This window comes from Balaenoptera borealis, assembly GCF_965194805.1.
Source record: "Balaenoptera borealis genome assembly, chromosome: 15".
NCBI classification, from domain to species: domain Eukaryota; kingdom Metazoa; phylum Chordata; class Mammalia; order Artiodactyla; family Balaenopteridae; genus Balaenoptera; species Balaenoptera borealis.
Genome location: NC_138871.1, coordinates 33839894 through 33911982, shown reverse-complemented (window position 1 = coordinate 33911982; position 72089 = coordinate 33839894). Strand labels below are relative to the sequence as shown.

Here is a 72089-nt window from a genome sequence, read left to right as displayed (position 1 = left end):
CATCATGCCTCTTCCTCTCCTACTTTCACCTAGAATGGCTCTCCTCACCCTCTCTCCCCATCTAACTAACCCACAACTATATCTCAAGAGTCAGACTACGTTCTCCATGAAACCTCACTGATCACACCTCCAGAAATTGATCTCCTCCTTCAGAAAATTTCTATACTTCTTCTTGTCTATAATTTCCATAGAATTCTTATCAGAAACCATCTTGAAATGCAATTAATTGTGCACATGTCTTATTTTCCAGACCAAATGGTAAGCTTTTAACGACCAAGGTCACTGTCTTCAACATTTTCTACTTGACACAGTGGAGGCACTCAATGAGTGCTCAAAATCCTTTAGTTGCCCCTCTCTACCCACACTTCCCCCATAGCCTTTAGGGTAAGGTTCCAACATCTGAACTTAACATACAAACTCCTTCATAATTTTCACCTTTCCAACCTCTCCTGTCCAAGTCTACCCCTCTTGTCTAAATCCTGTCTCTAGCCATGCCAAGTTATTGAGATTTCCCAGAGGGCCATGCTTCTACCTCTGTGGACATTCTCCTCTCTCCCTGGAATGCATTTCACCCATTTATCTACCTGGCAATCTCAAGACTTGGCAATTCCACACAAGAGCTTTCATCCCTGGTCTAGGTTAGGGGCCCCTGCCTCAGTGCTCACAGAGCCCCTGTAACTTTGTCATGGTACCTGTAACACTTCCAGTTTACTTCTCTATATCCCCCACAACTTGAACTTCCTTAAGAGGTCCTTGAAGGCAGGAATTGCATCTCATTCATTTTGCTATCTCCAGGAGAGCACAGTACCTGCATGTAGAAACCTGCATGTAGTAGATGTGCTCACCAGCCTCCAAGATGGCCCCCAAATGATCACGGCCTCCAGGTGTTCATGCTCTTGTGTATTCTCTCCCACTGAGTGTGGGCTGGAATTGCTAATGCATAGAATAAGGAAAAAACAACACTGAATGACCAAGATTAGGTCATAAAAGGCAGTATGGTAGCTCTCCCTTGTGCTCTTAAATCACTTGCTGTGAGGAAAGCTAACCCCCATGTCCTGAGCAGGACTACGCCCCATGTAGCAAGCCCCTGAAACCTCCAGCCAACAGCCACATGTGTGAGTTTGGAAGAGGATCTTCTAGCCTGGGTGGAGCCTCAGGTGATTGCAGCTCTTCTGACACCTTGATTACAGCCTTGTGAGAAACCATGAAACACAGCCACCCAGCTAAGCTGCTCCTGGATTCCTGACCCACAGGAACTACAAGATAATAAAAGTGTATTATTCTAAGCTGCTAAGTTTGAAGATTTGTTGCTCACCCTTAGATAACTAATACATATTTTGGAACCTGGAAGTGGAGCTCAGCAATAACAAATATCTCACATAATGGGAGCGGCTCTGGAACCAGGTAGTGGGCAGAAGCTACAAATCTATAGGATCTGGAGTAGATTGTCAGTGAGAGCTTAAAGTGCCTTGAACACAGTGTTTGAAGATCTTTGGACCCTGAGGAGGCTACTGGGGAGGATAATGAGGAAACTCTTTTTGGAAAGTGGAGGAAAGGAAATCCTTGCTATGTAGTGGTAGAAAATTTAGCAACACTGTCATCTGCAGTGATGTGGAAAGTAGAACATGTAACTAATAGATAATCTAGCTGAGAAGATTTTCAACCAGAATGTTGAAGGGGCCACCTGGTTTCTGTTTGCTGCTTCTAGTAAAATGCAAAATAAAAGAGATAGGCTAAAAGAACTGTTAAAACAAAAGATACCAAGACTTGCTGGTTTTGAATATTCCCAACCTCTCCAGACAGCAAACGATACTAAAATTAAGAAATGGTTTCTAAGCAAAGATCAAATGAGGGCACCCAGGAAAGCATGGTCTAAAGATAAAGCCAACAGTATAGCTACAAACTCTTCTAAGATCTCAGATCCTAAACTATAAATGCTTTGTTAAGAGAACCTAAAAGATGAAGTCCTTTTGGCCTAGAGTACTGATCAGAGAATCATGCCCTGCCTTTTTCAATAACATTAACACTATAGTTGATATTGATAAAGCACTATATTTTAAATTTCCCAAATTTGACTCTCAAAACAACACTGTGAATTAGGGCAGATATGAGTAAACAATGGACCCAGAGAGATGGGCAATTTGCCCAATATCTCATAACTAAATCATAAAAGAATCAGACGCTCAGTCAAGTGTTCTTTGTCCATCATAAAGCCACTTCATTAAGTAAATAGACCCTTGAAAGTATGTCTAAAATTGTGGAGAGCAGAAAAGTTCCAAAGGCACTTGTGTACAGATACTTTAACATTTTGTTTTTAAACTACATTTTTCTCTTTAGCTGAAATCTGTAAGAATTATGTAACTTAGATCTCTCAGCTGCTTCCTCATCACCCAGGTCCTGGGTCCACATGTGCTGTGACTGTTTTCACTTTGCTTAAACCCTGATACAGAACAGCATGTCCTTGATTTCCTCAAGGATGAATCTACTCGCATAAGCATTAGTGACCAAGGCACATGCTATGGAAGACTTTTCAAGAGGCAGAACATACTACAGCAAGCCATGTCAAAGTTCCCATTAAACACTTCTTTCCAATGAAATAATGCCATTTGCTGCAATATGGAGGGACCTAGAGATTCTCAGACTAAGTGAAGTCAGTCAGACAGAGAAAGACAAATACCACATGATATCCCTTATATGTGGAATCTAAAATATGATACCAACAAACTTATCTACGAAACAGAAACAGATGCACAGACATACTTGTCTGTGAGTTGCCATGGGGGAGGGGGTGTGGGGGAGGGATGGATTGGGAGTTTGGGATTAGCAGATGCAAACTATTGTACATAGAATGGATAAACAACAAGGTCCTACTGTGTAGCACAGGGAACTATATTCAATATCCTGTGAAAAACCATAATGGAAAAGAATATGAAAAAGAATGTGTATACATGTCTGTGTGTATATCTATACATATATATACCCATATATTATCTGAATCACTTTGCTGTACAGCAGAAATTAACACAACATTGTAAATCAATTACACTTCAATAAAATAAATTTTTAAAAAATACTTCTTTCCTTCCGAGTTCCCCCTTGGATTTGCTTCAAAATAAAAAGAGAGAGGAGGAAGTACATTGAAGACACAGATGTAAAAGAAATTGGCCACGGGTACCTGGCGATTCATTATATTATTCTGTCTACTTTTGGATATGTTTCAAAATTTTGTGATAAAAAGTTAAACAAACATAGTCCCCCCCACCCACCTTAGCTATGAAGACTTTGGCATTTTTCTCTTGGGTCTCCTCTCTCTTTTTCTCATATTCTCTCCCCTCCACATCCTGCAACCTGACTTCCTCTTCTCTCAGACCTCCAGTTCTTCCCTCCTCCTCCTCCTCTTCCGCACTGGCTTACCAAACTGCTCACTGAATTCAACAAAACAAAGGACTCCCCAAGTAACAGGACCCACCCTCCTTCCAAGGCTGTTGAGTGACTGTCTTTTGTTACTTGAGCATCCTTTGGGGGCTTAATCCCCAGTCAAAGTGGTTTATCAAAGTAATTCTCCCAAACGCCTACAGTGCTTTCCTCAAGAATACTGGTGAATAAAATTTTCTCCATCTTGTTACACTTATTATTCTGAATTCCTTTGCACTTTGTTCAAAAGAAGCCAGTCATTGAAACTTGATTTTGAGAACCAAAGCTTGTATTCAACTACTTCTGAAAAGAGTAGTTAATTCTATTTGAGTTTCTCTCCATAGCCCCATTCAAAACAGGTTGTGTGTATCTAAGAATAAATGGAATCACCACACAAGAGGTTTATTATCAGGGCGAAGCTTCGGGAAGCAACTCCCACTACTTAATGCTGAAAGGAAGGGAGAAAAAGCAGAAGGAATCCAGGCTGCAATGAATGGAAGGTGGCAGTTAAAGAGGAAGGAGGGAATGGAGAAACAGGAGGAGAGGGGGACAGTGTGGGAAATATTTGAAAAACCACTGTCACTATCATCGCATACAACTCTCTGCTGCACCGGTTCAAAAGAAGAACAAAAACTACCCGTACAAACCAGAAAGTCAGCTTTGATTTTACCCCCTCCCAAAGCCTTTGCCCTTCTTTGAGTATCTTTATTTAGACCGCATTTGGCTTTCTACTAGTTTCGTGGGGTTTTTTTACTATTTTCACTGCCTCTTTTGGTTAAAAGGATAAACTTAGTCCCAAGGACCCTGCAGGCCTGTACAGTGACCTATGATCCTTTATTCTGCCTGCACAGGGTAGGTGTTTGATGTTTAAATCACCCTGAGCCTATTTTTTTTGTTCTTGTTTGTTTTTGTGAAACACCCCAGTTTTCTTGCTGCTGCACCTGCCGAGCAAAAAACGCCTGAGATACAGAGAAACTGGTCCCTCTGAAGGGGACCAAGGGCTGATTATGTCAACAATCTCCCCGCCCTGAAAGGAGCTGGCCTGACGGGTCCCGAGTTGTCAAATGACAATTGTAACTCCCTGCATTTCAAGAGTCACGAACAAATGGTTCCATCTGAAGCCCTCTGGGTAATAGTAGCCTTTTGAGGTTATGATGTCTCTGGATGGAATTCAATAAGAGAAATTCACATTCAATTGAGTCCTTGGAACAGAGCCAGGCAAGCTGAACAATACAATATGCTTCCCAAGAAAATTGGACCGATCCTCTTTCTTTTTCTCCTTCTTTTTGCTTTCTGCTTCTAACCTTGTTCACATGTTACCTCTTCCCACTTCCACTCCCTCCTTCTTTCAGGGGACAGCAGAGCTTTTAAAAATAAAACCCAGCACTTAAATAAGAGCTGTTTGTATAGAATGACACAGCTCCCATGTGACAGCCTTGAGAATTCACTCTCTCCTCGGCTGACCTTTGCGACTTCTACCAGGAAAATGGCACAGAGCCACTGTGAAGGGGAGACCGGGGATTATCACAACCACCAGTCTTCCATTACTGGTTCATATAAAGAGTTTGACTCTTTTCTTTCTATTTTTTACTTTTAAACTGAGAGAAGGTGAAATGTACAAAGCCTGCCCAAACACCGCGGTCTAACTGCTGGCTTTTTTTCTCTCGGTAACTTTCTGCCTCTCTCTCTCTGTCTCTGTCTTTCTCTCTCTCTCTCTCCCACCTCCGTGTGTGTGTGTGTGTGTGTGTGTGTGTGTGTGTGTGTGTGTGTGTGTGTGTGTGTGTGTTCTTCTCTCTTTCTCTCTTCCCCTCTTTTTGCTTGGTTTATTCCTCATTTTGCCAAGATTTTCCTCTGAATAATTATTATTTCTTGGCCTGGAAAAGGTTGTAATTCTCTTTGTCTTTTGCATTTGATCGTCCAAGTGGATTAATGTGGGTGTTAAATGGGTGGAAGAAGTCGTTTTCTTTGTCAAATTCTGTTAATCATCCTTTTGATTTCACACTCTCATTCTCCCCACCCACACACATCCCTCCCGCCCCAACAGAAATGGTGTGGGTGTGTTTCTTCTCCAATGCTGTTTCCTTTTTGGAGAGCAGTCCATCCGAAAGCCAGGAATGAGTAGACGTGCAGAAGAGCACCCCACACCTATGTACGTCTTTGTATCTACCAGGAAGGGGTGTGTGAAAGGGATGGGAGGGGTGTGTGTTTGCACTTTTCTCTGGATCTGTCTACAACTTCAGCTTCAAATTTGTTCCTCTGAAAATCTCTCTGGTTCTAATATCTCCAGGTCAAGGGGCTGACTTTGGATATTGTTTGTTTTTTGTCTCAGAAAAAGCATAGAGGAGGCAACCATTATGTAATATTTAAACCAACACCAGTGAAGGCCAACCACCCCAAGCCCAAAGCTCTGGTCCTCTTGTGAGTTCAAAATCATGCCTTCTTCTAACCTCAGGTGCAGAACCTTTGACTGGACTCTTTCCAGAAGGTTCTACCAGCCCACCACCCACAGGCCCTCCTTCCCCAGCCCCTGTTCCCTGCATGGATTCTTACAGAACCATGCTTTGGTGAACTGGGCATGATGATTTAGAGACTTAGAGGCTATCATGTGTGGGTGAATGGGAAATTACTCTGACTGAAGGAAAAGCTACTTTGAAGGGCTTGGTCCACCCTTTCAGGAGGCAGTATCCTGGAGGGAAGAGTGCCTGGAAGGCAAGCAGCCCAGCAAAGAAATTCAAAGATATTTGACCAACCAATATGAAAATAGTTAATAGAACTAAGAATTTGATTGGTGTCTGAAAGTTGCTGTCCCTGAAATCAAGTGTATTTGAGGACAGACCTGTGATGTGTCCCCTTGTAACCCAGATAGTTCCATAATGTCCCTAGAGTCACCAAGTCTTTATCCTCATCCCCCCAATGTTCCTACCCTGCTAATAATGATAAACTCTTAGGTAGAGATACTAGCTGCTCTTAAAGCCTTCCTACACCAACCCTGTCCATGAAGCTCCAAAAACTCTGACATTCCAGGTACCAATGGGGGAGCCACTGTGTATCAGTAGAGAAAATGGATGCATGCTGTTACCTGCATGTGACCATATGGTCACCCAGCCATCAAGGTGACTGGTCTCAGCACTTCCACTCCTAGGTATATATCCAAAAAAACAAAAACCCACTCATTTGAAAAGATACATGCACCCCAATGTTCATAGCAGCATTATTTACAATTGCCAAGATATGGAAATGACTTAAGTGTCCATCAACAGATGAATGGATAATGGATAAAGAAGATGTGGTATATATATATATATATATAATATACACACACACACACACACACACACACACAATACTACTCAACCATAAAAAAGAACAAAATTTTGCCATTTGCAGCAACATGGATGGACTTGGAGGGCATCATGCTAAGTGAAATAAGTCAGATAGAGAGAGACAAATACTTTATGATATCACTTATGTGTGGAATCTAAAAAATACAACAAACTAGTGAATATAACAAAAAGGAAGCAGACTTACAGATATAGAGAACAAACTAGTGGTTACCAGTGGGGAGGGGCAATATAAGGGTGAGGAAATGGGAGATACGAACTACTGGGTGTAAGATAGGCTACAGGGATGTATTGTACAACACGGGGAATATAGCCAATAATTTGCAATAACTGTAAACGGAAAGTAACCTTTAAAATGGTATAAAAAATGAAAAAGGTGACTGGTCATCATGATGCATCTGTTATCTACTTAGTCAAAGACAAAAAAATAGATTTTTACCTCAAGTTCCAATTTTGATTGACTCATAATGGCTACCTCCAAAGCTGTACTGAAAAAGATCCTGAAGCTACATCAAAACCTAGCAGACAAGAATACTGAGATCAATAGATAAACAACAAGGACCTACTGTATAGCACAAGGAACCATATTCAATATCTTGTAATAACCTATAATGGAAAAGAATATATATATATTCTTTTTCAGATATATAGATATAGATATAGATATATATAACTGCTGTACACCTGAAACTAATGCAAAATTGTAAATCAACTATACTTCAATTTTTGAAAAAAAGAGAGAGAAAAAAAAGAATACTGAGATCAATTAGCTATGTCTGGCATGGGTTAGAGTGGTAACATAGATGCTGCCTATTAGCTATTCCTGACAAGGGGATTCCAAAGGCTAGAAGAGAAGACGTCACATCAATGTTTCAAATTCTATCAAGTGGAAAAGCCCTGTGTTTTTCCAGAACAGTGTTTCAACCATGTAAAATGCTGTTCTTCTCTAATGCTGCCACTGATTGAATACCTGTAGTGTGCCAGGCACTATGCTGTGATCAGTACTTACATTATTTTATTCAATCTTTATTATAACACTGCGAGGTAGGTGTTATCCCCATTTTGCAGCTGACAAAATATCAGTTCAGAAAGGTTAAATAACTTGCCCAAGGATTCTTAGGCAATAACTGGTGAAGCCAAGACCTGAAGGCAGTCTGCCGTGAAATCTAAAGGCAAGGATCCTGCCGTAAATCCTGCTGTCTCCTTGGGATTAGAAGACACAAAGGCAGAATCAGGGAGCGGGAATCCTTGGCAGTTTGCTGCCAAGCCTTACAGCAAAGTCTTCAAGCTGCCCATCATTCTTTTTGGCTCCTGACAGCTCCAGCTAATTGTCTGCCATTAGGCAGTTGAGATTTTTAATTACAGTTATATTCAGCTGAGCTGAAATTTCAGCTAATTATAATTGAAATTGAGGGCTAAAAGCAAGTTTCAAAGGTCATCCAGCAGTTTTCTTTGTGTGTATATATGTCTTTTTTAATGCTGTGTAAGTAATAAGTGTATATGGTTTAAAAAATCAAATACTATATGAAAAGACTTACATTGAAAATTGGTGACCCCTCCTGTGCCCCACCCAGTCTTGCTTCCCAGAAGCAAGCACTTTTAATCATTTCCATTTTTATTTCTCCTGGTGGTTACTTCCAATCTCTATATAATAGATACATAGCTCAATTTCTTGATTTACTATCTTTAGATATTATCTACTGACTTCCACTACGATGGATGAAAATTTAACTCACCTGCACCACCTCTTCCTTACTGCCCCTCCCCCTCCTCATCCCAATTTAGTTACACCTCCATTTTCAGTTCTTCCTCTCGACATCGGCAACTTCAAGTGGCATATTAAAGCCTCACTTCTTGTTCCGTCAACTTTTCACAGCTATTTCCTTCTTCTTCTCTGCCATTCCCCAACCTGTGACAGCTATACCTGTAATGTTTACATTATCAAGACTCATAATGTTTATATTCTGCTTGAAACCATAGTTAAGTCCTCCGTGATTTGTATGAGTGAAAGTTAAAAGCTGAAAAACAGAAAATAATGTAACATTTCTGGCATCTATTCAAATGGATTCTCCTCTTCACATCCCATCAACTAGTCAAAATCATACCTCAGGTGAGTTGGTTTTATATTTGGACAGTGCCTTTCTTGTACACTTCTGTTATTATTGTCTTCCTGAAGTCTCTGATTCATTTCTCCATTTTCTTATTTTCTGCAACATTATAATAGCCTCATGATTTTCAAAGTTCTCAACATACAACTTAACCTGTAAGCTCCACTGTCCTCCACTTGGCCAAGACCTCTTTCACAGCATCCCCTGTCTTTCCTCTCCCTTCGGGACTAGTTTCTCCCTAGACTTGAGACCCAGCTGCCAGGATGGGATTTTTGTTTGCTGCTTTTCTGGGTTGGAGACTTTGTCTCCCATAGCTTCCTCTTTTTTTTGTTCACTCCTTTGATTTCTTTTTCTGAAGCACATTCTCTAATGTGCATGGTCATAATATTTCTGAGTCCTTGAAAAAATGATCTTTATTCGCACCTCAAACTTGATTGATAGATTAGCTAGGTATAGAATTTTAGAACAAAAGCCACATTCACTCAGAACTTTGAAAGGATTGCTCAATGTCTTCTAGCATTCAGTATTGCTATTAAGATTAATTGCCAGATTAATTTCTATGGTCTGAACGTTTGTGTCCCCTCAAAATTCATATATTGAAATTCTAATGCCCAATGTGATGTTATTAGGAGGCAGAGACTTTGGAAGGTGCTTAGGTCATGAAAGTTGGAGCCCTCATGAAAGGAATTAGTGACTTTAGCCCCCTTCCACCATTTAGGGATACAATGACACGGGACCAGCTATGAATCAGGAAAAGGGTCTCACTGGAATGTGACCATACTGAGACCTTGATCTTAGGCTTCCAGACTCCAGAACTGTGAGAAATAAATGTTTGTTTTATTAGCCACCCAGTCTCTTATATTTTGTCATAGCAGCTTGAAGAGACTAAGTGACTCTTGTTCCTTTCTAAATTGCCTGCTTTTCCTCTCAGGAAACTTTTAAGACTTTCTCTTTAACTCCAATGAAACAAAATTTTATGATTATTTGTCTTGGTGTAGATCTTTTTTCATTTATTCCATTCAACACTTTAGGTCCTTATAATCTGAAGACTTGTATCTTCCAACAGTTCTGGGTAATTTTCTTTTCTTATTTATTTAATAATTTCCCCTCCTCTGGTTTCCTCTGTAAATTCAGGAACTCCTATTAAAGTCAATCTATTATTCAGAGAATGCTACTCCTGTATTGATCCTCCTACTTTTTCTTTTTCTTTCTAATTCTTTCTTTCAAATTCTTTCTATCTCGCCTCACTTCCTTTCTTTATCTCTCTCTATCACTCTTTTTATTCTAAGTTTCCCTTCACTTATCCTAAGATTTCCTTCACTTCACCTTCCAATCTTTATATCAATTTATTTTGTTGGCAGTCATCATTTATGTTTCACAAGATCTTTCTTATTTTATCTCTTTTTTTCCTTTTTGTAACATTCTCTCTTGTTTTATGGATGCAAAATTTTCTCAAATCCCTTCGAGGAAACTAATTTTTTTTAAGTGCTCCTTTGTCCCTTGAATTATTTTCCTCCAGGCTCATTTTTATTTGTTTCTCTTAGCCATTCTCTTTCAAGTTACTGGCTTTTCTCAATACTATGTTAATCATCAGGTATCTTTTCATATTTAAGAAGGAAACCACAGAATGGCTGACCAGGAGCTCTGTGAATAAGGGTTTGGCTTATCAACTGGCAGGATTTGCTTCACGTGAACCAGTGGGAAACCATCCATTACATCTGGAGATTCCTCAGTTCCAGAATCAAGAGAGCTTTGGTCTGGGGCAGTAATCCTCACACTAGTCCTCTTCCAAAGACTGTGTTCAGTTTCTGTAGAGATATTCACTTTGAGAACGAGGGCTATTCTGGGTTGCACAGGAAAGATAGCAAGAGTGGGGTCAACAGTTCCATGGAGCTCCAATTTGTCTTCTGTTTTCAATCCCACTGACATTCATGCTATCTCCAAGGACAGAGCCTCCCTATAGCTCTTTTAGGCAATGGATGTTCTACTTTTACTAAAGCCCAAGTTCACATTCCTATGCTGAAGCTTTCTTCACTCTGTTTTATTAGCCAATTATTTCTCCAAATGTTTTCTGCCTTCTAGAGATTTGTTGAAATATATGAACCATCGCTACCCACTTATACACTTATTACTTTTAGTTTTTATAAGTTTATAGTTTTTTAAATTCTTTACTATAATTTTAATGCCATCTGAGAAAGAGAGAGAGAGAATACTTCTGCCATTTTGAACAAAAGACCCTGAAATTGTTTTCAGACAGTGCTCCACAAGGCCAAGCTTATGAAGAGAAAGAGCAAGGATGGGACACCAAAATAAGAGATGAGTGGGTGAAACCATCCAACTTCAACTAGAGTGCTCTGCTTTTTATTGATTGTGCTTCTGCAGATTTCATTTCATTAGATCTTCCTATAAGAAAGAATCAAAGAATAATTCAAGATAAAATCTAATCAAGTACTGAAATAAGTGGTCCAGAAAATGAGCCTTCAGGTGTGGGCTAGAATAGTCAGAGAAGGGTATTTGGGAGAGGTAGGACTTCTAGAGAGATCTGGGTCTGAAAATGTATGTTGGGGCCAGATTCTACAAGACCTTTTAAGCTATGCTAACAAGTCTGGGCTTTATCTAAATATGAAGAAGCAATTAGATGGTTTAAAACGAGGGAGTGAAAGTATTTGATGTGTGTTTCAGAAAGGTCACCCTGACTTCAGATGCATTGAGGTGATCATCAGTAAGTGGGCAAGGACCTTTCACGCTTCCTCTCCCTCCATCCTTACCACACTCTCTGCAGGTAGCCTAGGCAGGTATTGTTGCTATTCCTAATTCACAGGTGAGGAAACAGGCTCAGAGAGATTTTGTGATCTGTTCGAATTTACATCAGTCATAAATGTCAGAGCCAAGCCAGAAATCTGGCTTTTTAAACTCCTTTTAAACAGGTTTAAAGGAACTATAGTGAACTAGTGGTGTCTGGCCAAAACCGACCACTCGGGACTTCCCTGGTGGCACAGTGGTTAAGAATCTGCCTGCCGAGGCAGGATACACAGGTTTGATCCCTGGTCCGGGAAGATCCCACATGCCACAGAGCAACTAAGCCCATGCGCCACAACTACTGAGCCTGCACTCTAGAGCCTGGGAGCCACAACTACTGAGCCCGTGTGCCTAGATCCCGGCCTCTGCAACGAGAGAAGCCACTGCAGTGAGAAGCCTGCGCACTGCAACAAAGACCCAACTCAGCAAAAAATATAAATAAATAAAATACAAAACTGACCAGCCAGTGTCACTGCCCAACCTGGAGGACCATGCTGCCTGCCCACCTGGCCCATTCCCTATATGCCCAGGAGCTCCTACCACTAACTCCCTAACTCTTTAGAGCCTTGCTTTCCAGCCACCCCAGGAAATCAAGTTCAGAGAGATAAAAAGCAGAAGGAAGACAATAATGTGAATTCATCATCCACTATGTACCCTACCTTCTTTTCCAAAATCCCTTTATGGATACTGAAATGGGTTGGATAGTGTCCCCCCAAATTAATGTCCACATGGAACCTCAGAATGTGGCCTTTGTTACAGCTAGCCTAGGAAACTAAAACAAATGCTAAATTCAAAGCCAGTTTTGAAAAAAGAAAGAAAGAAAAAGAAAAGAAATATTAATTACGTATAAAATAATCACCAAAAAAAAAATTTCAAAACTTAGAAAGGGTTTAATGGAAAAATTAAACTGACTCTTGGTTTTGGTGCACTTCCAGCTGCTTTCCTGGGTGCTAAGTTTGTAAAATAAGGATGATGTCAGCTGAAAACATGGGCTTTGAGAGAGAAGGGAATCCGCAGAGCTGAAGTCCAGGAAAACTGCCCCTGCCCCTCCCCACCCCCAGAATATTCTTTTTTTTTTTTTTTTTAATTGGAGTATAGTTGATTTACAATCTTGTGTTAGCTTATGCTGTACAGCAAAGTGAATCAGTTATACATACTGAACATTGGCTTTCTCAGCCTACAGAGCAACCTCCAAACCACAGAAACTACCATTTCTGAACCAAGGGCTTCCCCTGTGCTAGGCACTTGACTAGCTTGACCTCACTCTCTCCTCTCCACATCCCTGTGCGGCAAATACTAAGCTCTCAATTGCTATTTGTTGACCAACAGACTAGCCCTGAGAGGCACGTCTCAACCTGCGTCAGGAAGCCAAGTGCTGTTGTGGAAAGTTTTCTGGCAGGTCACCTCTAAGGTCCCTTCCGATGTTTGCGTGCTCTTCATTCTCTGACTCTATCTCTCTGCTAAAGCAGCACCCAGCCAACACCCAAGAAAGGGCTTTCCTAGTCAATGAAACACTCCCTGTTTCCTGAGCTCCAGCTAAGCCCAGAAATAAACACACTTTAGGGCAAAGTGAAATTCTTCTCTGTGCTGGCTTTTTGCCCATGTCAAGTTGAGAGAACAAAATTCCAAAGGTGATTCATAATTAGCCTCAGAACAGAGACATCAAGCAGAGACGCACGTACACACGTCCTTCTCTCTCGCACACACATACCTCCAGCCACGTGCCTGTTCCCAAAGCCTGACTGTCTCAGACCTGGCCCCACTGGTATCCTAATGGGTGAGGGAGGGTGGAAAGAAAGCAAGAGTAAACCTATTCACAAAGCTGGTAGATTTCCAAGATTAAGCCCTCAGGACCATGTTGCCTTTAACCTCCCAAAATGGGCTCCTCAAGGTATTTGTCACAGATGGCCAAAAATAAAGCAAAGTTAAAAGCTTCTTGTAATCCAAAGTGAGGAAGAGAAAACTTACTGAACTGAGAACCAAGAGATCAGGGCCGAAATCCACCCAACTGCCAACTCTAGCCATGTGACCTTGGACAATTCTCAGCTTCAATCGACGAAGGATTAATTTATCTACAAGGTTCCTCGACAATCCCTCATCCAGTGGGCAAATCCCTCCACTGTCTTTCCCCAGTTCCCTGGACTCCCCACTGCTCTCATGCTGCTGCCCACACACATGCTGACATTTGCACACTTCTGCCTTTGCACAGACCATACCCTCCCTCTGGAAAGTTCTTCCCAGCCCAACCCCTGAGCGTTCAAATCCAACCCTCCCTTCAAGGTTAAATCCAAAGGATTCTACAAAGTCTTCCTGGATCCGTTCAGTTGGAAATAATCTCATTCTTAAGCTCCTCTAGCACTCTACCTGTGATGAAATTTGACTCTTTCTATCTCACGCTTTAGTTATTTGAGGTATATTTGTTAGGACCCTCCTTCATTAGTCTGTGAGCTTCTGGAAGGCATGGTCTGTAACTCGTTCATCTTTGAATCGCCTGTCGACCTCAGTGCATGCTCAGAAAGCCTCCAGAAGTTGCCAGAGGACACAGAACCCCTTAGTTCTAGTTCCTGTCACTGTGGTTCTCTTTTTGTTCTCATCTGGGGCCAGAGTCCCAGGTAGCTAATAAAGTTGGTTCATGCAAATAACTCCACATCATGTGACAAAATTTTACATGCATTTTACAAACTTGGGGGTGCATGAATGACTGTTTCGTTTTGCAAAAGTCAATTGCAAGGAAACCCCACCTTCACTTGTTTGGCTGAGCCTCCTTCTGGGGACCAGATGTGGTGTGAATGACTGCTGTCATCAAAGGACCCTAAAATACTTCAGCCCTAGCAGGTGTTCCAGGGCTGGGCCTGGGGTCTGGATTCTGTGTATACTCTTCAGAAAGACATCTATGGGTTGCTTTGGAAGCTGATTGTGATGGCGAGAAGGAAATATTTGCTCAACAGCAGTTTACAAAAAAAGTCCCTTCCCCCAGTGTACCCCATATCCACACAGCCTGACCTCAGGCTGGAGGATTAGAGCATTTCTTGAAGAATAATGGATCTGTTTGCCTTCAGAGTCATGACCTGTTTCTTCTAATTAAGACAAACATTCTATTTCGGTACAACATGAAAAAGTGAGGAAAGTGAGAAGGTTTTGAAAAATGAAGCACTTTTGTAAATTACCTAATCCTATTTTTTTTCTTTCCCAGGTGTCACCAGCCATTCCTACTTGAAGCCTGACATGGCAAACACCACCTATTTGTCCTCTAATGACAGACTAAAATTATTTTTAAGGCCATCTCTATGATGAAAAGCCCAAGAAACAGCCATAAATTACCAGGCAGAGCCCTCTGTTTACAAATATCATAAATAATCATAAGCATTATATATAACCGTAAATAGATATCACAAAGTTCACCCTTTTCCAGCAATCAGATAAAGCCAAATAAGAAGTTAAATGGCCCCATTCTGCTGACCCTCACCTGCCTGGTGAATGAGACCTTCCACTTCTCCTGCTGGAGTCTGGCTCTCCTGGCTCCCTGAGAAAAATCAGCTTGGTGTACAATCCCGTGCCAATGCTTGCACATTAAATGTTGGTAATCAAACCCCATTCATCACCCACACAGAGCCTAATACTGATTTGCATCTTGGGGTTTCTAGTATTTAAGAGCTCTGCTCTGACATCAGACAACGGAATCAGATCAGCTTCGCCATTCCCCAGCCAAGTCACTTAAAGAAACTTACTAAAATTCTCTCAGCCTCCGTTTCCCTGTGTATAAATAGGAACAATAATAGTGCCTCCCCCATAGGATTTAGTAAAAGTTAGATCATGTGTATAAACCGCTTAGAACAGTGCTTGGCAGATAAGGACCAATCCAAAAAATGTTCACTGCTATTATTCCTCAAATGTACGTCTTGCTCAAAATGAAGCTTGACCTCCTTTGCCTTGTTTTATGTAGCTTAGAAAACAAGTGAGAACAGAGAAGGGCACACACACAGCACACACGCACACACACACAGTGGAGACTGTATGCTAACAATGTAGTTCCAGGTAACATCTGGCTGGGAGCACCTATCTATCATGTTACAGCGTATAGGCTGCATTTCCCCCAAAGCAGAGCCTGAGACAAAGGCTTGCATGCAAGTTGTTTATCTGGGGGTGTGATCTCAAGAGGCAGAAGTGGGAAGCAAGAGGAAACAAAGAAGAAGAAAGAGCCAACATAAAGATGAATTATTGAGTTGGCCCCTGTTATATGAGACTGGGTACTGGGTCCTGTGGGATCATGTGTGATGCCCATGTTGTCCACTAGGGGAGCATTGCTCCAGCAGCTCCTATTGTCCATGGATCAAGAGTTGGCCCATCCACATGCATGAGAGCCAAGCAATTCCTAAAGAACCCTGTGCTGCAGCAGTGGAAAAGTGAGGAGCATAGCACTATCCTGAGAGTTGCACCCATGAAACTGCTGGAAATCTGTACTGAACTGGTCACCACAGCAGTAAATGGAATAAGAGATAAAGCCAAAATGCTATTAGGTTATAAAGAGCTTTCATCAAGAGATAACCAGAAGAGGCTGAAATGTTCTTAAAGTAGACTTCCAAGAGATTGACTCTTTTCTGACAAATATACTGTCTCCACTGTGTTTAAGTCCATGCCATTAGATGATGGGAACTTGATTACTTCTTGGCTCCTGACTCAAAATAACCACCTGAAGGTGTTCTTCCAAAGTTTACATCCCAACCTCACCAACTTCACTCTTCCTCACCCTCTATTTCCAAATCAGAAAATCTTATGGTTGATAGTTCCAACTACCTCCATCAGAAACATGGCTCCTTTCTGTAATGGCCATGACAAGAGGCAGCTAGTTCATGCTAGGACTCTCTCAGTGAAGGAAATTTCTGTTCCTCAGGATGCAGCTGATCTCTCTTCCCACAGCTCTATTAAAAAATTGTCTGACTTTCAGCTATACAATTCAGATTGAACACACATTAATCAATACTCTTTCCACCAAACAGCCCAGGTCTCTTTTGACTATCCTATATCAGAGAGCAGGAGCATTAACATAGTTCTAGGGTGAGACTGTAAATGAACACTGTTGTCCATTGCAAGTGAATAGCAGCTGTTTCTGATCCTTTTTGAGAAGACCAGAAAAGAATGCAATTGACAGATCAATGACCTCTCATACCTTGTACCCAAGGTTGTGTTGATCTGCTTCGGCAAAAAATACCGCAGTAGGGACTTCCCTGTTGACACAGTGGTTAAGAATCTGCCTGCCAATGCAGGGGACATGGGTTTGAGCCCTGGTCCAGGAAGATCTCACAAGCTGTGGAGCAACTAAGCCCATGCACCACAACTACTGAGCCCACATGCCACAACTACTGAAGCCCATCCACCTAGAGCCCGTGCTCCACAATGAGAGAAGCCACTGTAGTGAGAAGCCCACGTACTGCAACAAAGAGTAGCCCCCACCCACCGCAACTACAGAAAGCCTGCACTCAGCAATGAAGACCCAACATAGCCATAAATTAATTAATTAATTAATAATTAATTTTTTAAAAAAATACCACAGTAGAAATCAGAGCTACTACTTGGGTGAGTTGGCAGTAGTCTACTACCAGTCTCCAGGATTTGTCTGGATTTCTCAGGTGTCAGTCTGATGAATTAAATGGGAATATGATGGGAAATATCTTGCATCTTTAGATCTTGAAGACTGACACTCATTTCTTCCAGTGCATCACTGGGCCTGGTCTGTTTTTCTTTATCACTTAGGATGACCAACTTATCTCAGTCTGCCTGGGCTTTCCTGGTTTGAAAACTGAATGCCCCACATAGTGGGAACCCCCTGAGTCCCAAACAAACTGGGATAGTTGGTCACCCTAGTGCTGCCTCCCTTTACCATCCCCAGAAAGAGATGAAAGCCTATCTATATGCTACCACGAAGGCCCTCTAGATTTCACACTTAGCTTTTAATTGCTGATTAATCATTTGCTTCTTATTATCTTTTTCCAGAACATCAGTTAACAATAGACACACAGTTCCATCTTCTTATACTTAATACTGCTCCAGTATTTCTCAGCACCTGAATTCTTTTCCACCAGCATGCAATTCTAATTCACTGCCAGTGAAACTTTTAACTATGGCACTGCTATGTTGTTATTTGTGTCAGGAGTTAACTGCTTACCTTCTGCTGGTGATGGACTCTTTATTGGCAACTGGGCAGCAAGTGATCCAGCTCTAAAATTTCACTCCAGCATCTGCTTTCTTGAGCACTTGTGGCACCAACTGTTGCAAGTTGGGTTCCCTTGGAAGTGGATCCTGAGATGGAGAATAGCATGCTGGTGAATTACTAGGAAGCGAGCTTGGAATTAACACCTGTGGAAGTAAAGGGAGGAAAACAGGATTGGGTAGAGGGACAAGTCGTGCCACACTGCAACCTCAAAGGGGGGTTCAGCTCTCCCTCCAGTGAGATCTGAAACTAGTATGACCCTTCAAAATTGTCCCAAGTTGAGGAAGGGAGTCTTTATGTCCTGTGTAGTAAAAAAATTAACCTGGTCCAAAGAGAAGTCTTGCCTTTGTCCCCAGTTCCTGGAAGGTCATAACTAAGCCCTTGGAATGTCCTGCCTGATAAAAGTGTTTTTATTTACCTAAGAGCCTTGGGCCACAGCAGATAGTTTCACAGTGTGATTTATGGTAGGTTTATTGGGTCACAAGGTATCAGCTTGATCTCTAGAGAAGTTGGGGACTGATGTCAGCCATGTGGGCACTCAACCGTGTCCATGTGATGGAACCCTAAATAAAAACTCTGGACACTAAGGCTCAGGTGCGCATACCAGGCTGGCAATACTCCATGGGTTTTGTCACATATTGTTGCTAGGGCATTTAGTGCTGTCTGCAGTTCCCCTGGGAGAGGATGATTGGAAGCTCCATGAGTGGAACTTTCCTGGACTCTATCCTATGAGTCTCTACCATGGATGATTTCAATCTGTATCCTTTCATTGTAATAAACTGTAACCATGATCATAACAGATTTCAGTGAGTTCTGTGAGTCCTTCTAGTGAATTATTTAACTTGAGAGTAGTCTTAGAGATGCTCGAACCCTGGAATTAGTGTCAGGAATGAGGGTGGTTTTGGGGAATTTTGTATATCCTGATTTTGATCAGTGATTGGATGTGATATGTATCACCCCTGGAAGGATGGTAACTTTGGGTGTGGTTTTCTTCTACCAAGGCAAACCCAGGAGGGGGCTGGCAGCTGGGGGTTTTCTGCTAGTAATGGTCCCACAGACTGGGGAATGAAGCTTTTCATTCCTGAAGAAGGCAAGTACATCATAGCATCCACCACAGTGGGACAGGCATTAGTCATCAGATGTAAAGGACTGGATTAACATGTCTTTGAAAGGAAGGAAGAAGATTCACATAGCCACTAAATGGGAAGAAAGTTGTATTACTGTCTCATTTTTTGGAATACCAGAAAATGGAATGCTTGTTTCCTGGACAGAATCTGTGTCATTTTGCATCCCTCCATGACTTTCTGGAGTTAGTCATTCAATGCTGATTTCTAATGACCAAAAGCATTATCATAATCAGCACCCATGGCTCCTTGTTTGAACCCCTCTCAGCAAGTATCCACGTACTGACTTTAACAGTTCTCCTAAGATGTGAAACCTAAATGTAAAAGTCAGAAACCAAAACCATTGCATTGCTATGTGTCACTTTGTCTATGAAGTAGACAGTCCCTTTGCGATTTACATCATGCTGAACAGGGCCAAAGAAATAATCTGAAGCCATGGGTGGGTGTCAAGATTGCATTAGCCTCATAAGAACACAATGCTAACAGTAGACACCTATTAGCTGTAATAAGTAATGACCATCCAATACACACCCAATTTCAAGTCAAATTTGTTAAAGCCTTCTGCTATAGGTCTGTGGCCACTGATCAAAATGTACAACAGCTGTTAAAGCTTTAATGGGGATTTCAAAAGGTCATCAAGTTTTCCTTGGCCTTCCTTATTGCCTGCCTCTGCCCCACTCCAAAGTTGGAATGATTTCTCCTGTCTAGATAGCTTTGTTTTTATTAAACATCACTCCAAAGTTGGAATGATTTCTCCTGTCTAGAAAGCTTTGTTTTTATTAAACATCTCTAGACAAAGAGTTTCCACAACTTCCCTTGGTAATCACTTCCCCTGTTCTTTAATCTTGAAGTTTAAGTGAAAAAAAAAAAAAATTTAAGACATTTCCTTCTGTCAGACTGCCAATGAAAAAATATATGGGTTAGTCTGCTCTGGTCTGAGTTAAGTGTTCAGTAAATATGGAAATTCTTTTTCTCTTCCTCTTACCTCTTCAGACTCTTAGCAAGCAGTCACATTAGTATTCTACTAACCCTAGCAAAGTAAATAGCTGCTACTTTCCCTGATGTCTCTCCTAAATCAAATGACTTATCATGGCTACACAAAAGAGCTGGGTTTCCACTTAGGAACCACAGAGGGATGGATCCATGCCAAAATCCAAATTCTCTTCCAGAAAGGGCTCTGGTAAAGAAGGGTCTTCCCCCAAAACAAATCCATTCATAAGTCCTAAACAGAGTCGGCATTAAGTCCACAATTGAAGGATAGCCTTCTTTTTCAAAGCTGGGTGCAAGATAGAGGGTTTTTTTCCCTAATTAAACAGTTAGCTGACTTCTCTTCCATCTTTATCATGACAGATGGATGCTTAAATATAAGATTTGGGATTTAATGTTTATTTTAAACTGTACTATTTTATAGCATTAAAACGTATTCCAGTCATCACTATAATTACTAAACATGCAAAATAGATTATGATAATGCAAGCTGAACTTGAATTTTAGAAGATAAAAGTGGAAGAAACAGTAATTCTTAAGCACCTTTCAACACTCAAAAACAGGCTGTAAGATCATCTGTCTCTCAAGTCTACAAACACAAATGCTCACAGTAAGCAGGTAGGCAGGAAGGCCAGTAATGCAATCATGAGTGCTGAGGACTCGAACACTTGGAGCAAAGGCCCACATGAAGGAGGTAGCTGCTACGCAGAAACATAGGACTGTTTTCTTACCAGGATGCCATCCCAGTGTCTCCAGATCTTCTGATTTTCCCAGAGAAGCTGGAGATTCAGGTTTCATGTAAAATTTAATCATTGTTAAAACTCACAATTCTGGGAGGCAAACAGAACCCTTCTGAATGCCAGATTTAGCCATTAACCACCGGTGTGTAACCTCTCAACTAGAAATAGGTGAGGTTCTGGTTATTAGGTAGAAGGTAGCTTAGTAGACACCCAAGATCCGTCCCAACTCTGCAAAATACTGCTGAACAGTAAATCACCCCAAATTTAGTGGTATAAAACAACAAAGATTTTCTTATGCTCAGGATTCTGTGGTCAGAAATTTGGACAGGACACGATGAGGATGATCTGCCCGTGCTTCACAGTGTCTGAGCTTTGGCAGGGAAGATTCGAACTTTTGGAGGTAAATGAATGATGAGGACTGGAATCATCTAGAGCTTCAGTTGCATGTCTAGCACCTGGATTGGGATGTCTCAAAGTTTGGGCTTAGCCAGAACTGTCAACTATAGCTGTGATGCTTACAAATATGGCTACTCCATGTGTTTTGGGCTTCTACCTAACATGGTGGCATCTGAATAGAAAACTTCTTACCTGGTGGCTCAGGGTTCCAAATGTTCCAGCAAATAAAGCAGAAGCCCATGGCCTTCTGTGACCCAGCTTCAAAAGTCACATAGCATCACTTACGTCGTTGTCTACTGGTTGCAGCAGTCCGAGCCCACCCAGATTTAAAGGGAGGGCACGTAGACGAACTGCTCAATGTTAAAAGAGTCAAGATTTTGCAGCCATTTTTTTAAAACCACCCCAGGTAGGAAAAGCTTATGTTTGATGCGGGAAAGATCTGTATTCAAATCCTAGCTCTACTTTTTACAGAGCATGATTGAGCAAATCATTTAACATCATTGATCCCCAATTTCCTCAGAAGATTAGAAATGTGTGTGAAGTCCATGATATATTGTGCATGCTCAGTGAATAGTAACTATTCTTTCCATTTTTTTATTGAAGTATAGTTGATTTACAATATCATGTTAGTTTTAGATGTACAACAAAATTATTCAGATAGATATATATGGATATATAGATATATATTCTTTTTCAGATTCTTTCCCATTATAGGTTATTACAAGACATTGAATATAGTTTTCTGTGCTATAGAGTAAGTCCTTGTTATTTATCTATTTTATATATAGTACTGTGTATCTGTTAATCCCATACTCTGTTTTATCCCTCCCCCACCCTTTCCCCTTTAGTGACCATACATTTGTTTTCTTTGTCTGTGAGTCTGTTTCTGTTTTGTAAACAAATTCATTTGTATTATTTTTTTAGATTCCACATATAAGTGATGGCATATATTTGCCTTTCTCTATCTGACTTACTACACGTAGTATGATAATCTCAAGGTCTATCCATGTTGCTGAAATGGCATTATTTAATTCTTTTTTATGGCTGAGTAGTATTCGATCGTATATATATACCACATCTTCTTTATCCATTCATCTGTTGATGGACACTTAGGTTGCTTCCATGTCTTGGCTGTTGTACATAGTGCTGCTATGAACATTGGGGTACTTCTATCTTTTTGAATTAGAGTTTTTGTCTTTTCCGAGTACATGCTCAGGAGTGGGATTCCTAGATCATACAGTAACTCCATTTTTAGTTTTTTTTAGGACGCTCCATACTGTTCTCCATAGTGGCTGCACAATTTACATTCCCACCAACAGTGTAGGAGGGTTCCCTTTTCTCCACACTCTCTCTAGCATTTATTATCTGTAGATTTTTGATGATGGCCACTCTGACTGGTGTGAGGTGGTACCTCACTGTAGTTTTGATTTGCATTTCTCTAATAATTCGTGATATTGAACATCTTTTCATGTGCCTGTTGGCCACATGTACATCTGTTCTTTCCATTTTTATCATATTGTAGAGGAAGATGATATGGACTTTCTTAACTGGATTCCCTTTGTAGCTTTTCAGAATTTATTGCAGGGTCAGTGACTAATTTGACAGGCATTTTATTTACTGACAACACACCCTGAGTGCTTAAGAAAGGTAACCTGCAAACAAAATCATGACCCAACTAGAGTACAACAAAGCATTCTCATACCAGTCTCATGATGGTCTATTTTGAGCAAGCAAACATCCTTTGAAAATGGCTGCTTGCTCTGGAGTCTCAAAAACAACCACCAGTCTGTAGGTTTTAGAAGGAGAGAGAGGACTCTAGAAATAGTGGGAGGTTGAGTAAAGATGGAAATGATCTTACAGTGTTTATCCGCCTTAAGTTGAAGGAGCCTCTTAGTATCTGCATATGTCATAAATAATATAATCACCTCTGTGCAATTGGATAGTGCTAATGGAACCAGTGAGGCCCACAGTATATAATATTTATTTGAAAGAGAAAATGATTTCATTTTCATTTTATTTCTGGTACAGCCAAGCATTCGAGTAGCACAAGATGAGCCTTTCAATTACATGTTTAATTCATTCAGATGATTTGTGCACAGCAAGGAGATTTTAATCCCAGGGATTCTTAGTAAGAATGTCCTTAGGTTAGTATGTTCTCAAAGGCTTCTTAGATTGGATTCTACTTAACGCCATCTTGCAGACTAAGCTATAGAGTCAGAAAGCCCACCAAAGGCCCAACAAGTAATAGTAAAACTTCCCTCTGCTACGTCAGTTCCTCAGAGATGGCTGCTCACACCTCCCGGGTCAGACCAGCTCGCAAGCTGAGCCTACACTAGGATCTAGTATCTCTCACATTTTTAAAAATAGTAGTACAGTTTTATTTGACCAATAAACAAATCCAGATTATAGTGAGAAAGTTCAACACAGCTTTATAAGTAATTGATTAATCTAGTATACCAAAAAAAAAAATCAGTAAGCATTTGTGGAAGATCTGAATAACACGACTAGCAAACCTGATAAAATTATCACGGTTATAATACTATAAGCCAAAACTCTAGAGTATATCATTATAGAGTACGTAGATCATTTGCAAAACAAGATTATGTTCTTATCCATAAGACAAATCTCAACAAATTTCAAAGAATATCATGCAGAATATTTTTTCTGATTACAGTAAAATGCAACTAGAAATCAGTTTAAAGATGTTTTTACAGTCCACGTATCATAGGCAGTTTTTTAAAAGGTAAAATAGACTTTATTATTTAATTTTTATTAATACTATAAAACCCTTTTAATCATGTAAGAAATCATTTGTATCATTTTTTTTTAGATTTCACATATAAGTGATATCATATGATCACATTTGTAATTAAACAGTCTTTTGTGTCATCATTTGTAATTGTGTAGGCTCCACACTAGAATGTAAACCCCATGTGGTCAGAGACCACGTCTTACTTATCTCCAGTGCCCAACACAATGCCTGACTCATGGTAAGTCTTTGATACAATTTGGTGCATAGTTTTCAATACAGCACTGTTTATTCTGGAAAAATAAATTAGAAAATATACATAAGATAGTATCTTATGGAGCAATTACCATTTATGATATAGATACATAGTTATTGACCTGAAAAGGCATCCATGGATTTGTTTTCCAAAACTGGTTATAAAACAATATACATATTAGGTAGTAGTAGAATGTAGTGCTTAAAAGTAGTAGATGAATGTGGGTAAGCAACTTACCCTCAATGAGCATCAAAAGAGGGACTAGGGGCTTCCCTGGTGGCGCAGTGGTTGAGAACCTGCCTGCCAATGCAGGGGACACGGGTTCGAGCCCTGGTCTGGGAAGATCCCACATGCCGCGGAGCAACTAGGCCCGTGAGCCACAACTACTGAGCCTGCGCGTCTGGAGCCTGTGCTCCGCAACAAGAGAGGTCACGATAGTGAGAGGCCCGCGCACCGCGATGAAGAGTGGCCCCCGCTTGCCGCAACTAGAGAAAGCCCTCGCACAGAAACGAAGACCCAACATAGCAATCAATCAATCAATAAATCTTTAAAAAAAAAAAAAAAAGAGGGACTAATAATAATCTCAAGTGTGAAGGGCTGTTAGAAGGATGAGTGAGAAAATTGACTAGATAAAATAAAGTAAAAATAAAATAATAAAAAATCTCAGCAAAGTACCTGAGATATATACTAAGTGCATGATTGATAAATATTAGTTGTATTGGAGATTACAACCTCCATTTATGGAGAAAAGTACTTTTCTGTGTGTATATAAACAACTCAAAACTATTCACATCAAATTGTTAACATGAAAACGTTGGTAGGATTTTAGATTTTTTTAATTTTCTTTTTTTATTTTTTTCTATTTTCTGGACAATAAGGCTATTTTAATCTGGGGGTGGGGATAATAACTTAGTTTTCTTCTGTAACTCTAGCTGCCTGACCCTTTATTACAAAGCAGAATATTTTGGAGATGGCTTGTCCAGAAAAATGATCTCAAACTTATGTGAGTGAGGAAGACCAAATGAAGGTTTCAAATGGCTGACTGAAGAAAAGTGTTTGCCTGGTCACATTCTCCAAATTCCGTGGACGTGACAGAGGAAATGTGCAAACAAAATAAATTTTAGCAGAGCTGAAAAACCAAGAGTTGCCACTAGCAAATCAGAACCTTGAGAATCTTCTAGAAAAAGAAGATGGAAACAGATCTAAAGAATCCAGACTTCCAGAAAGGAAGTAAGAAGTCCTCCAAGAAAGAACTCTAAAACAATCCAATGATCAGAGGCAGTAGGGATAGAAGAAGGAATAGGTGATAGGCCTGGGCAATGTTTTAAGAGTGGAGGAACGGTGTTCCTGCCCAGGTAGAGTGCCTGGTGCTGGCTTTGACCTCAAGTGCAGCTCTGCACTATGGGAATTTTGACACAGGAGACTCAGAGTAGATACTGGGGCTGGAACAAAGCAATTCCCTAAATATTTTGGGCTACCTCAAGGGAAGATACTAACCTTCATCTGAAGACAAACTACTGGTTGCCTTAAAGGGTCTAGCCTACCAGGACCCATAACTGTTCTTCATTCCAGAACGAACACCAACACCACCAACCAGAAGTGTAGTGATCATCAAGAGAAACAGGGATTTCCATGTGCACTAGAAAAAAACATATCTGAGCTGTCAATTCTGTCCATTTATATGCACTCATCTAAAAACATGAAGTGCCATGAAGTATTGTCAAACATTCAATGGAAATCAATAGTTGACAGAGTGAAGGGAAGGTGAAAAGGAAAGAAGGAAGGAGGGAGGAAAGGAAAAGGGAAAAAAGAAAACAAACAAATAATTTCAGCATGTCTGGAGGAATCTCTGAACTCCAGCATTTAAGAGAAAATTTTTAATAATCAATAGAGAGGGTAAAAAAAGGTTATGTTCAGAAGAACAAGAATCTGCCTGGCATAAGGCTTCTCCTCTGTAACTAGGCTCTAGAGCGCCATGGAGCAATGTCTTCAAAGTTCTCACGAAATACCATTCATTATGAACCAAGAATTCTCAAATTAACTACCATTTAAGTGTCAGGGCCAAATAAAGACATTTTCATACACATGAGTCCTCTGATGTTTTAAAATTCAGAAAACTATTCTGAACAGATTATATAAGTATAGACAATATTAAGATGGAAAATGAATCTACGAAAGAGAAAGGATTGTTTTAAAAAATAGTGGTAGATAAAAATAAAGTATAGTTAATGCTAAGTAATTTAAATAGCATGGCTGTTAACCTTAAGCAATTTGTAAGACAGCAGTGGAAGTCGCACCCCAGCTCTTAAATACTTGGCTTGGAAGTGGCACTCTAACTCGTGGCACTGAGAGCCTGCTGGTCAGAACTAGTTTATAGCACATTTAACTGCAAGGCGCTAGGAAATCTGGGAGAGTGCATGAATATTATATTAAATGAATATGAAAGGTCCTCAATAGTTCATAATGATTTTATCTTCCCAACGGACTATATCTTTCAACAACATGTTATGTCCCTCTTTAGCCATATAATGGCTTTCATATTGGAATCTATATTTCTAGAAATTAATATTGACCTCTCTATCTTTTTTCTGTTACAAGTTGTTTATTTTCAGTTTTTCTGTGTCATTTTTGTGTGTGTGTCTCTAGTGTACATCAAATACCTGAAATCTATTCTCTAACTCAATCTGTCTCTACATTTAATAGGCTATTTTAATATAACCACCTTTATTTTGTTACCTGATATTTGATAACTGATAACTGTTCCCATTCCTGTTACCTTTTTTTTTCTATGAGCTATCATTGCATTGTTTCTTCTTTTGCCTTCATCTTTAATTTTTGCTGATTAAAGAAGTTTTTTGTTTCCTTTTTTGCTCTAGTGGTTTAAAAATAACTTGTTCTATTTCCACTTTTCTCAAGATTAAATTTACACTGAACACATGTATTTTAAATGTTTTAATTAAAAGTTTTATTAAAGGTTGAAAAATAATTTGTACATACAAGCTCTTCTTGAAACAAGGCAAGATGCTTATCATGCTTTCAACCACTCCTTCCCTTTGCCTCCTCCTATGTTTGTTGAAAACATTTGAATTCTTGTTTCCTGTTTTTATTATTACTATGATTATTTTAAAGTTAGGCCTCTATTTACTAATAAACCATTTAAAATTGCCAAGTAGGGTTTGGCATTTAATTTAATGGCGTTAAAAAGTAGGGTTTATTCAGGGAATATAATGAGGGTTCAAATTTAGGACATTTACTATTGCAACTCCCTATATTTACTTAGTAAATAAATTTCCCTTAACTTGATAACAGGAGTTACAGAAAACATCATACTTTAGGGTGAAATAGTAGAGTCATTTGATTAAAACTCAAAACAGGGAAAGATGCTACACAACATTATTCTGGAAGTTTCAGTAAATACAATTAGATAAGGAAGGTGGATAAAACTCATAAGTAGGGAGGGAGACGCAAGGGAAGGGATATGGGGATATATGTATCTGTATAGCTGATTCACTTTGTTATAAAGCAGAAACTAACACACCATTGTAAAGCAATTCTACTCCAATAAAGATGTTTAAAAAAAAAAAAAACTCATAAGTATTGGAGAAAAAGAGACAGAACTGCCATTATTGTCAGTTGACGTGATTATCTTTTTTTTTTTAACAAATAAACCAAAAAACATAGAGACCTAATAAGAAGGCTCAGTAAGGCAGCCAATTATAAGATTAACATTTTAAAAAATCAGTAGCTTTGTACTTCAAAAAAAAAATCTGATAGAAATTGCAATGAAATTTCAAAATCCCCAGAGGAAAAAAAAACTATGAAATACCTAGAAATAACCAAATAAAAAGATGCACAAACTTCGTGAAGAAAACTATTTTACTGAGGTACTAAAAAAAATTTTTCCAGATGAATGGGAAGACTAAATTTTGTAAAATATCAATTCTCCCATAATTAATTTATAAACTCAGAGACATGCCAGTCAGAACATCAACAGGGTTTTCAACGGAACTTGAAAAGGTGAATCTAAAATTCACAAGTGCGCAAAAAATGGCCAAGGTGAGAAATGTCAGTATTTTATAGGGTGATATTCACATGATACTAAACAATGAAATAGAATACACAGGTTTAAAACCAAATGCAAATTTAGTATATGACCACAAAAGGGTGAACTAGATAATAGATGATACTGGGACAAATGGTTATCCAATTGGGAAAAAGGTATAAAATTAGATTCTTACCTTACACTATATGCAAGAATAGATCCTGGTTAGATTAAAAATCTTAATATTAAAAAGTTACCAGAAGAAAGTTTGAGATAAGAACTTTATAATCTTGGGGAATGTTTTCCTAAGCAAAACATAAAATGTATGAATCATAAAAGGAAAAGTTACTGATTTGACGACTCACAAATTTAAAGCATCTCTAAGGCAAACAACACCATAAACACACTTCAAAGAAAAGCAATAAACCAAGAAGAAAGATTTGCACCATAATAAAGTCACTATCCATTCATAAAGAGTGCCCACAAATCGGTAAGAACAATTTTTCTAAAAAGGAAACCAGATATGATTAGGTAATTAACAGAAGAAACACACATGGCAAATAAGAAAGGATATTCAACCTCATTAGGAATCACAGAAGTGAATATTAAAGCAATAGAATGATACACTTTTTTCTCTCAGAATGGCAAAATTTTTAAAGATTGATTGTATTTATTTATGAAAAGAATGTGATAAAATGGATAAACATACATTGTGGTGGGAATGCAACTCAGCGTAGGCTTCTTGGTGGCCGCCTTGACAGTATGTAGCCAAACCTGCAGACCCTGGGCTCTTCCACTTCTGAAAATAGATCCCACGAAACACTCACACAGATGGCCCAAGGCAAGCCACGAGTACTGAAATATTCACTGATCCTTGTTCATCTGGATTCAGTTCAATGGTCATCACTAGGAGGATAGTTACAACAAAGGCGCTATAATGCACTCACAAAGACCATGAAGGTCGAGCCAGATAGACACAGGTGGAAAGATGTCCAAGACGCACTGTTAAGAGAAAAACCAAATCACAAAATGATACAAATGGTTGGATCCTTTTATCTTTTTAAACTACATACATGTTTGTTTTATATCTATATATAAATGCACAGAAAAAAATTCTGAATGATAAAAACCAAATGGTTAGCAGTGGTTCCCCACAGGGAAGAGAACAGCATCTAGGAAAGAAATGAATGGGTGCTTTGATTTTTTATCCTGTATACATCTGTACTGTTCAAACTTTTACAGGGAGCAAGTATTCACATATTACTTCTATAATTTTCTTAAAAAGAAATTAAGATCAAATAGCGCCAAACTTCCCTGTTCTGTCACTAACTTTGAGAAGGAACTACTACTACTCACTGGGTCCTCTCCGAAGAGCTCACATCCACTGGGGGTAAGGCAGCTAAAATGACATGGCATTGTGAAAAGAGCTTCAAATGCACTCTGTGAACAAAAGCCTTACTCCAAACTTGATCTTGTTTTCCCAGTTTATTTTCCCATTGCCCCACATGTGTGTTTGTGTCTGACTACTCTGTGTGTGTCTCTGTGAGCGCCCTTAAACCCTGATGGAGAATATCAGTAAGTATCGTGAATAGCAGAGGGTCCTGAGTCTGAAGCTCTGGGATACAGATCACTCACAGGTCCATTCAATAGCTGTGAAATATGGAACGAGTCTCGGCTTCTCCACACCTTGTGTTCTCCATCTGTAAAATGCAGTGGCTGGCCCAGTGCTGTCAGAGTCCCTTTCCAGCTCTTAACCTTCAGGGTTCCTGTTCCAGGCTCCCTCTGCCCTCCACATCCTAAAGGCGCTGCGACAGGAAAGTGTGAAGTCCCTTCATCAGCATGGATCATTGGGACTTGACTATATTTCCATGTGGGGCCAGGGGCTGATGAGGAATTAATGATTCACAAGTCTGCTGTCAGAAGTTACGTGGAAACCATTTTTATTTCCCCCACGACAAGGCTCATTTGGAAGACACGTGGATAATTCATGCTGGGGGCCTCTCTGTGAGGGTCCGGTGTGGTTCCTGGCCATCGGTCACAGTGACCCACAGATCTGAGCCAGGTGTCCCCTCCTGGTGATACCGACCAGGGCTCTTGCCTTCCCCAATCAATAGAAACTGATTAGAGGCCAGACAAGAAATTCAGGCCAGCCTTCAATAAAGCCCCTGCTGCAGCAGCGGGGAGCGAGAACAAACAACAGGTTCCCTTGCTTGCAAGCTCTCTGAGGTGGCGTGGGGCGAGCTTGTTCCTTATATGCGGTGAAGGTAGGGGTGTGTCCAGGGATCGGGCCACAGGGGTGGCTTAGGTGTTTTGCCCACCCCTCTGGTGGTGTTGTGTGCAGGCGGCATGTTCAGTACCCTGCTTTTGCTCCCAACACCCTGTTTTCGCTCCAGGGTCTTCCAAAGCGGCAGTTGAGTTTTTTTGGTCTCTTTGTATTTTTGTCCAGAATTTGCCTCAACTGCACATGCATGCAGTTATTTTTAGTCCCATACAGTTTCTTTGGATTTTGTTGCTCAAGGATAGGTGTGTCCAGGTACAAGCACTGCAGTACCGCAGCAAAGGGTTCCAGGTCCCAGCCTGTCTCACTGGGAGCAAATAATCTCCGGTTGGTCTGCCCTTCTCAGTAAAACCACTCCTGTCACACCAATCACCCTTGGTTCTTTTTTGTTTTGCTTTCATATTTACATATCTTCCTCACCTGATTTACCGTGTATAAATATAGCACATCTATAAGAATATATATATATATATAATATGCACAACTTTAAAACTAATGAAAATGCTGGAGAGGATGTGGAGAAGAGGGAACCCTTCTACATTGTTGGTGGGAATGTAAATTGGTACAGCCACTATGGAAAGCAGTATGGAGGTTCCTTAAAAAACTAAAAACAGAGCTGCCACATGATCCAGCAATTCCACTACTGGGCATATATCAAGAGAAAACACTAATTTGAAAAGATACATGCATGGGGTTGAGATATATACACTACTAGATATAAAATAGATAACTAATAAGGACCTACTGTATAGCACAGGGAACTCTACTCAATACTCTGTAATGACCTATATGGGAAAAGGATCTAAAAAAGAGTGGATATATGTATATGTATAACTGATTCACTTTGTTGTATGCCTGAAACTAACACAACATTGTAAATCAACTATATGCCAATAAAAATTATTTTTTAAAGAAAAGAAAAGATACATGCACCCTATTGTTCATAGCAGCACTATTTACAATAGCCAAGACATGGAAGCAGCCTAAATGTCCATCAACAGATGAATAGATAAAGAAGATGTGATATATACACACACACACAATGGAGTATTACTCAGCCATAAATATGAATGAAATAAGCCATTTGCAGCAACATGGATGGACCTAGAGATTATCATACTAAGTGAAGTAAGTCAGAAAGAGAACGACAAATACCATTATATGTGGAATCTAAAATATGATACAGGGGCTTCCCTGGTAGTGCAATGGTTAAGAATCCGCCTGCCAATGCAAGGCACACAGCTTCAAGCCCTGGTCTGGGAAGATCCCAGGTGCCGTGGAGCATCTAAGCCCACACGCCACAACTACTGAAGCCCGCGCGCCTAGAGCCCGTGCGCAAAAAGAGAAGCCACCGCAATGAGAAGTTCGCACACCGCAACAAAGAGTAGCCCCCGCTCACCGCAACTAGAGAAAGTCCACACACAGCAACAAAGACCCAACGCAGCCAAAAATAAAATAAAATAATTTTTTTTAAATAATTAAATAAAATATGATACAAATGAACTTATTTACAAAATAGAAACAGACTCACAGACATAGAAAACAAACCGATGGTTACCAAAAAGGAAAGGGGGGGATAAATTAGGAGTTTGGGATTGACAGATACAAACTACTATATATAAAATAGATAAACAACAAGCATCTACTGTATAGCACATGGAACTATATTTAATATCCTGTAATAAATCATAATAGAAAAGAATATGAAAAAGTATATAGGTATATATACATGAATCACTTTGCTGTATACCAAAAACTAACACAACACTGTAAATCAACTATACTTCAAAAAAAAAATAAAATAAAATAATAAAACTAATGATACAACAAATATCCACATAACCTCTGTCGTGTCTCCACACACCCACCTCCCCATCTCATGACAGGTATTGCTCTTCCAACTAATCAGTGTTCACTAATATCCTGATTTTTTTGTCTTTCATAATTTTCTTGTTTTTCTTTACACTTTTACCAAATATGTAGCATTATCTTTTTTTTTTATTTTTATTTATTTATTTATTTTTTTAATATTTTTTTATTTATTTATTTTTGATTTATGGCTGTGTTGGGTCTTCGTTTCTGTGCGAGGGCTTTCTCTAGTTGTGGCAAGTGGGGGCCACTCTTCATCGTGGTGCGCGGGCCTCTCATTATCGCGGCCTCTCCTGTTGCGGAGCACAGGCTCCAGACGCGCAGGCTCAGTAATTGTGGCTCACGGGCCTAGTTGCTCCGCAGCATGTGGGATCTTCCCAGACCAGGGCTCGAACCCGTGTCCCCTGCATTGGCAGGCAGATTCTCAACCACTGCGCCACCAGGGAAGCCCATAGCATTACCTTTTAAACGAACAATTTTTTTCATAAAGTTCCTATGAGGATTAAATGAGATAATACTTAAAATCCTTAGCACAATGCGTGACACATATCAAGTACTCAAAAATGTCATCTATTGTCATGATTCTTTTAAATTTCCATTAATATAACGCAGGAGATCTTTCATTTATTCAATAATTCATCTCATTCATTTCTTAATCACCTACTATGTGTCATCTCATCTCTACAATGGTAGATGCTGTAAAGACATACAGTTTGGGGCGGGTTTTTTTTCATCTTTTGACCTTTTATTTTTAAATAATTATAGACTCACGAGAACTTGTAAAAAGAGTACAGGGAGGTTCTGTGTACCCATCACCCAGCTTCTGCAGACATCTTATATATCTATAGCACATTTTCACAACCAGGAAATCAACATTGGGATGATACAATTAACAGGACAACAGACTTTCTTCAAATTTCACCAGTTTTTGTGTGGACTCTTTTTTTTTTTTTTTTTTTTTGGTATGTATGTTCTTGTATAATCCTGTGACATTTTATTCCATGTGTAGACCTGTGTAACCACCATGGCTATCAAGATATAAACCTGTTCTGTCACTACAAAGGAATTCTCTATGCAATCCCTTTAAAGTCACACCCTTCCTCCCTTACCTAATCCCTGGCAACCACTGATCTGCTCCCCATCTCTATTACTTTGTCATTTTGAGAATGTTATGTAAATGAACTCATACAATAGGCAACCTCTTGAAATAAGCTATGCAGTTTTACACTCATGGGAAATTGGCCTTACATCCTGACTCTGGATTTCCTGGCTGGGGAGAATTCCTTGACTAGAGTTTTACGCAGGAGAATTAATTCCATCTTCAGGTCATGTAGAGTGTTTCAGTGTCTGGGAAATCTGAGAATCTGAAGAAACTCTAAAGATAAAGAATTTAACCATTAATGAGAATTCACCAGGACACTGGAAGGTGTCTATGAAAGATCCAGAATGGAAGAGAGGGAGAAAGAGCAGAAAACAACCCTGGAACTAGACCCTCTAAGATGTCCGAGGGCCCTGATGTGAACTCCATAATTAATGGCAAGCCTGTTCAGTTGCTGCCCTTGCTGAAAACTAACGAACTTGGAAGAGGTTTGTCTATAAATGTCAGAAATGAGTTTCAAAGACTTTCATCAATCCCTCACCCCCAACTGACCAAAAAAGGGGATTGTTTGCAAATTGCACAGCAGGCCAGGAAAACAGTCTGAAAACACTTTTAATCAGATATTTTGGAAGGCGCTTGTCTAAAAACCACCTTTGCCAAGTTTCCAGGCTGCTCCTTTGTAAGCTCATTTTTGAAGACATGTCACAAAGCAGGAACTGGAAGGAGAAACATGTTTTATTTTGTGATACAATGAAGTCCTTTGTCCAACAAATAGATGTGATAATATCACTGTGTTGGATCCACAAAACCGTTCTCCAAAGTGATTGTGGCTGCTTTTTAAATTTTTGCACCTTCCGTCTGGTTGAGAGCACTGAAAGAATGGTGCTAAAAGCCTCTTTTCAGACACTTCAGGGGCATTCTTTTGTTTGAATTTACTTCCCCTTTCCCAGCCGGTCCTTGGCACCAAACACAGCCTTACAGATCGGCTCAGACTGGCAGGCGGGATGAAGTCAGCAGGGGCCATGCCAAGTTCCTCTTCCAGGCTCTGCTCACCCAGGCCCTGCTAGCTACCCTCTCTCCACACAGACAGGGCGGCCTCGCTGCTGTCAGAAACAGAACCTGGTACACATGCCAAGTGGCTCCTGGGGACAGTTACAGCACAGCCCGTCCCCACTTTGATTTTTACCTAGACTGTGTCAGAGCAGAACTTTGCAACTTTGCAACTCACCACCTTTTCTCTTTACTTAATATTAGAAGCTCTGTCTGATTCTGCAACTGATTCCTGGAAGGGAGTTCCAAATGAAGACACATTTCCATAAGCCAATGACACCCAGAATTACCTTATAGGACAAACCATTTACTGTCTCCGACTGGATTTCAGAGATCACTCATGTGAGTGCTACAGTTTCCTAAAACACACAAAAGCATGTGAAAATGTAAAGACATGAACTCCAATGGTGTTTCCCAATTGCAGGTCATGGATTTTTAGGCAGTACAACTTCGAATTAGCTCAGCTGCGTGGTTTAGAACACTGGTTCTCAACTGGGACAATTTTGCCCCCCAAGGGCCATTTGGCAATGTCTGGAGACATTGCTGGTTGTCACAGCTGGGTGGGGGGTGTTACTGGCACCTGGTGGGTAGAGGCCAGGGGTCCTGCTAACCAACCTGCAGTGTACAACACAGTCTTCCCTGCAAAGACTTCCTAGTCCTAAATGTCAATAGTGCTGAAACTGAGAAACCCGGGTTAAAGGAAAGCACGGGGCCTTTGAAGTCAGATATCCTGGATTTGAATCCTACCTTCATCTTCAACCTAACCTATCCAAGCTTTGATTCCTCTTCTTTAAACTTGAAATTATCCTACTTGCCTTACTGAACAGTTGGGAGGATCAAATGAGATCAGAAACTGTAAAGATCCTACTGCTTAGTATTCAGTGGGTATTCAGTAAAAGAGCAGATTCCTTCCCTTTCATTCCTTGCCTTACACTCCCTCCTTTGAGACCCCCCAAGTCGCCTCTCCTTCACTGCTGAGTCAGCTGTCGCAGTAAATGCCTGCCGTGCTTCCCCTGTGAGCACTGACCGTCTGGTCTGATGGGCTGGCTACCACCCAGCCCTGATTCTCCCATCACAGGTGTGATGACAAGATCCAGAGCACCCCAAGCCCTGGCCACAGAGTGTTTCAGAGGAGGGACCACAGCCCAAATCTGACCAATCATAGTCATCCAAGGAGTGGAACCAGCGCTTTCAGGAAACACACATCCTCTTTTTTCTCTGAGATTGATCAGAAAATGTGAGAGCAAAATAAATCTGGAGTTGAGCTGCCCAGAGCTAGCTATCTTTGCTACAAGCAGAAAAGAATTAAAGCAAGAATGAATCAACGTAGGGGACTTCCCTGGTGGCGCAGTGGTTAAGACTCCACAGTCCCAGTGCAGGGTGCCTGGGTTCGACCCCTGATCTGGGGACTAGATCCCACATGCATGCCACAGCTAAGGAGCCCACCTGCCGCAACTAAGACCCGACACAACCAAATAAATAAATATTTAAAAAAAAAAAAAAAAAAAGATCTCCCTCTGCCTTCCTCCAAAAAAAATGAATCAACATGTAGAAATTAGAGACAATAGAAGGCAGGGAGAAGGCAAGATGGGGTTCCAGTGATAACCTTTCAGTGACCTTGTAGCTTACATTAGTTTGAGTTAGGTTTCTGTCACTTGCAGCTTAGAGGTTTCTGACTAATAGAACTGAGTAGGGGTTAGAAAACACAGGATGTCAGGATACCAACCAACCCACAAATGTCTACTGGGTGCCATGCCAGGCCCTGAGAATGTTAAAAGGTATAGTTCCTGCCCTCAAGGTGTTTCCATTCTAGTTGGGTAGACAAATAAACAGCAAAAGGTTAGCATTACAAGGTTGTGTAAATGCTAAGAGAATCAGAGCCATATGGCTGATAAATCGGGGGGAGGGGACATTTTTCTGCTTTGGAAGGAACAGGAACCATTTTTATGATTTAGCTGGCACTGTTCCCTAACTGCCTGAGCTAAGAAGCTGCCCTTTCATTACCCCAGTATACTTATGTTCAGAACTGGGGAGCACATTATACCTCTTGCTGAGCTATCACCACCCCTAGTCTGGTGCCAAGACCTCTCTTTATTGGCCCAAGGCCCACCATCCCCTGGGTACTGTCCACTACTCTCATTTTTCAGCTCCCGATGTACACTCCCCTCTCCATAACCTCTCCTCTGCATTACTAATATCCCCGGGATGCTCTGTATTTCCTTGCCCCACGTCCAAGCCCCTGTTCCTCCCCTCCTTATCAAACCCTTCCACTGTGGTCTCTGAAGCTCTTACGTCAAGATCAGCAAATGCTCACATTTCGTTTTGTCTCAGAAAGTTCCTTCCACCCCTTTTCTATATTGAGAGTCAGCTGTCCACTGAGCACAACCGAATGAGAATCTTTATCTTCTCATTCCCCTCAAATCGCATTGTCAGAAGGTAACCTTATTCCCAATGCCACTTCTAGGCAGTTACTGCTCTGCCCTCCAGCCAAGATCCCTGCTCCTTTGAGGACAAGGCCTTCTCACCCTGCCACCTCCTCCCCTTTACTCTCATCTACACATCTACACATCTGGCTCACAGTATCCTTCTTCGCCCAATTATTGCCATCTTTCCTGGTGACTTCAACACCCATGTGTAATTTTCATCCAACATCCTCTGTTTTCATCCCCTGGTGCAGTTGCCACAATGCCCAACTCCAGGGGCATAACGAACATTGTAGCCTATGGGAATGGTGCCCCCTGGAGTTGTTAATTGCACATTCTGCACAGCCCTATGCAGCACCCCAGTGTCTTGCTATCATTTCCAGTCACCTTCTCTTCTCCCAGCTCAGCCAGCACCTCCCTCAATCGCACCCTGAACTCTGCATTACTCCAAATTATTAATTCAAACATTCCAATCCCTTCAAGTTACTCGCTCAAATAACACACAGTAACAGTCCTTCCCTGTGGAAGACTGGAGAATACCTTTCCACTTTCTGTCAATTCTCTCTGCTTTCATTTCTTTCTTAGTTTATCCTGGAATTCATAGTCTATCATTATAATTAATCCCTGGTAAATTCTCCCAGTCCTTTGCTGCCTTCATCCCATTCCACCTGGCTGGCAGAACCCTAGCCCTGAATGAACCAAATCACCCACCATCCCTAACCATCTGCATCCTGGAAGCAGTACTTCCTGAGAAAATCACAAAACAGGAGAGGTAGGTATCACGCAAGTCATGACACTTCCCTCTCCCTCATCGGCCACATCCCCTAAATCACCAAGTCCTGTTGAGTCTTCCTTCTTAGTACCTCTTGGGTACACACTCTTCTAACTCAGTGCCTCTACTGAAGTCTACACAGCATCAGCACCCAAACAGACCACTGAAATAGTACACAGTGAGTTTTTTTTTTAAACATAAATATCATGTCATTCCTTTGTCACTGCCTAAACCTCTTCAATGGTATACACTTGTTATTAGAATAAAATCAGATATTCTTATCACAGCCTACACAGCATTGTATGACCTGGCTCTGCTTGTGTATCTACTCCGATCTCATGCTCCCCTCTCTCTGTGTAGTCCTTTAAGCCAGTCACATTGACTTTTTTCTGTTCCTCAAATTTGCCTTGCTCCTTTTAACCCCCAAGCCTTCCCTCAAGCTGTTCCCTCTGTCTACACGGGAACAAAGCCAAGAATCCCCAGAATGATGTTGGAGAGTGATTCCAAGATGGCATCTGGGCAGCTTGTCTGGAGGGCAGCCTGTCCAGATTAGAGCATGTCAGAAATTTTTTTCAGAGACTTTCATTAGTTGGATGTTGGTCATTCTTAGTACTTCTCTCATTTTCTTTCTTTTTCTCCTCTCTTTTCTATTTCCTTGTCTTTTTCTTCTATCTTCTGGAAGATTTCCTCAAATTTACCATTCTAGTAAAGTTTTTATTTCTGCTATAATATTTTTATTTCTAAAACCGTTTTCTGGTTTTCTAGATGTTCCTTTTTATAGTATCCTGTTCTCATTTCACGGTCATGTAAAAGAATGTTGAATGGCCATTATGGAATAATCTTTCTCTCTCACTCTGACAGGGTCACCATCTTATTCATTTGGGGGTATACAATACATAACACAGGGCCTGGACAAATGTCAGTTAAATTATTGACTATCCATGTGTAGATGAATTGAAAGAACAGCGGAATAAAAAGAGAGAGATCCAAGCTTAATTATTTACCAGCTGTGAGGATCTTAAGCAAGTCATTTTTTTCTCTTCAAGTCACAGTTTCTTCATCAATGAAATGGAGATACTATACTCTGCCCTGGCTAACTCCCAGGGCTACTGTAAACATAAGTGAGGTCCTCGGATCAATTAGGCAAAAATCTCGAGGAAATTACTCTTGGGAAAACTCTTAAAACATTCACTGAGCATATCATACATGGTCTTATGTATGTAGCTCTGAACAGTTATTCTTTGCACCCTAAGAGTTGAAAAACAGCTAAATTTAAGAAAATAAAAGCAAATTTTATATGTAGATGAAGGAGTGAGTTTTCATGAGTATTTATAGTAATCTGCTTTTTAGATACTATCAAATCTCTAGGTCAGGTTTTCTCATTTCTATTGACATTTGGGACCAGATAATGCTTTGTTGTGGGGTACTGTCCTGTGCATTGTAGAACATTTAGCAGCAAACTGACCTCTGCCCACTAGATGCCCATAGAAACCTCCCTTTCTTCCCCCTCGCCCGCCCTCACAGTTGTGACAACCAAAAATGTCTCCAGACATTGCCAAACGTCCCCCAGGAGGGTACAAAATCACCCCAACTAAGAATTGAGGACTATTGCCCTAGGGTAATTGAGAATTAGGTTTCCTAAAGCTTTCCTGCTTGCCTGCAGTATTTACTCCATTCTTCCTTAAAATTAAGTCTCTGAAACTTTATTACATGTTAATATATCTGTTTGCTGTTCTGATGATTAAATGATAAAATGTATGTAAAAACATCTAGCATAGGGCACAGCACTTTGATCAATATTTGCTGGCTTTGACATGGAAACAACCTAAACGTCCATCGACAGATGAATGGATAAAGAAGATGTGGTACATATATACAATGGAATACTACTCAGCCATAAAAAAGAACAAAATAATGCCATTTGCAGTAACATGGATGGAACTAGAGATTATCATACTAAATGAAGTAAGTCAGACAGAGAAAGACAAATATCATATGATATCACTTATACATGGCATCTAAAATATGACACAGATGAACTTATCTACAAAACAGAAACAGACGCACAGACATAGAGAACAGACTTGTGGTTGCCAAGAGGGAGGGGGGTGTGGGGGAGGGAAGGATTGGGAGTTTGAGGTTAGCAGATGCAAACTATTCTATATAGGATGGATAGACAAGAAGGTCCTACTGTATAGCACAGGGAACTATATTCATTATCCTGGGATGAACCTAATGGAAAAGAATATGAAAAAGAATGTATATATATGTACAGATACAGATATATATATATCTGAATCGCTTTGCTGTACAGCAGAAATTAACACAACATTGTAAATCAACTGTACTTCAATAAAAAAAAAATTTAAAAAAAATTTTTTTTAATGAATATTTGCTGGCTGTGAATCTACACCTGGCTTGGTCAGACCCATGGGCACATAGTTTTTTGAAAGCATAGAAAAGAACTTGCCCCCCACTTCCTGTCTTTCCAAGCTGGCACTTCCTGTCAGGGTCTCCATAGTGCCATGAAGCTACCTACCTCTCATGCCCTGCACCACAGGTCTTATCCTAGGAGAGGATTAGGTTTAAAGTCGGCATATAAATTAAATGCACTTACCATGTGACTACACAGCATGTGAAAGTGTTTTGTAAATGTACTACTACTTGCAGCTTCCAAGGTCACAGCTACCTTCCCAGACCTCCTCAGTCCAGTGAGAAATCATCTCAAGAGCCTCAGGTTTCCTAGCTCTGTCTTCGACTTTGTTCAGTAATTAATCTCTTTTAGAGAAAATGTCCCTATATGTGTTTCATCATTTTTTCCTATTCTGCTGTCATCTTACTTGGTATGACCTTATATCCAGGCTGAGATGCACCTAGATGAGGGTGGAGCCATGGCTCATGTGTCTCTTTATCACCAACTGTGCCTACAGAGATGCTGGCAGAGATGCTCGAAAACATTTTAGTGATTTGCAGTGCTTTTAAAATACGTCTGCAAATTCTTTGACATCATCAAAAGTGGAGTGGAATTCCACCACCTTTGGATGTGGGCCAGCTTAGCAACTCGCATCTAACAAACAGAAGGCAGCGGGAGTGATGCAGCATATCTTCCAAGACTGGGTCACAAATGGTGATAGAGCTTCTCCCTGGCACTCTCTCTCTCTCTTTTTTAATTTTATTTTATTGTGATAAGAACACAACATGAGAGCTACCCTCTTAACAAAAGTTTAAGTGTACAGTGTAGTATTGTTGACCATAGCCTAGCTCTTTCTTAGAACATAGACCTTGGGATGCTGAGCTGACCTATAAGAAGGCTGACTACACTGAAGCCACCAAGCTGGAGGGGACACATGGAAACAGAAAGATGCCCAAGGAACTCCAACTGTGCTAGCCCCCGCTGTTTTAATCTTCCCAGGATTAATCCCCAGATATCGGAGTGAATGATCTTCAGATGATTCTAACCCCAGCCTTCAAGCTACCCCAGTTGACTTCCCAACAGTCCCCACTGCCCAAATTCATAAGCAAAATAAATACTATTGTTTCAAGCCACTGAAGTTTGGGTGGTTCGTCATGCAGCATTAGATAACAGGAAGAGATTTGGATCCACAGGCGAGGAGCTGTGGAATACCCAACCAAAAATATTCCCCATTTCGAATACATCCCCGAAGCTGCAGGGTGAATGGTTAAGGTCACTCTAATTGCACCATTTCACTTTGCTGGTTCCCTCCCTGAGTTTTAGAAAGAAGTGGTGCTACTTTAATGACGAGGACCATCCAGAAAATCACTGGGTTAACGTATTACTAACCCCCACGTTCCAGCTCCCGGGGAATTTATATTTCTACTTTCCAACCTACACTTTTTTGCTAGATGTTTTCAACTAATGGTTTCAATGCTATTAATGATGAAATGTGGCTTTTTGCTAGGCAGAAGTGGAATATTTGTCCTTTACTCCTTACCAATTGAACTTCAGAGATAATCTCATTAAAGTCTTCTAAGAAAGTCAGCACAGCAACCAGACTCATTTTTGTTTAAGATAATAGGTGCCCAAACGCAGAGGCCATTGTCGGCTTTGAGTCCCACTAGGATGGAAATGGCTTCCTGGACTGGGAAGTCTCTCCCATCAGCCCTGATACGCTCAGTGGATCCCTTTGCCTTCTTCTGGCTGCATTTCTTTCCTAGTTTGGTGTTTAAAAATCAGCTACTTTGACCTTCACAAGCAACTTACCAGGAACTGAACAAAGACAACTTAAAAACGTAAACTAATGTCAGATGTTAGATCGTTGAAAAAATCCAGGAAAATCGGAATATTGCATTTTAACCAGTTGGCAGGTAGTCCGTGATCGTGATGAATTTCTTACTCTGGTTGACACATTTTCAAATGTTAATGTCCTCTTGAGGAATAAACTTTGTTCTAATGATTGAAGTAATGGCTTCAAAGGTGAGCATTCCACTTATTATGGTTTCAAACCTTGGCACTGTGCACCGAGAGGTGTTAGGTTATGTGCTCAACAGAGAAATAATTACGACCGCATAATGAAAAGGAAAAGGCTTTGAGAGAGGGATTATGGAGGGGACCTGGGTCATGGGGGAAAGAGACTCCATCAGCAGGATGAAACGGCCCTTAATCAAGTGCAACATGATGTGAAAGACACAATATCAAGTTTCCTCGAAACTGTGCAATTCACACCCACCAGGGCTCCAGCTTGTGGATGCATTTTCTTCCTCTAACCTGAAAGGGGAGAAAGTCCGAGAGATTTTTTTTCTATCAAAACTCAACTTTCTTTCCACTTAATGCTGAGTCAAAAAAGGCAGGAAACTCGAGAGTAACAGGGTGAGTTCCCAGTTTTTTCATCTCTCCAGGAGGAATGCAGGGCAGACAACCTCCTGGTGACCAAACACACTTCCAGCTGCAGGCCGACTGGTAGAATTCATTTGAGAACAAATAAAGAGCAACTGTCAGCAACAGGAGAGAAGAATTGGAAATATTATCCGGAAAGGAATTATTGGTCTCCTATGGCACTGCTTCTTTCCTTGAAGCCATGGCCGATAAAAGCTTCTCATTCTCTTAAATCCATCCTGAGCTACCTTCCAAGGAAAACTTGCAAAGTGCTTCAGCACAGAAATTCCATCACACATGGAGTCCGTGGTTAGCTGGACCTTTAATACTGAAGCCAATGCAGAGACTCTCCTCGCTTTTCCTGAGAGAAACATATTGTGAATCATATAGATGCAAAAATTCAGCTGAGTGACACTAAGAAGGAAAGTGAGGGAAAACAGGTTACCACCCCTCCAACTTTGTCTTGTCCTGAGCAAAGGCAGCCCTCCAACAGGCAGTATGCCTCAGTCTTCTATGCTATGCGACAAATCACCACACACTTAGTGGCTTCAAACCACACCCATTTATTATCTGACAGTTCCATGGATCAGGAGCCCGGGCATGGCTTAGCTAGGTTCTCTGCCCAGGATCTCACAAGGTTGCATTTTCAGCTGGACCTCAGGGTTCCTGTCCAAGCTCGCTGGTTGTTGGCAGAATTCAGCGCCCTGCATTTGTAGAACTGAGGCTCTCAGCCTCTAAAGACCTGCTGGTCCTGCTGCATGGCCCTCTGATAACATGGTTGTTTGCTTGTTCAAGGCTAAATGAATCTACTCAGGTTACCATAACAAAATACCACAGACTGGGTGGCTTAAACAACAGAAAGTTATTTTCTCACAGTGCTGGAGGTCCGAGATCAGGGTGCCAGCATGGTCAGGTTCTGGTGAGGGCTCTCCAGCTGGGTTGCAGACAGCCACCTCCTCACTGTGGGCTCACGTGACCTTTGCACATGCATGTGCTCGGGGTGGGGGGAGGGGAGGGAGAGAGAGAGAGAGACAGAGAGAAAGCTCTCTGGTGCCTCTACTTATAAGGGCACTAATCTCATCATGAGGGCCCCACCCTCACAACCTCATCTAACCCTAATGACCTCCCAAAGACCCTAGCTCTAAAACCATCATATTAAGGGTCAAGGCTTCAACATACAACTGGGGAGAGGCGTGGGGCACAAGCATTCAGTCCATAACAAAGGCCAACAGGAGAGTGTCTCTAACGTCTTCCATCTCTGACCTCCAGACCGCCTTTTAAAGTGTTCACCTGATTAGGTCAGGCCCACCCAGGATCATCTCCCCTTTGATAATGTAAAGTCAGCTGATTAAGGGCCTTAATTAAATCTACAAAACCCATTCACCTTTGCCATATGATATAAACTAACCACAGGAGTGAAATCTCATCATGTTCACACACTCAAGTGGGGGCAGGGGGAGAGGGATTATACAGGCTGCGTACTCCAGGAGGTGGGTATTTTGAGAGCCATCTCAGAACTCGGCTTGCCATGCCCTATCATTGACCCTGTGCTGTCCTTTCTCTCATAACCCTTTACCCCTCAGGGCCCTCATCTGTCACTCTCACTACCACACACACACATGCACGCACATTCACTACTTTTCACAGGTACCTACAAATTAGCTGCAGGCATTTGGCCATTACCAATGGCCTCCCCATGTCCCCCTTTCCTGTGCCCAGATCCATCTTGACCTAAAAGTGCTAACCGGGACTTCCCTGGTGGTCCAGTGGTTAAGACTCCACACTCCCAGTTCCGGGGGCCTGGGTTCAATCCCTGGTCAGGGAACTAGATCCCGCATGCCACAACTAAAAGATCCCCATGCCGCAACTAAAGATTCCGAATGCCGCGGGCTTCCCTGGTGGCGCAGTGGTTGGGAATCCGCCTGCCAGTGCAGGGGACACGGGTTCAAGCCCTGGTCCGGGAAGATCCCACGTGCCGCGGAGCAACTAAGCCCGTGTGCCACAACTACTGAGCCCATGCTCTACAACAAGAGAGGCCACTGCAATGAGAAGCCCATGCACCACAATGAAGAGTGGCCCCCCTCACTGCAACTAGAGAAAGCCCGCGCGCAGCAACAAAGACCCAACTCAGCCAATAAATAAATAAATTTAAAAAAAAAAAAAAAAGATCCCGAATGCCACAACTAAAAGATCCCACACATGGCAACGAAGATCCCACGTGCCACAACTAAGACCCGGCAAAGCCAAATAAATAAATAGATTTTTTTTTAAATGCTATAAAACATAAATAAATAAAAGGGCTAGCCTATTGGAGCATAGAGGGAGGCTCTGAGAAGGGAATTTTTTTCTTTCTACCAATTGACGTAAGTCTTTTCTCTAAAGACATTTACGAAGCATTATTAGTTACAGTGACAAGTAGCTCTGAGCTTTTAAAGGGCCTACCAAGAAGGTTTGAGATGGAGAAAAAAACAAATTCATCATCTCCAAAATATAAAACTCAGTATAATTTAATTAAATGCTTATAAAACATTTTATCAGAATAAAAAACATACTGTTATATGTAAATTTATTTAATGGGGATGTGAGAATATTATATGTTCGCTATGATGAAGCACGGGACTCCAAAAAGAAGGGTATCAAGGATTTGTGAAGGATGCAAACAACTTAGTGAGACCCGTTTACCCACTGGTACTAGAACATTTAGGTGGTGTTAGAGAAGGAAAATCTCAAAATGACACTTACGTTACCATCCTTTCTACTTTTAAGGTAGGTATTCTGGCCATCAAGCTTACTTGATTCTATTTCCTTGTGAATTAGAAAAAAAAAATAGACATTATTTTTATTTCACATATTGGGAAAGAATCATAAAGTACTTACCTAAGGCCACAGTAGAATTATGTCAAAGAACATGGTCTAGAGGACTTCCCTGGTGGTCCAGTGGGTAAGACTTCGCCTTCCAATGAAGGGGGCGCAGGTTCGATCCCTGGTCGGGGCGCTAAGATCCCACTTGCCTTGTGGCCAAAATACCAAAGCATAAAACAGAAGCAACATTGTAACAAATTCAATAAAGACTTCTTAAACGGTCCACATTAAAAAAAAAAAATCTTAAAAAAAAAAGAACACGGTCTACCCCTAAACTATAGAATCACAGATTCTGAGCTTTGAACCACTGAGAGCCATCACCTGACAGATGCAGAGAAAATGTGATGAGCCCAGCACCACACTCACCAGCGAGATCCCAGTGGAGACAGGAATCAGGGCTGGCTGACTCCTCACCCAGAGGTCTTTCCAACACGATGTGCTTTTTCCTTTATCTCTTAATACTAGACTCATGTTCTTTCAGTCCAACATTGTTTCTCAGACTAGACCTCACACATATGCAGGGGGATTTTCAGTTTTAACTCCTTTCTTCCCAAGCCTCACCTGGAATTCTGAGAATAAACCATAAGAAGAATCCTTGTATCTTGGTACTAGGATACCTCTCAGGGATCATCTAATCCATCCTCTTCTTCAGGCTGGATATCCCTTTCACAATATCCCTCCCAAGAGGTCAACAGGCCTCTTCTTGAATACCTCCAGTGATGGGGAACTCACTACCGAAGACAAGGGCAAGTCCATCCTGAGCAGTCTTAACTGCTGAGATGCTTGGTCTCCACCTAATTTCACATGTGGTCTTCCAGAGGTACATGGAAAAGTGTAAGTCATTTCAGAGGCCATGGTGTCTCATACTTGAAGACGATTCACTTTCTTCAAATCACTTCTCCCAGAGTTTCTCAGTGTTGGTGTCATTAGCATTCAGAGTGAGACTTCTTCCTCAAGTGGGCCTGTCCCGTGCATTGCACGCTATTTAGCACCACTAGTCCCCTGGGAACTAAATTCCAGTAGCTCACATACACTCACCATGAGACAACCTATTCACTGTGATTCCTCCCATATTTCCAAGAACCCTTGGGGAGGGCAAGGATACTGTCCCTGATTGAGAACCACTGTGAGTCTAGGTCAAGACCTCCTGAGCGCCCTCAACAATTGACTGTATTGCACACGGCACAGGTGTAGAGTGCTTCACCACCCATGGAAGTCTCAAAGCGGCCCATGATGGGAACTTTGTGTCACTATCCTCATGAACACAGGATTACAGGGGGGAAGAGACAATTAATGCCAAGAATTTAACAGTGACTAGAAGACAAGCTTTTCGTTTTGCCATATTAAGGAATCTTCCATCTTGCACCATTCCACATGTTCCCCACTTAAAAGACACCTCCCTGGTCTGCTACAGTGATTGGGAACCATATGCTGTCAGTTAAGTAATTTTACTGAAACTAGAAATCTAGATCACCTTGCTTCCCGCCCAAACAGCCACCTCGCAATTATTCTGCCAACAGAAATGCCTTGTAGTTCTTTAAAAATCTTTCACCTCTGGCCATTGTTTTCATAGCTATTAACCAACTACGGTTGGACCTTTATGATTTTGATTTAAATTGCTTCAGTCAGAATGATTGTTAAGACGGAAAATAATTGAAATCCAAATTGCCCCTGAAATTGCTTTGAAATCAGAGCACAAATAGGCAAGAGCTCATGATGTCATCGAATGTTAGACTGCCACACAGACCCTCCAATATCTTGTTCACTCTTTCCCCAAACATTCTTGATTACACACATGACAGCTGCTGTATTCGGGGAAGCACCATGCAGTATGGTGGTAAAAGCATGGGCTTCTTGCTTTGAATCTTGGGTCTGCCACTTACTAGCTGTGTGACCATAGGCAAGTTTGTTAACTTCTCTGTGCCTCAGTTTCCTGTAAAATGGAGACAATAATACTTACTTCCCAAGGTTGTGGGAAGGATTTGTCAACAAAAATAATCAATAAACAATCAAGAATAAGAATAGAAAAGAGGTTTATTTGAGCCAAACTGAGGGCTAGCCCGGATGCCCACTTCCCAGATTACTCAGAGAAACTGTCCCAGAGAAGCATGGTTTCCAGCACAGTTTTATACCTTGTCAGAGCAAAGAACATTAAAGTCAGGGATACATTTCTTCAAGGTTTCAAAAAAAAAAAAAAGAACAGACCAGCATGTACATAGCAAGTCAGCATGGCCTTGCACCTGCGGAGGGTGTCTTATCATTAAAGGAGTACCAGCATTGGCGTCCCAGGAAGAGAGGCATTTAATCTTTATTTTTAACATGGACATTCTTTACTTTTGGTCAGTGTGTGCTTTTCTCTAATAATTAAAGCACATGTACAATGTGTGTTTGATAGGCCATAAACAGGCTATTTTAGTTAGTGTAAAATTCAGGTTAATTCATGGATAAGCCAGAATGACTTCCCTATATCTCAATATGTGAAAATTTCTTTTGTCAGTTTGAGTGAGCTGAGAATGAGCAAGCAGGTCCTGTGAACACTCCACCAGGACCACCAGAGCATTCACATGGTTTCTTGGGTCTTTTTCCCTTCATCTTCTTTCTAACTCTTGTCAGAAAACTGTTTGAAGGCTACCAAGGCTGCTCTGTGGTGTGACACAAAAAGCCAGAAGTACCTGGGAATTCACAGCCCCCAACACCACCATCACCCCACTGAGGTGACCCTGAGCCCGCAATGGACCGGGGTCAGTATATGAAAGCCCATTTCCCTTGCCATCAGTGAGGACAAACTCCACAATGTAACTTACACTCCAGAGCCCCCCACGCGATCAGGCTGAGACTGGGGCTTCACCTAAAATCACACCCCTGCTTGGTTTCTTCTCTTCCTCTGCCCTGCTTCTTCCATTCTCAGAGAAACCCTACATGAGTCTCCTGCATACAAATTCTCTTCTCTGGACTTGAAAGTCCAACCTGAGGCAGGCACTCACCATAATTCACAACCGGCAAGCATTTAATAAACGTTAGTCTTTATTACATTTGCCATTAACAGGCACTATGAACTCAGTAACACTTTAATAATAAATTACATATATACACGACATTATGTCTTCATAATGTGTCTGGACACCCTGTAGTCATCCTAGTTCTCTGTGGTCACATTTGGGAAACATGGCTTTTAAAAAAAGCTCCCTTATGTCACTGAAAACGAAACCAGGAACAAGAGAGTCTGTGTGAATGGCCCCAGTCCCAGGGCTAGGGAATGGCAGGCAGAATTTTAACCCAGGTCTCCTGCCCAGTTCAGTGTCATTTTCATCAAACCCTTTAGGCGCCCACTGGCCAGTTTTCAGAGAGAGGGAAACAGTGGGAACTCAGAAGCCTGCTCAGAACACCGGCGGCAGCACCCCAGCGGCAGTTATGGAAGGCCTGTGTTCACACCCCTGCTGGGTGTTTTAACAACAATCAAAGCGTATAGAAGCTCCCTGCCTTCTAGAAGCTTGTCACTGAGTATGGACAAAGGCCAAATGCTTGAGAATCATAAGAAAATATCCGGAAAACATCAGGAAGCTGAGGTTACCGAGAAGTGTGGGATACATTTAGAGACGGGAGGAACCTTAACAGACATGCTGCCTGGTGATTTTCAGTGTATTTTTTTAAGCAACAGAATCTTTGGTTTGAATGAGTCCATTGCCAAAATGCAGAGTCTAGAACAGGTAAAAGCGGGTATGCTCAAATGAACTGGGGTGGGACGGTCCCATCTCCCTTGCCCTCTCCACCCCACGGATCCAGTCTGATGCCCCACTCATTCATAGAGGAGGACACTAAGGGTCACCCTCCCTTGCTTTTGTAGTCCCACCACCAACATCCTGACTCCCTCTCACCTGTCTTGGCTAACAGCCTTCGTGCCCTCTTCCTCCCTTCCCTATCCACACCTCCCTCCCCTCCCCTGAGCCTGACCCACACATCACTGTGTGCAGGGGCCTTCACACTCTGCACCTCCCACTGTCACACAAACCCTGTCCCGGCAGCCTTCTGGTCAACCTTCAAGGACCACCAGAAATGCCTCCTCCTCCAGGCAGCCTCCTGGGATCTTTCCAGTCAAAAGTGTCCCTGCCCTGCCCTCCAGGCTCCTGCTTCACACACCCCCAAACCCCCGCCAACTTCCTCACCCCCAGGGAGATTTGTGAACATCTTGCTTTCCCGCACTGGGCGATTTAATTGACTTTGTACCCCCCCCCCCCAAAACACACACACACCTTGGGAATCACTTTGCCCACAGTGGACGCCCAACAATAGGCTCTTGAAGTGATTGCCCAGAATTACACCACAACCTTGGTGGCATCAACCAGAGAGGGGACCCACGGGCAGGATGGAATACCTGGGTCTGGGTGGGTGTCTGGAAAGACTTCGTACAGAAAGAGCACACACTCCCTTTGCAGACTTGTCGTTATCTGTAGGAAAAACCATGACACACATCTGTTTAAACTATGCAGGCACAGAGCCTTGGGGCAGTTTGGGGAAGCCACAACCAAGGGGTGTGTATACAAATTGACAGGAGGTATTTGTCAGGAGGGAAGGAAGTGCAACTGAGGAAGAAACTTCAGCAGTTCAACTTCACTGAGGATGAATCATCACACTCGGTGTTTTTCCTTAGACAGGGAATTTTCTTCTCGGAGGATGGGCTGTACAGAGTAAATCCTCAGGAGAAGGGCCCCTAGAAAGGCCTGTGCCATCTCGGAGTCCCCAGCCTGTCACAGTTAAAAAGGGGCTGCACCCAATCATCACAAGAACCCTATGGCCAGGTGGCTGAGGTTCTAGACCCACAAACACAAACAGGGGCTGGAAGAGAGAAATAAACCCCTCACTGCTAAGCACCCCTGAGACATACCTGCCGCCTTCAGGGCAGACGTCTGGGCCTTTCTGCCTGGCTCAGCTCTTCAAAATCCACCCAGCAATGTGAAAAATGCAATTCTGCAGATCTGCTGGCATCCTCCGCAAGGAGTAGGCACACGGGTGGGAGGATTACACTATTGCATACTTTCCAAGGGCTCAGTCACTGGCTTTGTGGTCAGGAACTCAGCCCAGGAACAAAGAAAAGATGCCCCAGGGGTGGTCTCAGGCCAGGGTCCGCCTATTCTCCGAGCCCTCCCCCGACACATCACTTCTCAGCCCATCACAGCCTGCTTTCAGGGATCCCAACAGCCACGTATACACCCCAAAAGCCACGGTTTCCCAAAGGGTATTCACATATATTGAAAAAGTGAAACGGATGTTTTGCCCAAATGAGTTAGAAAAATCCCAAGTTCAAAGACATTAATTTTCTCGAGGACTTCTCAGAGCATTTAAAAGCTAATGAGCACTGGGAAATCCCAACACTGTGATAGAATACATTGCATTTTCCCAACAGGACTTAATCACCCTTTCCCCACATGGCATCTCCTAGAACCAGCAGAATTTAATTCAATTTGTTCCCTCTCTACCTCAGCAGGTTCTCCAAGAGTGGCCCATGGACACACTTTCAAAGATCCACATCTTCTTTATCCATTCATCTATTGATGGACATTTAGGTTGTTTCCATGTCTCGGCTATTGTGAATAGTGCTGTTATGAACATAGAGGTGCGTGTATCTTTTTGAATTAGAGTTTTGTCCAGATATATTCCCAGGAGTGGGATTGCTGGATCATATGATAGTTCTATTTTTAGTTTTTTGAGGAACCTCTGTACTGTTTTCCATAGTGGCTGCACCAACTTACATTCCCACCAAAGAACATGTGTGTGTGTGTGTGTGTGTGTGTGTGTGTGTGTGTATAAAACTGAATCACTTCTCTGTACAGTGAAAATTAACACAGCATTGTAAATCAACTATACTTCAATAAAAAAAGATCCACAAGGTCAAATCTATGTTCATAATAATAGTAAGATGTTATTTGTCTTCTTCACTATTTGGACATTCACACGGATGATCCAAAAGCAGTAAGGGGGAGGGTAAAACTGCTGGTGCCTAAGCATATATCAAGGCAGTGGCCTCGTAGTGTATGTCTTTCTCACCATGTACTCACAAGAAAGAAAAAACACTTTTACTTTAAAAATGTCCTTTATGAAGCTGTAAGAAATATTAACTTTATTTAATTGCAACCTTTGAATATATATATATATCTTATATAACATGCTGTGTGAATACATAAAAAATATACATAAAGCACTTCTCCTGCTTATTGAATGGTTGCCTCTGGGAAATGCTCTTGTGCAATTGTTAGAGCTGAAAACTGAATTAGTCTTTTTTTAAATGGGACACCACTTTAACTGACTGACAGACAAACTATGGTTATACAGATTTGAGTATTTGGCAGACATTTTCTTGAAAATGAATGAAATGAGCAGATCTCGACAAGCAAAACAACTGGCAGAGTTTGATGTCAATTATAAAATTTGAGCTTTCAAGCAAAAATTAGAATTTTGGAAAACTCTATGCACCATCATGCGTTTGACAGCTTAAAGACTCTTCTAATGAGCTCGATGGGGATATTAACAAATGTGATGTTTTGATATGACACAAAATGAAATATGTCAACATTTGGAAGATATGAATAACTCAGTGAACTAATATTTTCAAAATAATTAATGCATGATGTTACAAAAATCTTACATGGGTATAAGAACCATTCAAAGTACAATTTAGACCAGTGGATTTTAACGTAACAGAGTATGAAATTTTCATTGCTATGGTTTCAGATTCTACATGCAGCCTTCTAGAAATTACCACTTGTCAAGATTTGTTGTAGTCAAAGGGAAACAACCATAAATATATGAAATGACTACTAAGATACCCCTCCCTTTTCTAACTACATACCTTTACAGGGCTGGATTTTCTTCACCCACTTCAAACAAAGCAACATACCACAACAGATTAAATGCAAGCAGATGAGAATTGAGCTGTCCCTATTAAGCAAAACATCAAAGGAATTTGCAGAAATGGAAGACAACACCACTCTGAGTCTCACTAAATATTTTTTGTTTTATTTTATTTTGGAAAGTATGGACATTTTTCAATTAAAAAAAAAAGTAGTCTGTTTTCCTGTAATGGATTTATTACTGATTTTTTAAATGAATTAATAAATAAATATTTTAAACATTTCTCATTTTACTTTTTATATTAGCGATCAGTAAACTTCTCCTATAAAGGTACAGATAATAAATATTTTAGGCTTCACCAGCCAGTCTCTAGTACAACTAATCAACTCTACCGTTAGAGCGTTAAAGAACCATAGACAATACATAAACAAATGCATTTGGCTGTGTTCCACTAAAACTTTATTTACAAACAACAGTCATGGGCTAGATTTGGCCCACAGGCCACAGTTTGCTGACCCCTGTCATATGATAAATGTCAATAGATATAACCAACTGAAACAAAAGTTCTGTGGAGTCCTCAATAATTTAGAAGTATAAAGAGGTCCTGTGACCAAAAAGATTGAAAAATCACTGTTCCACCTGAAGTATGAACACATCATCATCTTCAAAAGGAATTTCATACAAGAGAAAGGCTGGGGGAGACGGGCCAAGGTGGGAGCACTTCATCCAGGGGACATCAATCAGCCTGCTTCTTTTCCCCGGGGGGAAGATCCTGTAGGCAACAGACAGTTTGGGGAAGTGAGGTTCTGAACACAAGATCACTCCCTTTAATATCCTGGAACCCACCTCATCTAGAAAAAAGACTCAGATTTTGGCCAGTGTGGCCACCACCTGTGCCATGAGCCTGTCAATAAAATTCCTCTCTTTTGGAAGATGAAAGTCATGTGTGATGTCAAAGCACATCTGTAGGGTGACCTGCAACCAGCCCCAGGGAAACAACAGGGGGTTCTCCTGCACTTCCCAGGGGCAAGAGTGGCCTGCGTGGTGCTGAGGGTAGCAGGTCTGATCCTCCCACAGATAAGTCACTTCAAACCTAGACAGCACACAGAAGATTCCAGACTGCTCAGAGCACGCTCGTTAGGCCTGCCGAAGGGCTGGCTCCTCAGCCCTGGCCTCCTACTGTATATTTTAGTGCAGGAACTGAGTCACACCTGCAAATTCTATGACAGACGATGTTTTATTGACTTTGAAGAGTGCCAGCTCATTTCCTGGGTCCCAGGCCAAACTGACATAATAAAGTCCTTTCAAAAACCCACCAGAAAAAGTTGGTATAACGTCCAAAATAGTCCAAGGAAAGAACACTTCTAAATTTGTTAATAAGTTCTGTGCCAGTCAGCTCTAACAAGATAAAAGCCTATCATGAGAGGCCCAAGGCAAACTCAGGGCTGCCATCCCCCTATTGCCTGCTAGGTCTTTTTTCCTTGACTGTTTGTTTGTTTTTTTTTTTCCTTCTAGCAATACTTTGGGTGACAAGAAGAGTTTTCTGGTGTCTTTCACACACAGTCAGCTCTCCTGCCCACCAATCTTCTGGGTATTTTTATTTCACTCCCTGGATGATTTTATTGGATCAACACATCAAGCTGTGAGGTTTTGCAAACATGAAATGTCAGAGCAAACATAGATACATCCAGAATAGCACCATTCCCTCTCTGCCAATAGCACCCCCCAAGCAACACACAGACACACACACACACATACACACACACACCATCTTTCCTCAGTCATAAAAGTTAGCCAGTTGAGCCCTTCTCCTCAGAATTCTGCTTCAGCCTCATTGAGTGACAATACACAGCGGTTTCAGTACTGAGCTCACCAAAGAAGTAAGGCAAACACAGACAACACAGGCAAAGATATGGCAATCCACCTTCTAAGGGCCAGGCCAGGCCTCAGTCTGCTTAGAGTGAATAAAAGCAGCCTCAAGACGAGAGAGCATAGTCTTGAGAGGTAGAGAACTGCCTTCTCAGAGCAGAGAGTCTGTCAGTGGTACTTGAACAAGTCACCAGGAGAGAGTGGGTTCATGGGGGAGGAGCAAGAGAGGAGGAGGGAACAGAGGCCCGTGCAAGGGCCTTAGAGTGATTTTGAACAGAGCAGGTCAATATAGCTACTCTCCAAATTGGACAACTTTGTGGAGTCAAGAGGAAGCGCACAGGAAAATTGAGGCCTGGATCACTGAGGAAGGGTCAAAGGCCGGGCATTGGTGATGGATGAGACAGGAGGGCCCTGTCACTAAGGTTTCAGCCAAAAGCAGGGATTTATACCCTCAGCCACCCAGGAGACGGGGACCTTCAGGTTGACAAGGACAGAATCACACAGGCCACAACCAAACCTACTCTGCTGCTCACTAGCTGGGTGAACCAGGACAGGTGACTCGGTCTTTTTGAACCTCTTTTTTCATTTATAAAATGGGATGATAATAGTACTGTATTTGCTCTGGCTGCCATAACAAAATACCATAAGCCAGGCGGTTTAAACAACAAATTTATTTGTCACATTTTTGGAGACTGGAAACCTGAGATCAGGGTGCTAGCAGAGTCGGGTTCTGGAGAGGTTGCTTTTCCTGGCTTGCAGATGTCCCCTCTCCACTGTGTCCTCACATGGTGGAGAGAGAGAGGGCTCTGGTCTCTTCCTCTTCTTATAAGGACACTAATCCCATCAGCGGGGGATCCATCCTCATGACTACCCTCATCTAAACCTAATCACCTCCTAAAGGCCCCACCTCCAAATACCATTACATTGGGGGTTGGTTGGGGCTTCAAGATATGAATTTGAGGGGCACAGACTTTCAGTCCATAGCAAGTACCCACCACAGAGAGATGCTGTGAGGGTTAAATGAAATTTACACACACAGGACTGATTTAACACGGTGCCTGGCACATCATTGGAACTGTTTAAAGATGGCCATTGTTCTCATTTGTTTTAGGGAACGGGCAGAGGAAGCATCTCCACAGGCCAGCACCAGTGTTCACCCGGTGCTGTGTTTGGCAGGCAGTTTGCAATGACATTTCCAACAAGGGAGATCATTGCCTGTTACTGAGAATTAGGCAGGCCTTGCTCCCTGGTCCCAGGAAATCTCGCTCCCCGTGTCTATGTCCTTGGTGCTACACAGAGGTCTGAGTTATGGGAGGGGTGATCTTCCTCAGGGCCTGGTGTCAGGGCCTCCCTGGGCAACAAGATGAAGACAAGGACCCTCCCGGGTGCAGGAATCCAAGCAGGAGCCTGATTGAAAGTCACATCCTCACTTTTCCTTTTCCCCTATAACATGGACCAATAATCTCAAACCTGAGTGTGCAAACCAGAATCACCCCCAAGAGCCTGTTACAAAACAGATTTCTGAGCCCCACCTCCAGAGTTTCTAATTCAACAGATCTGGGATGGGCCTGAGAATCTACATTTCTCACTAGTTTCCAGGAGATGGTGCTGCGGCTGGTTTTGGAACTACACTTTGAGAATCACCACCGTCGACCATGAAACAGAGGCTGCAGTAGCATGTTTCCCATGCCAATCCAATCATTTTAGAAAAGACTGACTTTCCTATGCCTTCCCTCAAGATTCCAAATTGAGGACAGAATCAGCCACTGCAGTTTTCAACATAGGAAAAAGTGGAGTCACTTTGAAAAGGAGAAGTGATATCTCATATTTGAGGTGAGTAAAGGTACAGCTCAGATAAGTCTGGACTATGTTCCCAGGGTATATGAAAGGAATCGGTCAAGCCTTTGAGAACTAGAACTAGAACTGAGGGAGGAGTCAGGAATTCTAAACTACCAACTAGATGATAATCTATCTCTTTTCCCTAACAATTTCCCTGGCATTGGACAGTCTTATCTTATCACACCTAGTGTGAAAACAAAGTATGTCAAATACTTGTTCGATTCCCACCCTATGTCGCTCTAGGATGTAATTTGATTGACTCTTGTTTGTGGAAAGAATTCTTGGCTTCCCATCTGCATCTGGGATTGGGTTTCCCCTACACCAAACCAGAAGAGCAGCAGGTGGAAACATCAAATGCTCTTTATCCACCTGCATACTGAAAGCAGGAATTCCCAGGTCTTCATGAACTCCCTCTTATTGAAGAATTGCATCCACTGGGCATTCTGTGAAATTCAGTGGTAACTTCCCAAGTTACTTCAGGACACCAGCCAGCTGCCACCTTCTCTAAGGATGTTAACTTCTCTCAGACTAAGTATCACCACCCAAGAACCCTTACTGCCATACAAAAATTCTTCTAATATATACCTTTTATATGTATTTTATTGGGAGGAGGTAGCTCCAATGCAAGGGGATAACCACAAAGATTTTTTTCAGGTCATCTTCAATCTGTCCTTTCCTTCCTGTCGGGTGATCAGAAAGCCTTTAAGTACCCTAAACAAACTCGCCACATTAGACCCACATAAACTTGGATCTAACTCAGTGGTCCTCAGCTGGGGCCAACTCTGGCCCCCAGGGACTTTTGGCCATGTCTGAAAATATTTTGGGTTTTCATAACTCAGGTCAGGGATGCTCCTGACATCTAGTGGATAGAAACCAGGGACGCTGCTAAACATCCTACAGTGCACAAGACAGCTCCCGCAACAAAGTTATCCTGCTCTAAATGTCAGTGGTGCCAAGTTGGAGAAACCCAGATAAATGACTGTCTAGAGGGAACAGGCAACCTGACTCAGTTCCTAAATAATGAACAGGATTTCTGGTTAAATTTTCAGCCTAAGAGCACTCAAGAAAGTCCCTAGAACAGTGTAGTTTCTTCACATCCATGTGAGAAGAGTGAGAATTTAAAGTCATGGTGTCATCCTTGGATGATGGGTACCTTAGGTTAGGTGCTCCCAGAAGGAACAAGTACAAGTGGTTCATTTGGGAAGTGATCCCCGGAAACCTCAGTAGGGGAGTGGAGACGTAATACCAGGAAGGGAAGGAAGCCATTAGAAAGTGTGTTTTCAAGCAAGTTGCTACTGTGGGCAATTTCAGCTTAATCCCAACAGGGAATGCTGGGAGAGACTGCAGAACATTCATTATCTTCAGTTATCCCAACCAAGAGGCAAGGAGGCTGAGATACTTACTCATGCATCCTGTCAGTCACTGGTCGAGGGATCCCAAAGGTTACTCATTCCCCAGCACTTCCAACCATCCCAAACACAGGTAGAGCGGGCCCTCAAGCAAAGTCCGCAGGCAAGAACTTTCTGGTGCTGGTAGTGATGCATGAAACTGACAAGTGTATGAAACTGACAAGTGTGAATGGTTGTGGATGGGGCCACCAACAGCATCTGCTACAATGAGATTGCTGAACGCATTCATTTTTTACATTGTATTTCTCTCATGTTGAATATTTACAATAAATTTATTACATTAGTAACAAGAATAAAACACATATAACTAAAAATACCAGAGGGAAATGCAAAGAGCATTTAAAAGATGGGGTAAAATGTAGCTCTTGCAAGCAACTAAACTGTCCGATTCAAAACTGAGAACAAGGCAATTCAGAACCATATTGCACCCAACATGAAAGAGGTGGTGGTAGCACGGTCATTTTAGATCTGTCATCTCATGTGCCGCTAAGCTCCAAGTCAGAGGGCCTTCTCAGTCATATTCCTAGTGCCTGCAGCAAGCTCCTGGAGGTGACAGAAGGAGGAAGCCAAGGCAGAGATCCTGGTTTCCTAAACTTCATGCCTGCCTTTGGATCGCCTGTCTACAAAATTTGAAAATCCAAAGACTTATAAAAAGTACCTGAGTTTAAATTTTAAAAAATTAAAAAAAAAAAAAAAAAACTATCAGCAAAGTAACTCTAGCAGAAACAAGAATGTTATGGGGAAATTAACTGATTTCAGTCAACATTGGAATGTTAAAACCACCCAGCCCATTTAGTGAGACCTCGCTTTCCAAAATCTGGTGTTTGTGGATTCATGCACAACATAACTAAGAAGTCTAGGCCTTATCAACCATCAAACACTTTATTTGTTACCTTTTTTTCACATTACTTTTTAATGCCAATAGTCTGAACCTCCACTCAAGTAATACATATAAAAGAAACTGAACTTGTTTCAACTGCATTAACTAACATAAGGTGAATTAATTTAAATTATAATACTCCTCAGAAAAATGCAATATCAGTCTAGGATTAATTTTAGCATCTTTCCTACCAGAAGAAGGTGCTCAATTATTCTAAACTTAAGAATAATTTAAAGTAAATTTAAAGAAACTTTTCAGATTTCAAGAGTATCTCAGAAAATAATAATTATTTATTGATGTATATATTTGTTTTTTCGCTACTTAGCTCCAATTTAAAAGGTTAATCATGAACATTTGGGAAAGAGAAAGGGCAGAGATTCTTGTGATTCCAGATAAGGATGATAGCATTGAAACCCAAAACAATACTTTAAACACACACACACATTTGTCTTTTTAAATTAATAAACATATTTCAGACAGTTTCATTCAGCATAGAAAAAATCATTTTAACTAGAAACACACATCCTTTTGAAATATTAACTATTCAAAAATTAATGTAAATTTAAAAAGGGGATTCTTTAAAAATAGAAAATGAACAGATTATTTCTACAGTATCAATCTGAGAACTTAAAATATTGGATATGTCATTGTAGAGGAAAAGCCCAGTCCAACAAAAATACACCTCATAGGACAGCTCTTTGGGAGAGCATTCTACCTGCTTGTGCTTATTCTCTACATCAGGTATGTAGGTCACCCCATCCAAGAATCTGTGGATAAACATTACCTGGAAGAGTCCTTTGAGCTAAAACTTAAGGCAAAATAACTTGCTGAGAGTGGCTAATTCACATTCTAGAATGAGAATGATCAACATTTTCCTATGGCTGACTTGCAGGGAAATGTACACAGTAAACATGGAGTTCTGACATCCCCTTCCTCCACCCTGTGGTCAAGACCACACATCTTCAGCTTGACACTTTCTGGACCTTTCATCTCCCTACATGTGTCTCATGATCATGAAACTTTCGTCTTATGTCATCATGCACTGAAATTTCAATCTTTATTGTTTAAGGTATCTTACAAATGGATGATCATTTCAAAAATTCTTCTGACTTTTCACTCAAGCTGGTGCAGTGATTCACCACTCTGCTTCATAAAGAAAGCAATGATAAAGTGTAAAGACAAAAAGACAAAAATCCAAACTTGGGCCCAAAAACCAGATAAAAATCTCTGTAGGTCAGAAAAGGATATAAATGCTAAGAAGTGAACGGGGCTGAAGCTGCGGACTCATTGGGGTTGTGGCAAAAGTATGCAGCAGACAACTTGAAAAGGCTCCCACTGACCACAGATGGAAAATGAAACCTTGAAAAGAATGATATCTACCAAAAATTGAAACACAGTGAAAGTGGGAAATCCGGAGTTGATAACAACACTTTTTAAAAAAATTAGTCACCTTTTAAGAGTGCCAGAGACTCAAATCATTATTCTGAAGACTGGCAAACAAAGGAAAAGAATCAAGTATTTATTCCCCCTTTCCTATATGAACTATACCTCTGGGTAACAATAGATGGAAAGGGAAAATTCTTCTTTAGGAGAAGAATTCCACCTAAGTAAATAAGAAATGATGGAATTGGAATATCACCATTTTGCAACCCCTAACAAAATAGTGGACTTGGGCAGATACCACCAATGGCTGCTAAAACCAGTAGGTGAAAAGCTGATCAATCTTAATGTCATGAAAAACAGAAACAGATGTTATGTGCCTTCTCTTAAGTGCCGTGGGAAGTATACACCACCACCTCCGAAGTATTCTTGGAAAAAGAAAAAGAAAAAAAAAGCCAGATCTCATCAAGCCTCATCTATAGGTCTATTATCATTTTATGGGTAATGGAGGAGGTGGAGGTACATATCGAACCACATCATGGAGGAAAAGAGAAACTACGTTAACTTTCTTAATAAATAATTGTAAGAAAACAAGAGGTGAAAGTTGGAAACGTTCTACATATTTGATTTTTTTTTTTAAGTAGTGTCAGTTTTTTTTAGATGTGATAACTGCATTGTACTAATGCTTTAAAAAGATTCCCACTGAAGTATTTACTGATGAAATTATATAATGTCTAACTTTACTCCAGAATAATCCATTGCAGGAGGGAGGAGGGGGATTCGAGGAAATGCAACTGACCATGTGGTGAGAATCATGGAAGTTACACCACTAGTTAATATTACAGAAAGAGAGAGAGGTGGAGGGAGGAAAGGGGTGAGGGTACTAGGGCACTGAGTGGGATTTCATTGAATCTGTACACCTTTAGTAGCCAAGGTGTGGCTCAAAGACCAGCAGCATCAACGTCACCTGCCAGCTTGCTAAAAATGGGGAATCTCAGGCCATGCACAAGATCTCCTGAATCAGAAACCACATGAACAAGATCCCTTCATAAAATTTGTGTACACAGTAAAGTTTGAGAAGTACTTTTGCAGATCACTTGGAAGAAAATGATTATCCTCCAATCCATGCTATACTACTCCATTTATTTAGGTCTACCCTAATGGCTCTCAATAATTTTTTCTAGTTTTCTGCAGAGTCTGTATTAGTCAGTGTGGGCTGCCATAACAAAATACCACAAGCTGGGTGGCTTAACAACAGAAATTTACTTTCTCACAGTTCTGGAGGCTCAAAGTCCAAGATTAAGGTGTCAGCTGATTCAGTTCCAAGTGAGGGTCACTTCCTGGGTTGCAGATGGCCACTTTGCAGATGGTCTTCACATGGTCTTCCCTCTGAGAATGAGCAGAGAGAGAGCAAGAGAGCCCTCTTGAGTCTCTTCTTATAAGGACACTAATCCTACCAGATCAGGGCCCCACTCTTGACTTTATTTAACCTTAGTTACTTCCTTAGAGGCCCCATCTCCAAATACAGCCACATTGGGGGTTAAGGTTCCCACATATGAATTTTGGGGGTACACAAACATTCAATCCATTAACAGAGGCCTTGGGCCAAGCTTTTTGCATTTATTCCTGGATGATTAGTATTCTTAACTGATTTATGAATTATAATAATTTATTTGTAGGTTCTTCCGAATTTTCTATGTGCATAATCCTATCTTCAAATAAAGGCCATTTTATTTCTTACTTTTCAGTCCTTATACCTTTTACTTTTTTCTTACCTTGTTCCCAAACTCAAAGGGGAGTATGGTGTCTGCTGCAGGCTTTTTTTTTTTTTTTCTGAATTTTTGAATTTTATTTTATTTTTTTTATACAGCAGGTCTTATTAGTTATCCATTTTATACACATTAGTATATATATGTCAATCCCAATCTCCCAGTTCATCCCACTGCCACCCACCCACCCCCCACCCCGCCATTTTCCTCCCTTGGTGTCCATATGTTTGTTCTCTACATCTGTGTCTCTATGCTGCAGGCTTTTTGTAGTTACCCTTTAATGAACCAAAAAGTTTCTATCTACTCTTAGTTTACCCAGAGATTTTATCATGAATGGATGCTGAATTTCATCAAATGCTTATTTTGCATCTATTGAGATGATCTATGGTAATATCCCCTTTTCCATTCCTAGCACTGGTTGTCTGTACCTTACTTAATTTTTTCTGGGTCTGTATTGCTAAAGATTTTATTAATTTTATTAATTTTCATTTCATTGATTTTCTTTATTATACATTTATTTCTTATTTCGTAGATTTCTACTCTTCATTATTTCTTCTTTTTCTCCTTCTCTAGATAAAATTTGATATTTTCTTCTAACTTCTTGAGGTTCGAGCTTAGATTATTGGCTCAGGAGGGTGAGTCTAAGTTACTCTGTCCACCATTATTAGAGGAATAAGAGGGAATTCCCTGGCAGTCCAGTGATTAGAACTCTGCACTTTCAATGCTGAGGGCGAGGGTTCAATGCTGAGGGCGAGGGTTCAATCCTTGGTCGGGAAACTAGGATCCCACAACCTATGCAGTATGGCCTAAATAAATTAATTAACTTAATTAAATGAAAAGATATAAAAGCAAAATATATTTAAACTTAATTTCATCCTTTGTTTTCAATCTTAAATGAGAGGAGCTAGGAAAACAAAAAGCTACCTAATTCCTTCTATTCCCAAGCAGTTCATCAATTTATAATTATTTAATCCAGAGTAACCAAATACTCATTTGACCAAATTAATGTCTTTTAAAAAGTATTAATCTAAACAAATGGTTATATCAGAATACTTTTACTTTTAGTTTTATTGAGATATAATTGACATACAGCCCTGTACAAGTTTAAGGTGTAGGTTATGTCAGAATGTTAATGTGACTTCCATTTTCTTCAACATCTTAACAAAACTGTGCTTCAGAGTCACAAAGCTTATCATAGTTGATGTAACCATAGGAGAAACTAGAAGTATTCCTCACAGGAAAAGCTTCCTTAGACTTGTTCATTGAGATTACGGTTTTAATAAAATGAGTTAAAGATATTTCAAAGCTTGCTGCAACTTTCGTGAACTTTTCGAAATGATTGCCTAAGTATGTTAACCCAAGCACTATCGAATTAAAAATTGTCATTCTTGTCTCATGATGTTTTCTAACTTTACTGTACTCAAACTTTAACCATTTCAGAAAATCCAATTTAAATCAAAATCGTAAATTATGAGCAAAAATCACTAATTTTTAGAATCTCTTCAGATTAGCATTTGAGACAGAAATTGCTTTTCAATCTTTCAAATTCATTCACCATTTAACAAATATTTGTTGAGCACTAACTATATGTCAAACACATAAGTATACTGCTAGGTTCCTTTTTAAAACATGTCAGATTCTTGCTCCTGTCCTTTGCTGATTTACGTGTCATGTTAAACATTACTGTCTGTAACGTAATCAGTGAAAAGAATATCTCCCAGTTCTCGGTGTAATGTGTCTTTCTAAGACAGCCTTGAAATTTAATCTGGTGTTGGTATTATCTTCCTCATAAAAAGGGACAAATGCAATTGATAGTAAATGACATCAACATTCTTTTCTACTCACCCAGCAAAAATGATCACCTGTGGTTAGAATTTTTCTAAAGCAAGTCTACAGCTAATTGGAACTTCAAATCTCTACAAGCAGGGTTAATTTGAGAAGTCAATAAGGATCGTGGAAGTAGTAGATAAAGTCTTTGGCTTTCCAGAATCACGACTGCAACCCCCTTTTATAAGTGAGGAAATTAAAGTTGAGTGAGAATAAAAGAAACGTTTAAGGTCCCAGCCAGGACCAACTCAGGTCCAGAATCGATGTCTATCCCCCAGGTGGATCTTCTTTGTACCACACAATGAAATCACGAGCTGTGATCCTACAACTGATATCTCCTGCATGTGTTTTTGTTTATATGTATATGTAAATGATTTTACATCCGTATTTGAATGCTTCAAGTAGTGAGATTTCTTTTTTCTTTCTTTTTTTTATTCATTCCAGGCAAAATAGAGAAACTGCTGATTTCTTGTAATTTTTGTACAGGTTCTTGTTCAACTTGGGGAAAATATTTCTTTCATTCTGTGTCAATATCTAAGAATTTCAGCAGTATCTGAGATGGCTCAGATGAATTTCATGTTCATTTTTAAGTTCCTTTTAATGGCAGAGTGAGTAGATAGGCTGGAAGGAATGACCCCTTCCCGCACAGCAGTACAGCCAAGTTAGAATTGTCCCAGGAAGGCCCATGGTTAGCTGACAAGTTTCGCTGTCTGACTTTGAGCACATCTTCATTATATGTTGTTTGTTTTCAAGTTACAGGTTCGCTTTGGAAAAATAAGATAACAAAAGCAAGAACAAAGTAACGGATGTTGAAGGCTGTTCTCTTTTTAAGGCTTTTACAAAGTTGTTATTGTTCCCCACCTGTCTCTAGATCAATGCTTCTCAACCTTGGATAGTCATTACATATCTTGAGGAGCTTCAGACAATACCAGTGCCTGGACACCATGCCTAGAAAGTCTGATTTGTTCTTCCTAAACCTGAGGATTTTTTTTTTTAACTCCAAAAGTGATGTGGAGCCAGAACTCAGAGCCACTGGTCTAGACACTGCTCTGGAGTCAAGAGGAACAATTCCCACTCATAACAAACACAGGAGAATCTATTTCTTGTGGTGTGGTCTTCTCTCTAAATAAATTAGAGAAGCGTTGACACTTTCTCATATAATATAATACCTTTTCCTTTGTTAGAAATTGTTCACTGCCTGACTCCTTCAAGGGTCAGCCCATGATTTCAAACAACATAGCGAAACCTTAGCTATCCAAACAGAGTGCATAAGACTCTAGGCAAAGAACCATACATGTAGAGGTCTGAGAACACTAACTTCCCAATAGGACCTCTTCAAATATTAATTTAGAAACCTTATTTGGAACAAAGAAAATAAAGGACAAACTAGAAGAGAAACTTTCCATTAAATTTGTCCAGTTTTGAGGTAAGTCATCTTAATTTTAGTACTATCAACATAACATTTTAAGTAGCATCTTCTTCCAAAGCCCCTACTCCCTTTCATTTGAATTTGTATAGTTGATGGTGAAAAATGGGCATGGTTGTACCCACTTTATAGCTGGAGAAGCATAGGCATAATTTCAGCGACTTATTTCAAAGTCAGCAGTCATTGACAGAATCAAGAAAATCAAAGCTGGGCTTCCCTGGTGGCACAGTGGTTAAGAATCCACCTGCCAATGCAGGGGACACGGGTTCGAGCCCTAGTCTGGGAAGATCCCACATGCTGCGGAGCAACTAAGCCCGTGTGCCACAACTATTGAGCCTGAGCTCTAGAGCCCGCAAGCCACAACTACTGAGCCCACACACCACAACTACTGAAGCTCACGTGCCTAGAGCCCATGCTCTGCAACAAGAGAAGCCACCACAATGAGAAGCCTTCACACCGCAATGAAGAGTAGTCCCCACTCGCCACAAGTAGAGAAAGCCCACGCACAGCAACGAAGACCCAACACAGAAAAAAATTAATTAATTAAATAGATTTTTAAAAAAAAGAAAATCAAAGCTGTGTTGTAATGTTCCTTCTGATGTTCTAAAATTTATACTTAAAAATACTCTGTTAAGATATTTTCCTCAAGATATATTTTAAGAAGCAGTATTTAAGGCTGGAACTTCAAATTCCATGAAATTTAAAATAGTCACAGGACTTCCCTGGTGGCGCAGTGGTTAAGAATCTGCCTGCCAATGCAGGGGACATGGGTTCGAGCCCTGGTCCGGGAAGATCCCACATGCTGCGGAGCAACTAAGCCCGTGTGCCACAACTACTGAGCCTGCACTCTAGAGCTCGCGAGCCACAACTAATGAGCCTGAGAGCCACAACTACTGAAGCCTGTGCACCTGGAGCCCATGCTCCGCAACAAGAGAAGCCACCACAATGAGAAGCCCGTGCACCACAATGAAGAGTAGCCCCCGCTCGCTGCAACTAGAGAAAGCCCACGCACAGCAATGAAGACCCAGTGCAGACAAAAATAAATTAATTAATTTTAAAAAATAATAAAATAAAATAGCCACAAAAATAAGTCGAGCAAAATAAACCCTGAAATTTGAAAGCTAGGTCTGTATGGTCTGTAAAGACAGCTACAAATTATATTTAGTTTCAGCCTTTAGTTTTACCATCGTTTACTTTCAAAACGAACTTTGTTTCATTTATTTATAATTTCCCTTTATCTTGATAGCAAATACAAATAAATCAAAACCACATGGCCAAATGATAGACACAGGGGAGATATATAGGTGACTATTACTGAAGAAGTGTGTAGAACTTTCCATTTTTTAAATTTTTATTTATTTATTTTTGGCTGTGTTGGGTCTTCGTTGCTGCACGCGGGCTTTTCTCTAGTTGCAGCGAGCGGGGGCTACTCTTCGTTGCGGTGCACAGGCTTCTCATTGCGGTGGCTTCTGCTGTTGTGGAGCACGGGATCTAGGCACACGGGCTTCAGTAGTTGTGGCTCATGGGCTCTAGAGCGTAGGCTCAGTAGTTGTGGCGCACGGGCTTAGTTGCTCCGCAGCATGTGGGATCTTCCTGGACCAGGGACCGAACCTGCGTCCCCTGCATTGGCAGGTGGGAGGTGGGTTCTTATCCACTGCACCACCAGGGAAGTCCCAGAACTTTCTTTCCTAGAAATTTTCCAAGAGGATTTACAACCCTCGGCCCCCAGATACTCTGGACTAATAGAAATAGCAACTGAGACTCTTTCAGTGTAGTGACTCTGTGTAGTTTCTAAAGAAACTAAATACATCTCACATAAATCTGTCTTGCATTGAGACAATACACATGCTTCACCTCTGCCGCTTCACCCCCCTCCAAAAAAAAATTGCTCCAAAAGGAGGGAATGGTGAAAATAAGAATTATTTCTCTCTCCTTGTTCTTGGTTTACAGCAGACACTGATGGCCAGAGACCAAACCCAGGAAGGTTATGAGATATAGTTTCAGGTTGGGGTTTCAGGTCTCAGTACCCATAAATACTGCTGGAACTTCTTGAGTACTGTTAAAGGAAGTTAGATATTGAGACTCTGGTGGCCATATACTTCATTATTGGGGGAAAACTATCCCACTTTCCAAAACTTCATTTCCACTAAGAGTTAAGTAACATAAGGTCAACCTGATCCGTATCATACATACATCAAAAGGCAATGATAATGTGCCAGTAAGAAATAAAATCAAGAAGGGTTCAGGTTCCAAACACAACTGGAAGGTCCCAAACTCAAGAGGGGAAGAAACACATGCTCTGTTCTTCCATGATCCTCCGACAACAAGCCCCAGGACGATACCCTGGCTTCACTCAATACTCAGCTTTCTGGACAAATGCAACCTTTCCATTCTGCACTTAATATTTTATGTAACTCATTGAAGCTTTCAGATAGACTAAATATATTTTGTCTAAAAATTAAAAGATTCTTTTAAAGTAGTATGTTGACAAATGTTTGGGAGAAAGGGACGGCTGTATTTTCACCTAAGCAAATTTCATATATCTGTACAAAATCATAAAATAAAATAAAAAACAAGTGTTTGTTACTTTGTCACTGCCTCAATCCCATTTCACATTTTCAGTTGGAGCTATATATCATTTGTAAGGTATGCTCAGCTCAGAACTAAAGCCATTGTAACTTTATAGAAATGGGATGAAATCTTCAAAGACACTCATTACTTTAAATCTGCTTGGTAAGCAATTTTTTAAAAGAAAAAGGAAAACAAATTCTTGTATATGAACGAGATCTCCAAAATCAATGGATTTTTCTCCAAGAATGATCTTTAAAACAGGCTATCAAGAAAATGACCCCTTTCCACGGTTCCTTGACATTCAAAATCTCTGTTCACAAGTTTCCTGCTAAACAAGTTTTTCTTAATATCTAGTTTGGCTCTTATTTTTCACTTTTAAAAACAGAAAAGTAATGGCATGGGAATTTTTAAAGATATTTTGTGACTGAAAGAAACTGGAATAGAACTTTACAATATGGCTTTGGTAATAATAGAGCATACATTTAATCTTTTATGTTACTACAGTAACATACATCCAGTGATGATATGTGTTGGCGTCTCACCTGCTTTAGTTACATATCAAATTTTAATCACTTTATTTTCTCATCACCCACGATATCCAAATAGTTTTCTCTTCATTTTTGCGAATGCAAAAGCAAAACAAACTCTTCTATGTTCTTTTGCTGCCACCCAGTGGCTCTGATCAGCAAGTGCAAGGACGACATATCTAACTGAAGAGACAGAAACACACCTTCAAGAAAACCCAAAGCATGAAAATCCAAATTATGAAAAGGGATAAACGTCGAAGCAGGCAGTTACATGAAAAAGGGTTCCTTCATGTTGCATAAAGATTGAGGGAAAACCTCCCCTAGATTGTAAATTCAAGCAAAAATGGGAGCTCAGCACTTCACTCTTCCTAGACTCTGAGGCTGGTTGGGCGTCGGCGCGTAGTAGGTGCTTAAACACTTGTTTAGCCTAACGAGCTACCTCTTTAATCCGTTTCATTAAAATGCTTATTATAATCAAGTGGAAAAATAAAAAACGAAAAAGCTGTATTTGCATTTGAATATAAATGGATAATGGGCTCGAAAAAAGTATTCTAAATGTTAGTCAATTATCTTTCAGTGAGAGGACTTTGGCCTCGCCGCGCACCATGAGGGATCTTAGTTCCCCGACAAGGGATCTAACCGGCGCCCCCTGCAGTGGAAGCGCAGAGCCTTAACCACTGGACCGCCAGGGAAGCCCCGAATACTTTTAAGACAGTCTGAGCAGGAGAACAAATTGTCAAAACTGGTCAAAAATTCAGGATGATTTTCCCATCGCGGACACAAGCGATAGAGCACGGGGTCAGAGATATGATATAGCTCCAAATCATGCTCCAAAGTTGGTGTGCAAATTTAACAGCGAGACTACATAAACCAAAACTGAAACCAGCTTTACAGTGTTTGAAAATTCAGTGTAGGTTTAGCCAATCAGCAACCAGCATCCATGACCCGGGTCCTCTCCTCCTGCGAAGCCCCTGTGTGTGCAGTTTCTGGGCGGGTTATAAAGTTCAGGGCAGAGACAGTAAGAGAGGTGCAGTCTCCAGAGTGGGTTCACATCCTAGCCTCACTAACTGTGTGCTCTTGGACATAAATACCCACTTCAATTGGCTTGTATAGATCACAGATGAGATAACACAGGTCTGCCCCAACCATGGCCAGGATCTGGTGTTAGCTGCCACAAATGCCCACACATGGACCAGGCACGACCTTAATATACATACGCACAGAAAAATTATTATTCAGAGAGGAAGGGATGATTGGAGAAACTTTTTATTCATTTGTAAATCATTTTTTAAATTTATAACCTATGCTTCAACTACAGGTACTAGTACAAAAACGGTAAACAATGAGCCTGGAATCCAGCGGTGAAAATGGCAATCCAGTAGGAACTTTAAGATATCACTTATTCCACTTTATCTTAATAAATGGCAAAAATATTTAAAACAATTGGAAAGGACAAAGCCCTAGTAAATTCAATTGTGCTTCCCAACCCACATATTAACAAGCATTTCTTATTTCTCTCTAACAAAAAATATGTATTTGGGGAAGAGGATTCCTATGCTTTGCCTCATAGAAATTTGAATATATTGAAAATACCTTCCAATGAGTCAGGAAATTCAAAAAATTTTAAGACACATTCTAAATGAAAGCCCAAGTCTTATTCAGAATGAAATGTTCTAGTTGCCAGCTTCTCAGGATGCAGTCCCTAGCTCCATTTCTATTTTATCATCAAGAAGTGTAAGATTTTCTACCTCTGCTTTGATCACTTAAATAATTTTTTTGCTTTGAACCCCTACAAAAACATATAGCAGAATCCACAAATAAAAGCTTTAAAAATAAATTCCACCACCACCAAATGCTGGCAAGACGTGGAAAAACAGGGACTCTTATTCATTGCTGGTGAGGATACAAAATGGTACAGCCACTTTGGAAAAGTTTGGCAGTTTCTTACAAAACTGAACATACTTTTACCATATGATCCTGCAATCACACACCTTGGTATTTACTCACAGGCATTGAAAACGTATGTTCACACAAAAACAGGCATGTGGATGGTTACAGCAATTTTATTCGTCATTGCCAAAACTTGGAAGCAACCAAGATGCCCTTCAGTAGGTGACTGGATAAATAAACTGTGGGACATCTAGGCAATAGAATATCATACAGCACTAAAAAGAAATGAGCTATCAATCCATGAAAAGACATGGAGGAGTTTAAATGCAAATTACTAAGTGAAGGAAGCCGATCTGAAAAGACTACATACATGATTCCAGTTATATGACATTCCAGAAAAAGCAAAACTATTAAGACAGTAAAAAGATCAGTGGTTGCCAGGGGTTGTGAGGAGGAGGGGATGAATGGGTGGAACACAGAGGATTTTCAGGGCAGTGAAACTACTCTGTACAAGACTATCATGAGGGATAAATGTCATTATATATTCGTCCAAACCCAGAGAATGTACAACACCCCGAAGGAACCCCAATGTAAAGCATGGACCCTGGGTGATAATGATGTATTTATGCAGGTTCATCCAGGGTATGTAACAAATGTACCACTCTGGTGGTGGATGTCTGGTGGTGGAAGCAAGAGGGGGTACACGGGACCTCTCTGTGTTTTCTGCTGTGAACCTAAAACTACTCTAAATATTAAAGTTTATTAATTAATCTATTAAAAATTACATATAAGAGGGAAGGGGAGTACAGGCAACAAGGACATCTCATACAATTATAGCTTAAAATGATTAATTCAAATATTTCTGTAAATTTCAAGGCAACACATAAGAACTAAGCTTAACAAGTCAGAGTCTAAGAAGATGTATTAAGCTGTACCTGGTACCTGCCTTAAAGGATTAAAACACACATTGACACTATTCCCAAAAGCTGCTTTTAACATTTCTTTTCAATGTTATATATTTAAATTATTGTAAGTTACTTTAAATGCCTAGCTAAGTGGGAGAATGAAATTTAATTACAGATACTTCCAATGTTATGTATCTAGGTATAATATAGCTAAGTATACGTAATGTAGCTCAAATAACAACTTATGCTAAAATAAAAATTTAAGTAGTCAATAATTAAGGAAACACTATTAGGTTGGTCTTTATTACTGTCTTCTACAAATTTAAAAAGTGATAGATAAAATCGAGCAATTGTAATTCCTTAAGGCTTAGTTTAAATTGTGTTTTGAACAAATCCTAAAAAAGATATTATATTTTGCTACACTTCTGACGTATATAATTTCTGATACTGAACAATTAATTTCCATTACAATACAGTTAGATTGCAGTGAGAAAACAGATCCTGAAAAAAATATAAGCATGTTTCCTATGAACTAACCTCCCTTTATGAAAATTAGGTGCAATAAGATCCCTCTTCCGATTCGGCATTATTAAGACAATCAAGCAAAGATCCCACTATCACTTACACATAACCCTATTTTTGTGGTATCTAACCTTACCTTAAACAACATTTAGAAGTTTCAAAAGAGTATAGAAAGCAGGTTAGAAAAAGAGCCACTTTCAACTAAGAATTCTCATTTTTCTGGCTATATCTGAATGTAATTTGTCTAACATTAAAATTAAAAATAAACTGGGCCCACATGTAGGAAACTATTAAATGCCTACATTTTTATATACACATGGTGTTTTTTTTAAGACAATGAAATATCTGCTATTACACGTAAGCATTCTCATGTTATTTCCTTGTCACGGAAGGATTTTACTTCTTGCCTAACATCTCACAAACTGAATAACTAGCATTCACTAGGTTATCCGATTCTCGTGCTGCTTCTTTGAGCAAATGTTGATCAGTACAACTTTTTTTTTCTCATTTCTTTTTACCGAAGAAACCATGCACACGACACAACAGAAAGCAAAAACCCTTTGCTCCCACTTTACTTCTGCTCGTCTGAGGGATTATCACTTTTAAATAACTGGTCTTTAATTCTGGTGATTACCTTCATAACACACACCTACACTGCTATTTCGTTGGCCCTCGTCTATTGACTCCCCAGCCTAAAAATGAGGATTTAATTTATACCACTCCCCGCACCTTACTCCCTTACTCCTTCCAGTTTTTGACAGAAGAATGAAATCACTTTGTACACCAGAAATGAAATCACTTTGACTGAATCACGTTGCTGTACACCAAAAACTAACACAACATTGTAAATCAACGATACTTCAATTTAAAAAAAGAAAGAAAGGAAGAAAAAATATAGCTATTACCTTTACAACTTACTTAAAATCACATTCACCCAACAGTGTCATGCAACACCCAGGTTTCCTGCCATGAGCGTGCCCTCTTCCCTCCCCTCCCCATTTCTAACTCACTTCTGTCTATCGTACTTTCACTTTTACATCATCAAAGTTGATTTCCTTCACATTCTTGCCTTCTGTTT

General features: G+C 40.7%; 2 long non-coding RNA genes across 4 annotated transcripts; both read right to left on the bottom strand.

The window, feature by feature from the left end:
* Positions 1 to 27595: 27595 nt before the first annotated feature.
* Positions 27596 to 43481, bottom strand: LOC309611681. The gene is made up of 3 exons (XR_014234669.1): positions 43364 to 43481; positions 32773 to 42850; positions 27596 to 32431 (listed from the first exon to the last, which is right to left on the bottom strand). It is a non-coding gene; the product is annotated as an uncharacterized lncRNA (long non-coding RNA).
* A 23-nt stretch (positions 43482 to 43504) lies between these two features.
* Positions 43505 to 65299, bottom strand: LOC309611679. 3 transcript variants are annotated; one of them, XR_014234665.1, is made up of 4 exons: positions 60841 to 65299; positions 49724 to 52969; positions 44674 to 45500; positions 43505 to 44379 (listed from the first exon to the last, which is right to left on the bottom strand). It is a non-coding gene; the product is annotated as an uncharacterized lncRNA (long non-coding RNA). The 3 variants fall into 3 exon arrangements; XR_014234667.1 differs by lacking the exon at positions 43505 to 44379 and having other exon boundaries at positions 44620 to 45500; positions 49724 to 49796; positions 50234 to 52969; XR_014234666.1 differs by lacking the exon at positions 43505 to 44379 and having other exon boundaries at positions 44620 to 45500.
* Positions 65300 to 72089: the final 6790 nt, after the last annotated feature.